This window comes from Rutidosis leptorrhynchoides, chromosome 3 (assembly GCF_046630445.1).
Source record: "Rutidosis leptorrhynchoides isolate AG116_Rl617_1_P2 chromosome 3, CSIRO_AGI_Rlap_v1, whole genome shotgun sequence".
NCBI lineage: Eukaryota > Viridiplantae > Streptophyta > Magnoliopsida > Asterales > Asteraceae > Rutidosis > Rutidosis leptorrhynchoides.
The window spans coordinates 41066818-41138906 of record NC_092335.1 but is presented as its reverse complement, the minus strand read 5'-3'; the positions used below and the strand labels follow the sequence as shown (position 1 = coordinate 41138906).

At 33.3% G+C, this 72089-nt stretch overlaps 1 protein-coding gene across 1 annotated transcript; it reads left to right on the top strand.

The window, feature by feature from the left end:
• Positions 1–35147: 35147 nt before the first annotated feature.
• On the top strand, positions 35148–37054 carry LOC139895990 (transcription factor DIVARICATA-like). The gene is made up of 2 exons (XM_071878562.1): positions 35148–35553; positions 36624–37054. Exons 1-2 carry the CDS (start codon positions 35195–35197, stop codon positions 36937–36939), a joined length of 675 nt encoding a protein of 224 aa, XP_071734663.1. The 5' UTR covers positions 35148–35194; the 3' UTR covers positions 36940–37054.
• The last annotated feature ends 35035 nt before the right edge of the window (positions 37055–72089 follow it).

Genomic DNA, 72089 nt, shown 5'->3' with positions numbered 1-72089 from the left:
ACATATTAAAACACTACATGTATATACATTTTAACTGAGTCGTTAAGTCATCGTTAGTCGTTACATGTAAGTGTTGTTTTTAAACCTTTAGGTTAACGGTCTTGTTAAATGTTGTTAACCCAATGTTTATAATATCAAATAAGATTTTAAATTATTATATTATCATGATATTATCATGTATGAATATCTCTTAATATGATATATATACATTAAATGTCTTTACAACGATAATCGTTACATATATGTCTCGTTTAAAAATCATTAAGTTAGTAGTCTTGTTTTTACATATGTAGTTCATTGTTAATATACTTAATGATATGTTTACTTATCATAGTATCATGTTAACTATATATATATCCATATATATGTCATCATATAGTTTTTACAAGTTTTAACGTTCGTGAATCACCGGTCAACTTGGGTGGTCAATTGTCTATATGAAACATATTTCAATTAATCAAGTCTTAACAAGTTTGATTGCTTAACATATTGGAAACATTTAATCATGTAAATATCAATCTCAATTAATATATATAAACATGAAAAAGTTCGGGTCACTACAATAACGTCATTGAACAAGTGCAAGGTTGGCCTCGGATTCACGAACCTAAATTAATTATATATATTTATGTGTTGGTCAATATTTGTCTAACAAATTAGGTCAAGTCATAGTGTACGACAATCCTAATGCTCGAGACTAATATGCAAAAGTCAACAAAAATAAATTTGACTCAAAATAATTTCTAAAAATCTATACATGATTAATATATAGTTTAAATATCATCATTTTATATTTTTAAATATTTTTAAAAGATTTATTAGAGTAAATAATGTAATTTATTTATTAATAAATAAAATCTTATATTAAATTTATATAATAAAATATACTTTTTTATATATTAAGTAATAAAATTTATAGGGTTCATTTAATATCATAAAGATAATATGATAGGTATTATTAAAGTAAGTTATTACACGTAGTAAAATATGTTTGTATCACATATTTATTTGATAAAATAATATCTATAATGTTAGTAAGTAAAAGTTGTATTATTTTGTAATAATAATTATTATTATAAAAATAACAATATTTATAATTACTAAGATGACATTATGATAAAACGATAATTCTAATTATGATAACTTTAATATTTACAATAATTTTTAATATTATCTTTAAAATAATAATTCTATTTAAAATAATAATAATAATGATATTTTATAGTAACAATGACATTTCTATTAAAATGATAGTTTTAATACTAACGATACTTTTAATAATAATAGTAATGATAAAAATAATAAGAATGATAATTTTATCTAAATCAATATCTTATAATATTTTAATTTCATCATGATACTCTTACCCATTATTTCCTAATCGTTTCGTTTAATAGCTTTTAATCGTCTTTTATATCGTGTTCATAATAATGATAATAATAGTAATCAAAATAATTAGGTGTTACAAATATTTATTTTAATTACACTAATATTAATAATGATAGTTGCTATAACATTATTAACGATAATACTAATAATTATCTTAATGATAATATAGTAATAATAATAATAACAATAACAATAACCATTTTTAAATAATGATATATATATTAATAATGATAATAATAATAATAATCATAATAATAATAATAATAATAATAATAATAATTGGATAATAATAATAATACTAATTATAACTTTAACGATAATAACGATAGTAATAATAAAAAAAAAATTACAATTTTTAATGATAAATCTCTTTTATTGATAAAGATAATAATAATGATAATAATAAGATAAAACTAGAACGACGATAAAAACGACGATAATAATAATTATTTTTAATAAAAATATCGAAAATTCAATTGATTATAACTTCTAATCCGTTCATCGAAACCATTCGATATCTAAAGGAAAAGTTCTTAATTTTTTGCTAGCTTTCCAAGGACATGCATATCTTATACCTTATCTCAACCGCACGTGTTACTAATTAAAGATTCAACCTAACCTGTCTAAGGGCAATATCAAAAGTACAAGTATGCATAATCCTAAATACTCGAGCACTAGTCAGGGATACACTATTAGTATGTAAAAGTTAAATTATGAGTACTCACGTATCAATATTGAGATTCAATATTGCAGGAAAGGTATGTAGACGCAACGGAAATGATAAACACTATATTGACCTCACGAGCATACCCATGAACCATACTCAATCACCTCCATAGCTATAACCCATAATTTCCTTAATCCTATCCTACTCGAAAAACAATTTCGAAATCACTCGGACAGCACTCCTTCGTAATATTTTATGTATACTAATAATATCTTGAAATAATACGGAGTAAATATATATATGTAAATCGATTGAGAGAGTTTAGAGAAAAATATTTTCAAGTTTCTATGAAATAATGAAACCTATTGAATTCTATTTATAATAGATCTTTGAATTATTAAAGTGAATTATTAAAGTATGAATTATTAAAGTGAATTATTAAAGTATGAATTATTAGAGTGAATTATTAAAGTATGAATTATTAAAGTGAATTATTAAAGTGAATTATTAAAGTATGAATTATTAAAGTGAATTATTAAAGTTAAAGTAAAGTAAAAATAAAGTAAAGGTAAAGTTTAAGTATAGTAAAAGTATAAAACTATGTACGTATAATACGCGTATAAATATGTATAATATTAATTTAAATCGTTATATATATTTAATAAAATAAAATATAAATATCGTTATCTTTATCATACTAGTTAAGTAATGAGTTGTCAAAAGTGGTTCTAGATATTTATAAAAGTTATATACGTTTTAATAATAAAGTTCTTTTTAAACTGAAAACGTTTTTGTACGTTTGAAACTAAATAGATCAATCGAGTCTTTATGAGATTCAATCTTCCACTATCCTTTGTCTAGTTCTCAATGATTAACAATTTGTTCTTATTTATAAATCACTTTACCATTTTCTGAATATTGTTAAAATGGAAAGATTTCTCAAATCAACGTGGGCCTTTCAACAGAGACTTGTAATCATAATTCAATATATCTGATAATTCAATCATTTGATCTTATCTTCTAATTTCATTGATAAACATTTTGAAACAGATACAATCATATAAAGTATTTAATCTAATATTTTGTTTACGTTTCAAGTTATAATATATACACACACATATACATATATAATCATATTCGTTTAATGGTTCGTGAATCGTTGGAACTTGGTCGAGGTTGAATGAATGTATGAACATAGTTTAAAATTCTTGAAATTTAGCTTAACAAATATTGCTTATCGTGCCGGAAACATATAAAGATTAAAGTTTAAATTTGGTTGAAAATTTCCGGGTTGTTACAGTGTTCACCATATGAATGATTTTACCTAAACGCAGACGAGAGGATTCTGCTTGAGGATTATGTTTATGAAAAATGAAAATCTTGTGGTCTATTATATTATTGGAAATGATTTTACCTTTATGCAGACGAGAGGATTCTGCTATTGGAATTATGTTTAATAAAAATCTTGTGGTTTATTAAAATAATGAAAATGAATGATTATGATAAACTAATGAACTCACCAACCTTTTGGTTGACACTTGAAAGCATGTTTATTCTCAGGTTTGAAAGAAATCTTCCGCTGTGCATTAGCTCATTTTAAGGATATTACTTGAAGTCATTCATGACATATTTCGAAAGACGTTGCATTCGAGTTATTGATTTCATTAAGATTATTATTAAGTCAATTATAGTTGGATGTATTATGAAATGGTATGCATGCCGTCAACTTTAGATGTGAACAAAGTTTGTCTTTTAAAAACGAATGCAATGTTTGTAAAATGTATCATATAGAGGTCAAATACCTCGCGATGTAATCAACTATTGTGAATCGTTTATAATGTATATGAACGGGTCCTTTCATTTTTAAACTTTGAAATCTAATTATTTAATATTAATGACATCATTTAGATTCATTCTTTTTAGTTTTGAATTTCTTTTAAGCTATAATAAACCTTATTTATATCATAATCATTTTAGAGATTTAATAGAATTTATAGATACGTAGTTGTTTTCTATAGTTTTCTCGATAGTAGTACCACTTTTTTTAGTCTTTCATTATTTATTTCTTTTTAAAAACTTTTATCTAAAAATCATTTTCACATAGAACAATTAATTTTTTGTTTTATTTAGAACGATTACTTTGAGATTTGTTTAAAAAAAAAAGAATACTAGACAATAGAATTTGAATGAAGTACAGTTTTATATGTATAGCACTTACAATTTTTTTTTTTATGTTCAAACAAATACACACAAATGTATAATTAAATTATAGCAATTCAACATTTGTAATATAATATATGTCACATTTTATAAACTTTTAGAAAATAAATAATTATAAAAACACTCACGTTACACCTAACATAACAAACACTATCAAATGTGTTGTACCAAAAATAATTGATCGAGTTTCACACAATATCATTACACTGTTTTCTACAAATATTTAATAGAAGTTTTCTAATGACAGCCCTTAAGGTTGTTTTTAAGAAAAAATTTATGCATAAACTTGTGGTACATTTGTTGACTTAGTGGTAGTTATTTCCAAAAAATGAGTAGTTACTTTGAATGTACAAACAAAATTAACATGTCTAAATCCCTTAATGACAACCCTTAGGGTTGTCATTAGAAAACTTCTAATATAACGTCAATAATTAAAACAATGGACCTTTATAAACTGCTCTGATTAGTACCGCAATAACTTCACCGCTTTGCGGGTCCCATCACTAGTTAAGGTTACAATGAAATTAATAATTATGATTTATATAACTAACTATATACATATAAATGCTAAAATACATATCAATACATGTAAAACGCGCAACGTCATTATTTTCTACTAACAAATCATAGATACTTTGCGACTATGTGATGTGATACAACATTCTATGATTTAATTGTACAATGTATATGTTATTTATACTAATTGTTAGTTGTTTATGCTATATCGATTACAAAAGTTTTATCAATGATCGGAAATGAATTTTGAACCTAATTTTAAAACTCGTTTATTTTTTCTTTAGTGATAAAAAAAGGACCTAAAGAAGATTGGCTTCTATTAGTATTCTTCCTCCCAGGTCCTATATGTGTTTTGGCCACCATAATGTAAGAATTTTTAAATTTTTTTTACTAAATTGAAATTTTATGTCAATTTTTAGAACTATAAATTTATACAAGATAAAATGAGAAAACTTCTTAGAAGTGAATTTACTCAAATTAACTTTTTAAAGAATTTCCATCTCTCAGATTATTACTCCCTCCGTCCCAAATGTATTGTCTATTATTTCATTTTGGGATGTCTCAAATTAATTGTCCAGATTCTTTTTCAACCAATCAAAAAAAGTTATTCTAGAGAGAGAAAATATGTTATTGGTGGAGAATGAAACTAGTGAAATTTTCTAAAACTGCGTGTTTTTTGTCTGGGGACAATAGATTTGGGACGGAGGGAGTATATTGAAACGACCCAACCCATCGCTAAACCGGCCCATAAATTTTTTTATAATACATTAATATTAATAACATTTAGGTCTCAATTATGTTTCCCAAAAACAACTTCATTACAATAGTAAGTTTAGTCAACTTTAAAAGATACATGACATAAGTTGAAATACAAAACGGGCATACAACCCGAGACCCGTTTGACATAACCAAAAGACACTAATAAGTTTTTCCAACAAAAAGGCCGAGCGTGGTGATTTGCAACGCTACCCAATCCTATTCAAAAGTCTAAAGCACAATCTTTTGAAGCAACCCGCAAATCACAAATCCCCATGCTTACCCAAGCCGCCACCTTGCGAACCTATAAAAATGTAAACAACGAGAGGGTAAGCTAACGCTTAGTGAGTGAAAGTATACTACATCCATATATATGCATAAAATGGACACGCCACACAATAATAATCAAATAGCACATACCGGAGCATCCGAACATAAAGGCAAGCTAATCTACGCATACCGTACGATCGCTATACAACAAGCTAATAATATCAACAATGTAAGTACACCAACAACGATATGTACAACGCCAATAAGCTACACCCGGAGGGTTAGCTACATCACAACAATATTGAAATGTCCCGTTCTTATTGATTAAAAACGTTCCATATTAATTGATTTCGTTGCGAGGTTTTGACCTCTATATGAGACGTTTTTCAAAGACTGCATTCATTTTAAAACAAACCATAACCTTTATTTCATCAATAAAGGTTTAAAAAGCTTTACGTAGATTATCAAATAATGATAATCTAAAATATCCTGTTTACACACGACCATTACATAATGGTTTACAATACAAATATGTTACAACAAAATAAGTTTCTTGAATGCAGTTTTTACACAATATCATACAAGCATGAACTCCAAATCTCGTCCTTATTTAAGTATGCGACAGCGGAAGCTCTTAATAATCACCTGAGAATAAACATGCTTAAAACGTCAACAAAAATGTTGGTGAGTTATAGGTTTAACCTATATATATCAAATCATAATAATAGACCACAAGATTTCATATTTCAATACACATCCCATACATAGAGATAAAAATCATTCATATGGTGAACACCTGGTAACCGACATTAACAAGATGCATATATATAAGAATATCCCCATCATTCCGGGACACCCTTCAGATATGATATAAGTTTCGAAGTACTAAAGCATCCGGTACTTTGGATGGGGTTTGTTAGGCCCAATAGATCTATCTTTAGGATTCGCGTCAATTAGGGTGTCTGTTCCCTAATTCTTAGATTACCAGACTTAATAAAAAGGGCATATTCGATTTCGATAATTCAACCATAGAATGTAGTTTCATGTACTTGTGTCTATTTTGTAAATCATTTATAAAACCTGCATGTATTCTCATCCCAAAAATATTAGATTTTAAAAGTGGGACTATAACTCACTTTCACAGATTTTTACTTCGTCGGGAAGTAAGACTTGGCCACTGGTTGATTCACGAACCTATAACAATATATACATATATATCAAAGTATGTTCAAAATATATTTACAACACTTTTAATATATTTTGATGTTTTAAGTTTATTAAGTCAGCTGTCCTCGTTAGTAACCTACAACTAGTTGTCCACAGTTAGATATACAGAAATAAATCGATAAATATTATCTTGAATCAATCCACGACCCAGTGTATACGTATCTCAGTATTGATCACAACTCAAACTATACATATTTTGGAATCACCTCAACCCTGTATAGCTAACTCCAACATTCACATATAGAGTGTCTATGGTTGTTCCGAAATATATATAGATGTGTCGACATGATAGGTCGAAACATTGTATACGTGTCTATGGTATCTCAAGATTACATAATATACAATACAAGTTGATTAAGTTATGGTTGGAATATATTTGTTACCAATTTTTACGTAGCTAAAATGAGAAAAATTATCCAATCTTGTTTTACCCATAACTTCTTCATTTTAAATCCGTTTTGAGTGAATCAAATTGCTATGGTTTCATATTGAACTCTATTTTATGAATCTAAACAGAAAAAGTATAGGTTTATAGTCGGAAAAATAAGTTACAAGTCATTTTTGTAAAGGTAGTCATTTCGGTCGAAAGAACGACGTCTAGATGACCATTTTAGAAAACATACTTCCACTTTGAGTTTAACCATAATTTTTGGATATAGTTTCATGTTCATAATAAAAATCATTTTCTCAGAATAACAACTTTTAAATCAAAGTTTATCATAGTTTTTAATTAACTAACCCAAAACAGCCCGCGGTGTTACTACGACGGCGTAAATCCGGTTTTACGGTGTTTTTCGTGTTTCCAGGTTTTAAATCATTAAATTAGCATATCATATAGATATAGAACATGTGTTTAGTTAATTTTAAAAGTCAAGTTAGAAGGATTAACTTTTGTTTGCGAACAAGTTTAGAATTAACTAAACTATGTTCTAGTGATTACGAGTTTAAACCTTCGAATAAGATAGTTTTATATATATGAATCGAATGATGTTATGAACATCATTACTACCTCAAGTTTAGTAGGTAAACCTACTGGAAGTGACAAGAAATGATCTAGCTTCAAAGGATCTTGGATGGCTTGAAAGTTCTTGAAGTAGGATCATGACACAAAAACAAGTTCAAGTAAGATTTTTACTCGAATTAAGATAGTTTATAGTTATAGAAATTGAATCAAAGTTTGAATATGAATATTACCTTGAATAAAAATATAACCTACTGTATATAACAAAGGTTTCTTGATCTTAGATGATTACTTGGAATGGATTAGAAAGCTTGGAAGTAAATTAGTAAACTTGAAGGGATTTTTGAAGTGTTCTTGAAGTGTTCTTCCTATGATGATTATAGCTTGATTTTTGAAGTGGTTTTTGATGAAGATGATGATTAACTACTGGAAAAATACGTTCATAATAGTGTGTGTATGTGTTGAGAGAGAATTAGAAAGAGAATTGGAAGTGAAATGGAGTGAATGATGAGTGGTAATTGGTGAGTGGTGAGTGGGGTTAAAAGGAGTTCTAGTTAGTTGACTAGCTCATGGTAGAAGTTAAAATTGATTAGTCATACATGAAATAATCAAGAGTGGAATCCCATGCTAGTTCCTATTGGTATATACCCATAGTAAGTACGTTTTGAAGCTGTGTATAATACGGGTAAGAATACGACTAGAATTCTTGATGAAAGAAAAGAATGGGAAAGTAACTGTAACCATTTTCGTTAAGTATGAGTGTTTTGATATATGTTTTGAAGTCTTCCAAAACTATTTTAATACATCTAAATACACTACATGTATATACATTTTAACTGAGTCGTTAAGTCATCGTTAGTCGTTACATGTAAGTGTTGTTTTGAAACCTTTAAGTTAACGATCTCAATTAATGTTGTTAAACCATTGTTTATTATATCTAATGAGATGTTAAATTATTATATTATCATGATATTATGATATATTAATATATCTTAATATGATATATATACATTTAAATGTCGTTACAACGATAATCGTTACATATATGTCTCGTTTCGAAATCCTTAAGTTAGTAGTCTTGTTTATATGTATATAACTTATTGTTAATATACTTATGGAGATACTTAATTATCATAATCTCATGTTAACCATATGTATATCCATATATATATATCGTCATGTCGTTTTTACAAGTTTTAACGTTCGTGAATCGCCGGTCAACTTGGGTGGTCAATTGTCTATATGAAACATATTTCAATTAATCAAGTCTTAACAAGTTTGATTGCTTAACATGTTGGAAACATTTAATCATGTAAATATCAATCTCAATTAATATATATAAACATGGAAAAGTTCGGGTCACTACAGTACCTACCCGTTAAATAAATTTCGTCCCGAAATTTTAAGCTGTTGAAGGTGTTGACGAATCTTCTGGAAATAGATGCGGGTATTTCTTCTTCATCTGATCTTCATGCTCCCAGGTGAACTAGGGTCCTCTACGAGCATTACATCGAACCTTAACAATTGGTATCTTGTTTTGCTTAAGTCTTTTAACCTCACGATCCATTATTTAGACGGGTTCTTCGATGAATTGAAGTTTTTCGTTGATTTGGATTTCATCTAACGGAATAGTGAGATCTTCTTTAGCAAAACATTTCTTCAAATTCGAGACGTGGAAAGTGTTATGTACAGCCGCGAGTTGTTGAGGTAACTCAAGTCGGTAAGCTACTGGTCCAACACGATCAATAATCTTGAATGGTCCAATATACCTTGGATTTAATTTCCCTCGTTTACCAAATCGAACAACGCCTTTCCAAGGTGCAACTTTAAGCATAACCATCTCTCCAATTTCAAATTCTATATCTTTTCTTTTAATGTCAGCGTAGCTCTTTTGTCGACTTTGGGCGGTTTTCAACCGTTGTTGAATTTGGATGATCTTCTCGGTAGTTTCTTGTATAATCTCCGGACCCGTAATCTGTCTATCCCCCACTTCACTCCAACAAATCGGAGACCTGCACTTTCTACCATAAAGTGCTTCAAACGGCGCCATCTCAATGCTTGAATGGTAGCTGTTGTTGTAGGAAAATTCTGCTAACGGTAGATGTCGATCCCAACTGTTTCCGAAATCAATAACACATGCTCGTAGCATGTCTTCAAGCGTTTGTATCGTCCTTTCGCTCTGCCCATCAGTTTGTGGATGATAGGCAGTACTCATGTCTAGACGAGTTCCTAATGCTTGCTGTAATGTCTGCCAGAATCTTGAAATAAATCTGCCATCCCTATCAGAGATAATAGAGATTGGTATTCCATGTCTGGAGACGACTTCCTTCAAATACAGTCGTGCTAACTTCTCCATCTTGTCATCTTCTCTTATTGGCAGGAAGTGTGCTGATTTGGTGAGACGATCAACTATTACCCAAATAGTATCAAAACCACTTGCAGTCCTTGGCAATTTAGTGATGAAATCCATGGTAATGTTTTCCCATTTCCATTCCGGGATTTCGGGTTGTTGAAGTAGACCTGATGGTTTCTGATGCTCAGCTTTGACCTTAGAACACGTCAAACATTCTCCTACGTATTTAGCAACATCGGCTTTCATACCCGGCCACCAAAAATGTTTCTTGAGATCCTTGTACATCTTCCCCGTTCCAGGATGTATTGAGTATCTGGTTTTATGAGCTTCTCTAAGTACCATTTCTCTCATATCTCCAAGTTTTGGTACCCAAATCCTTTCAGCCCTATACCGGGTTCCATCTTCCCGAATATTAAGATGCTTCTCCGATCCTTTGGGTATTTCATCCTTTAAATTTCCCTCTTTTAAAACTCCTTGTTGCGCCTCCTTTATTTGAGTAGTAAGGTTATTATGAATCATTATATTCATAGATTTTACTCGAATGAGTTCTCTGTCCTTCCTGCTCAAGGCATCGGCTACCACATTTGCCTTCCCCGGGTGGTAACGAATCTCAAAGTCGTAATCATTCAACAATTCAATCCACCTACGCTGCCTCATATTCAGTTGTTTCTGATTAAATATGTGTTGAAGACTTTTGTGGTCGGTATATATAATACTTTTGACCCCATATAAGTAGTGCCTCCAAGTCTTTAATGCAAAAACAACCGCGCCTAATTCCAAATCATGCGTCGTATAATTTTGTTCGTGAATCTTCAATTGTCTAGACGCATAAGCAATCACCTTCATTCGTTGCATTAATACACAACCGAGACCTTGCTTTGATGCGTCACAATAAATCACAAAATCATCATTCCCTTCAGGCAATGACAATATAGGTGCCGTAGTTAGCTTTTTCTTCAATAACTGAAACGCTTTCTCTTGTTCATCATTCCATTCAAATTTCTTCCCTTTATGCGTTAATGCAGTCAAGGGTTTTGCTATTCTGGAAAAGTCTTGGATGAACCTTCTGTAGTAACCAGCTAGTCCTAAAAACTGGCGTATGTGTTTCGGAGTTTTTGGGGTTTCCCACTTTTCAACAGTTTCTATCTTTGCCGGATCCACCTTAATACCTTCTTTGTTCACTATGTGACCGAGGAATTGAACTTCTTCCAACCAAAATGCACACTTTGAAAACTTAGCGTACAATTCTTCCTTCCTCAATACTTCTAACACCTTTCTCAAATGTTCACCGTGTTCTTGGTCATTCCTTGAGTAAATAAGTATGTCATCAATGAAAACAATGACAAACTTGTCAAGGTATGGTCCACACACTCGGTTCATAAGGTCCATGAACACAGCTGGTGCATTAGTTAAACCAAACGGCATGACCATAAACTCGTAATGACCGTAACGTGTTCTGAAAGCAGTCTTTGGAATATCATCTTCTTTCACCCGCATTTGATGATACCCGGAACGTAAGTCAATCTTTGAATAAACAGACGAGCCTTGTAGTTGATCAAATAAGTCGTCGATTCTCGGTAGTGGGTAGCGGTTCTTGATGGTAAGTTTGTTCAACTCTCGGTAGTCGATACACAACCTGAATGTACCATCTTTCTTCTTGACAAACAAAACAGGAGCTCCCCACGGTGATGTGCTTGGTCGAATGAAACCACGCTCTAAAAGTTCTTGTAATTGGCTTTGCAGTTCTTTCATCTCACTGGGTGCGAGTCTGTAAGGAGCACGAGCTATTGGTGCAGCTCCTGGTACAAGATCTATTTGAAATTCAACGGATCGATGTGGGGGTAATCCCGGTAATTCTTTCGGAAATACATCGGGAAATTCTTTTGCAATGGAAACATCATTGATGCTCTTTTCTTCAGTTTGTACTTTCTCGACGTGTGCTAGAACAGCATAGCAACCTTTTCTTATTAGTTTTTGTGCCTTCAAATTACTAATAAGATGTATCTTCGTGTTGCCCTTTTCTCCGTACACCATTAAGGGTTTTCCTTTTTCTCGTATAATGCGAATTGCATTTTTGTAACAAACGATCTCTGCTTTCACTTCTTTCAACCAGTCCATACCGATTATCACATCAAAACTCCCTAACTCTACTGGTATCAAATCAATTTTAAATGTTTCGCTAACTAGTTTAATTTCTCGATTCCGACATATATTATCTGCTGAAATTAATTTACCATTTGCTAATTCGAGTAAAAATTTACTATCCAAAGGCGTCAATGGACAACTTAATTTAGCACAAAAATCTCTACTCATATAGCTTCTATCAGCACCCGAATAAAATAAAACGTAAGCAGATTTATTGTCAATAAGAAACGTACCCGTAACAAGCTCTGGGTCTTCCTGTGCCTCTACCGCATTAATATTGAAAACTCTTCCGCGGCCTTGTCCATTCGTGTTCTCCTGGTTCGGGCAATTTCTAATGATGTGGCCCGGTTTTCCACATTTATAACAAACTACATTGGCATAACTTGCTCCGACACTACTTCCTCCGCCATTACTCGTTCCGACCCCATTTGTTTCTTTCGTTCTATTAACCCCTGGTCCGTAGACCTCACACTTCACCGCGCTATGACCATTTCTTTTACACTTGTTGCAAAATTTGGTGCAGAACCCCGAGTGATACTTTTCACACCTTTGGCATAGCTGCTTCTGATTGTTGTTTTTGTTGCGGTTATTATTGTTGTTGGGATGATTGTTGTAGTTGCTGTTGTTGTTGTTGTTGTTGTTGGGCCGTTTGTTGTAGTTGCGATTGATGTTGCGATTGTTGGGATAATTGTTGTGATTATTGTTGTAATTGCTGTTGTTGTTGTATTAGTGATTCTTATCACCGTTTTCCTCCCACTTTCTTTTGACTTGCTTCACATTGGCCTCTTCAGCAGTCTGTTCTTTAATTCTTTCTTCAATCTGGTTCACTAGTTTGTGAGCCATTCTACATGCCTGTTGTATTGAGGCGGGCTCGTGTGAACTTATATCTTCTTGGATTCTTTCCGGTAATCCTTTCACAAACGCGTCGATCTTCTCTTCCTCATCTTCGAATGCTCCCGGACACAATAGGCACAATTCTGTGAATCGTCTTTCGTACGTGGTAATATCAAATCCTTGGGTTCGTAACCCTCTAAGTTCTGTCTTGAGCTTATTGACCTCGGTTCTGGGACGGTACTTCTCGTTCATCAAGTGCTTGAATACTGACCACGGTAGTGCGTACGCATCGTCTTGTCCCACTTGCTCTAGATAGGTATTCCACCATGTTAACACAGAACCTGTGAAGGTATGTAGCGTACTTCACTTTGTCCTCTTCAGTACACTTACTTATGGCAAACACCGATTCGACCTTCTCGGTCCACCGTTTCAATCCGATCGGTCCTTCGGTTCCATCAAATTCCAAAGGTTTGCAGGCAGTGAATTCTTTGTAGGTGCATCCTACACGATTTCCTGTACTGCTAGATCCAAGGTTATTGTTGGTATGTAGCGCAGCCTGTACTGCGGCTATGTTTGAAGCTAGAAAAGTACGGAATTCCTCTTCATTCATATTCACGGTGTGTCGAGTAGTCGGTGCCATTTCTGTCAAAATAGTCAAATGGAACAAGTTAATCATACAGAATATTAAGAGTAGTTAATAGTATTTCGTAGCATAATATGAACTCATTTATAAAAGCTTTTTCTTCATATTAGTGTTTTATAAGTTTAAATTCGGGTAGTACCTACCCGTTAAGTTCATACTTAGTAGCTAATATACAATTCAACTACTACAATTCTATATGAAAAACTGATTATAATAATATTTCGCGTTCAAACTTTTACACAATTTTTTACAAACTTACAATACCGCTTATTTTACATATAGCATGAAATATAGCACACAATAAATTTGATACAAGATGGTTGTGAAGATAATTCTAGCTAGTACACAAGTCGTTCAGCAAAGGCAATAAAGACACGTAATTCATACGTCCAGAAACAAGTCATGCATTCTGGTTTTACTAGGATTACTTCCCATCCTTGGTCTTGTGGAACATAATCGTTATGGCCGTTGATAAGACAGCGTGTTGTAACGTCGTCAAAGGGACGAGGGTTACGTAATGTCCAACAGTCCCGTAACAATCTAAAAACCTCATTTCTTACCCCAATTACCGACTCCGTCACTTGTGGGAACATTTTGTTTAATAGTTGTAGCCCGATGTTCTTGTTCTCACTTTGGTGAGAAGCGAACATTACTAATCCATAAGCATAACATGCTTCTTTATGTTGCATGTTAGCCGCTTTTTCTAAATCACGAAGTCCAATATTCGGATATATTGAGTCAAAATAATTTCTTAACCCATTGCGTAAAATAGCATTTGGGTTCCCCGCAATATATGTGTCAAAGTAAACACATCGTAACTTATGGATTTCCCAATGTGATATCCCCCATCTTTCGAACGAAAGCCTTTTATAAACCAAGGCATTCTTGGAACGTTCTTCGAATGTCTTACAAACTGATCTCGCCTTAAATAGTTGTGCCGAGGAATTCTGACCGACTCTAGACAAGATTTCATCAATCATGTCTCCGGGTAGGTCTCTTAAAATATTGGGTTGTCTATCCATTTTGTGTTTTTATACTGTAAAATAGACAAGAGTTAGATTCATAAAAAAAATACTTATTAATACAAGCAATTTTTACATATATCATAAAGCATAAGCACACTATATTACATGTATTACACCACACGAATACAACTATCTTATTCCGACTCGCTCGTTTCTTCTTGTTCGGTTTTGGTTCGTTTTGCCAAGTTTCTAGGGATATATGATGTTCCCCTAATACGAGCCGTCATTGTCCACATTGGTTTAGAAAAACCTGGTGGTTTAGAGGTTCCCGGGTCATTGTTACAACTTAAGGACTTCGGGGGTTGACGATACATATAAAGTTCATCGGGGTTGGAATTAGATTTCTCTATTTTTATGCCCTTTCCCTTATTATTTTCTTTTGCCTTTTTAAATTCAGTTGGAGTAATTTCTATAACATCATCGGAATTCTCGTCGGAATCCGATTCATCGGAGAATTGGTAATCCTCCCAATATTTTGCTTCCTTGGCGGAAACACCATTGACCATAATTAACCTTGGTCGGTTGGTTGAGGATTCTCTTTTACTTAACCGTTTTATTATTTCCCCCACCGGTTCCGATTCTTCTTCCGGTTCCGATTCTTCTTCCGGTTCCGATTCTTCTTCCAGTTCCGACTCTTCTTCCGGTTCCTCTTCGGGAACTTGTGAATCAGTCCACGAATCATTCCAATTTATATTTGACTCTTCATTATTATTAGGTGAGTCAATGGGACTTGTTCTAGAGGTAGACATCTATCACATAATATCAAACGCGTTAAGAGATTAATATATCACATAATATTCACATGTTAAAAATATGTAGTTTCCAACAAAATTTGTTAAGCAATCATTTTTCAAGTAAACACGGTCGAAGTCCAGACTCACTAATGCATCCTAACAAACTCGATAAGACACACTAATGCAAAATTCTGGTTCTCTAAGACCAACACTCGGATACCAACTGAAATGTCCCGTTCTTATTGATTAAAAACGTTCCATATTAATTGATTTCGTTGCGAGGTTTTGACCTCTATATGAGACGTTTTTCAAAGACTGCATTCATTTTAAAACAAACCATAACCTTTATTTCATCAATAAAGGTTTAAAAAGCTTTACGTAGATTATCAAATAATGATAATCTAAAATATCCTGTTTACACACGACCATTACATAATGGTTTACAATACAAATATGTTACAACAAAATAAGTTTCTTGAATGCAGTTTTTACACAATATCATACAAGCATGGACTCCAAATCTCGTCCTTATTTAAGTATGCGACATCGGAAGCTCTTAATAATCACCTGAGAATAAACATGCTTAAAACGTCAACAAAAATGTTGGTGAGTTATAGGTTTAACCTATATATATCAAATCATAATAATAGACCACAAGATTTCATATTTCAATACACATCCCATACATAGAGATAAAAATCATTCATATGGTGAACACCTGGTAACTGACATTAACAAGATGCATATATATAAGAATATCCCCATCATTCCAGGACACCCTTCGGATATGATATAAATTTCGAAGTACTAAAGCATCCGGTACTTTGGATGGGGTTTGTTAAGCCCAATAGATCTATCTTTAGGATTCGCGTCAATTAGGGTGTCTGTTCCCTAATTCTTAGATTACCAGACTTAATAAAAAGGGCATATTCGATTTCGATAATTCAACCATAGAATGTAGTTTTACGTACTTGTGTCTATTTTGTAAATCATTTATAAAACCTGCATGTATTCTCATCCCAAAAATATTAGATTTTAAAAGTGGGACTATAACTCACTTTCACAGATTTTTACTTCGTCGGGAAGTAAGACTTGGCCACTGGTTGATTCACGAACCTATAACAATATATACATATATATCAAAGTATGTTCAAAATATATTTACAACACTTTTAATATATTTTGATGTTTTAAGTTTATTAAGTCAGCTGTCCTCGTTAGTAACCTACAACTAGTTGTCCACAGTTAGATATACAGAAATAAATCGATAAATATTATCTTGAATCAATCCACGACCCAGTGTATACGTATCTCAGTATTGATCACAACTCAAACTATACATATTTTGGAATCACCTCAACCCTGTATAGCTAACTCCAACATTCACATATAGAGTGTCTATGGTTGTTCTGAAATATATATAGATGTGTCGACATGATAGGTCGAAACATTGTATACGTGTCTATGGTATCTCAAGATTACATAATATACAATACAAGTTGATTAAGTTATGGTTGGAATATATTTGTTACCAATTTTCACGTAGCTAAAATGAGAAAAATTATCCAATCTTGTTTTACCCATAACTTCTTCATTTTAAATCCGTTTTGAGTGAATCAAATTGCTATGGTTTCATATTGAACTCTATTTTATGAATCTAAACAGAAAAAAGTATAGGTTTATAGTCGGAAAAATAAGTTACAAGTCGTTTTTGTAAAGGTAGTCATTTTAGTCGAAAGAACGACGTCTAGATGACCATTTTAGAAAACATACTTCCACTTTGAGTTTAACCACAATTTTTGGATATAGTTTCATGTTCATAATAAAAATAATTTTCTCAGAATAACAACTTTTAAATCAAAGTTTATCATAGTTTTTAATTAACTAACCCAAAACAGCCCGCGGTGTTACTATGACGGCGTAAATCCGGTTTTACGGTGTTTTTCGTGTTTCCAGGTTTTAAATCATTAAATTAGCATATCATATAGATATAGAACATGTGTTTAGTTAATTTTAAAAGTCAACTTAGAAGGATTAACTTTTGTTTGCGAACAAGTTTAGAATTAACTAAACTATGTTCTAGTGATTACGAGTTTAAACCTTCGAATAAGATAGTTTTATATATATGAATCGAATGATGTTATGAACATCATTACTACCTCAAGTTTAGTAGGTAAACCTACTGGAAGTGACAAGAAATGATCTAGCTTCAAAGGATCTTGGATGGCTTGAAAGTTCTTGAAGTAGGATCATGACACAAAAACAAGTTCAAGTAAGATTTTTACTCGAATTAAGATAGTTTATAGTTATAGAAATTGAATCAAAATTTGAATATGAATATTACCTTGAATAAGAAAGATAACCTACTATATATAACAAAGGTTTCTTGATCTTAGATGATTACTTGGAATGGATTAGAAAGCTTGGAAGTAAATTAGTAAACTTGAAGGGATTTTTGAAGTGTTCTTGAAGTGTTCTTCCTATGATGATTATAGCTTGATTCTTGAAGTGATTTTTGATGAAGATGATGATTAACTACTGGAAAAATACATTCATAATAGTGTGTGTGTGTGTTGAGAGAGAATTAGAAAGAGAATTGGAAGTGAAATGGAGTGAATGATGAGTGGTAATTGGTGAGTGGTGAGTGGGGTTAAAAGGAGTTCTAGTTAGTTGACTAGCTCATGGTAGAAGTTAAAATTGATTAGTCATACATGAAATAATCAAGAGTGGAATCCCATGCTAGTTCCTATTGGTATATACCCATAGTAAGTACGTTTTGAAGCTGTGTATAATACGGGTAAGAATACGACTAGAATTCTTGATGAAAGAAAAGAATGGGAAAGTAACTGTAACCATTTTCGTTAAGTATGAGTGTTTTGATATATGTCTTTAAGTCTTCCAAAAGTATTTTAATACATCTAAATACACTACATGTATATACATTTTAACTGAGTCGTTAAGTCATCGTTAGTCGTTACATGTAAGTGTTGTTTTGAAACCTTTAAGTTAACGATCTCAATTAATGTTGTTAACCCATTGTTTATTATATCTAATGAGATGTTAAATTATTATATTATCATGATATTATGATATATTAATATATCTTAATATGATATATATACATTTAAATGTCGTTACAACGATAATCGTTACATATATGTCTCGTTTCGAAATCCTTAAGTTAGTAGTCTTGTTTATATGTATATAACTTATTGTTAATATACTTATGGAGATACTTACTTATCATAATCTCATGTTAACCATATGTATATCCATATATATATCGTCATGTCGTTTTTACAAGTTTTAACGTTCGTGAATCGCCGGTCAACTTGGGTGGTCAATTGTCTATATGAAACATATTTCAATTAATCAAGTCTTAACAAGTTTGATTGCTTAACATGTTGGAAACATTTAATCATGTAAATATCAATCTCAATTAATATATATAAACATGGAAAAGTTCGGGTCACTACAAATATGTCAATATATATATATATATATATATATATATATATATATATATATATATATATATATATATATATATATATATATATAACAAAGCGTAAACAGCCCAAGGTTAACCCCTTAACCCATTACCAAATGAAGATTGGCCGAACTACACGAGCCTTAGTAAATCCGCACCACACGAGACTACTATCTCCATTACCACAACAACATCGAGGTTGGCCGAAACTACACGAGCCTTAGTGAATCCGCACCACACGTGACCACTACCTCAATATGATGACCGAAACTACACGCGCCATCGTGAATCCGCACCACACGTGACTCACAACCCAAATCAAAACCCATGGTCCCGGGATTATAAAAATCCACATCATCGGGGTCATCCAAACGTAAACCAACAACCAAACCCACGCCGTCGGGATTACTCAAATCCACATCATCGGGGTTATCCAAATCACAAGCCCATATGATACCGTACACACAAAGTGTGCACCTCGCCAAAATGTGGTCAACCAGAACGCACAATCGTGCCAGTTGGACCTATACACAAGTCCATCAAATCCACCTACATGTGAAGTGAGCTCTATAGCCGAGAATCACTTCAATCAACCCGCAACCATCCTATACATACATATGCACATAGTATATTGACACTCACCTTGAAGTCTTGATGGATGCCAAAACAAAATCCACAATCGTCAATGGAACGTACCTATTCCATTTATCACATAACAAATAACACAATTAGGGTGGATATACAAACCAACCCATATTGACAACTAGTGCAAATTCTACCCAATTGCACTTTCGAGCTCAAACTACACCCAAACTAATCAATAATCACTAATACAAGTGAGAATGGTCCTAATACGCCAATTAAACCCAAACATAAGTGTTAAACACCAATCTTGCCCAAATTGACACCTAAACCCTAATTTTGACCCATTTCAAAATTAGTGAACCCAAATACACTCAAATGGGTCCCAACACTTCTATAATCACTAATACTAGTGATTATACACCACTTACAAGCCTTAAACATGGTTGAATCATCAACTAACCCAAAACCCGCCAAGTATCAAAAATAACTAGTTTCCACAAACCCGCTTCATCATCTAAATGGGTTTTACAACTAACAAGCTCAAAATCCTAACTTGAATATCAAATCATAAAGATGAAATTCAGATTTGAGACTTACCAATACCACCAAAATACGAGTAGAACAACTTTAACACTTGAGCTTTCACCCGAAACACTACTCTTCTTCTACAAATGGAGCTTTCTATCTCTAAACTCTCTTCCTCTCTCTAGGGTTTGAAGATGAGAGTGTTTGTGTGTGAAAATGAAGATAAGATAAGGTTTGAAACTGATTTGGGGCTTAAAACCCGTCCACAATGCGAAATTACCAAAACACCCTCGAATATCCCTTTAAAACTGGTTAGTTTTGTCAGTTCTGTGATACTGTCGCATTTCGCGACACCCTGTTGTAGAGACCCATCCTAATCCATCTGGACGAAGTCCATATCGATTACAAACGATTCAAAATAGTTGATTTCATCGCAAGGTATTTGACCTCTATATGATACATTTTACAAACATTGCATTCGTTTTTGAAAGACAAACTTTCATTACATCAAAAGTTGACGGCATGCATACCATTTCATAATATATCTAACTATAATTGACTTAATAATAATCTTGATGAACTCAACGACTCGAATGCAATGTCTTTTGAAATATGTCATGAATGACTCCAAGTAATATCTCTAAAATGAGCAAATGCACAGCGGAAGATCTCTTTCATACCTGAGAATAAACATGCTTTCAAGTGTCAACCAAAAGGTTGGTGAGTTCATTAGTTTAACATAAATAATCATTTACATCATTTTAATAGACCACAAGATTTTCATTTTCAGTTCTCATAAATAAACGTCCCATGCATAGAGACAAAAAATATCATTCATATGGATTGAACACCTGGTAACCGACATTAACAATATGCATATAAGAATATCCCCATCATTCCGGGATCCTCCTTCGGACATGATATAAATTTCGAAGTACTAAAGCATCCAGTACTTTGGATGGGGCTTGTTGGACCCAATAGATCTATCTTTAGGATTCGCGTCAATTAGGGTGTCTGTTCCCTAATTCTTAGATTACCAGACTTAATAAAATGGGGCATATTCGATTTCGATAATTCAACCATAGAATGTAGTTTCACGTACTTGTGTCTATTTTGTAAATCATTTATAAAAGCAGCGCATGTATTCTCAGTCCCAAAAATGTAAAGTGTAAAAGGGATCATATGAAACTCACCATATTGTATTTTGTAGTAAAAATACATATAACGACATTGAACAAGTGTGGGTTGGCCTCAGATTCACGAACCTATATCATTTATATATTTATTAATATACATAATTGTAGTCGAATAATATTTATGTAATTTATTATTAATAATATACTTGTTATATTATATGTTATATAAATATAGATAAATTTTATATATTTATATATTTATACACTAATCATTATCATCCATTATAACATATTAATAATATTAATTTTATATTAAAATTTATATATGAATAAAATATGTATTTATATATACTTGATGTCTTTTTGTATATATATATATATATCTTATTTAATATCAGTTTAATAAATAAAAATATAGTGAAATGTAATATTAATATTATGGTAATGTATTTTTATATAAACATATCTATCCGTAATAATACTGATAATAATCATGATAATGATAGTAATAGTAGTAATTATAATAAGCATAATAATAATGATAATCTTAATAAATATAATAACTCTAATCAAAATGTTAATTTTTAAATAAAAAGATAATTTCAAGAAAAATGATAACTTTTATAGTTCTCATTAAAATAATACTTTTAGTAATAATACTTTTAATAGTAATAATACTGATAATAACAATAGCTACAATAATACCTTTTCTACTAATAGTAATATATTTAATAATAACAACGCTAGTAACTACAATAATAATAATAATAACGATATTAATACTTGTAATAATGATAATAACTAATAATAACAATACTAATAATAATAATAATAATAATAACACTCAAAAAGAATGATAACAATAATGATAATAATTATAGTAATATTAATAATAACAATTATAATAACTTGTGTAATGAAAACTACCTCCTAAAAATCTTTTTAAAAAGAAATGGCCAGAACCGGACTCGAACCCGTGACCTCCCGCTCATCCATAACACCCAAGACCACTCCTCCAATTCACGTTTTTCTGATTATAATTACAACCCTATTATATTTAACCCGTCTGTTTTAATTTCTCTTATTTCCTTCCATCTTCTTCATTGAAACCCATTTGGCCAAAGTTCAAACAAATTGATAACAACGAGTAATGAGTTTTTTTTTTTTGTCTTCCAACCGAAACATAAATAAGCTATATAAATTCTTGGATTAATTAAGAAAAAGAAAAAAAAAAAAAAAAACCACTGTAGCTGGGTTACGGTTTTAGTAAAAAAAAAATATGATTTCGATTTTGATTGTGTTTTAGACAATTGTTATAACACAAACCTAACTTCAAATCGTTCCTAAAAGCATTCTCAATCTTCAATTTATCTTGAATCGTAACAGAAAACACGGATTTGCTTGATGAACATTAGTTGACTTTTATCTCAAAAACCTTTGACTTCGAAATTCGAATTCAATTTAAGGAATTAGAACATGTATTTTTGCAGATAGTATGATTAGATGATTCCTCACACAACTGCAATTTTAGATTAAAAAAAATTACATAATCGAGTTTTGAATAAAAGTTATGCTAACAGAGGTATAATGGCTGAGAAAAAAAAATAAATAAATAAATGATTCAGTAAAAGAAATTATAATTGATAAATATAAAGAAGGGATTGCACGACTTCTCTTCTCCAACTTGATACAATCGATTTCAATATAAAGGAGATTCCATCGACAGTTTAATCACGAGTATACAGGGTTTACAAAAAAAAATAAAAAAAAAATAATTGACAAAGATGGATACAGAATACTAGGCGCATGTCAATATATATGTTTATATATTATATAGTTTAATTAATAATATTAATAATTAATAACATATTAATAATAATAATACATAAAAAAAACACTAGTAACATAATAATAATAATAATAATATTAATGATAACTAATTTTAATAATATTCATAAAAATAATAATAATTGTTTTACTTGATAATTTTAATAATGATATTAGTAATTATATAAATGATAATATTTAACAATATTAATAATGATATTAATAAAGATAACCCTAATAATATTGACATAGCAATTTATGCTTGACCAATTTCATATCTATATCTTATAATATTACAAATAATAATGATATCAATATTATTAATGTAAATAATAAGGCTATTATAATAATTATATTTTATCTTGTAATTACATTTAATATTACAAATTATTAATTTTGTAATATTTAATAGTTATATATATAATAACATATATTTACTATTTATTATTTATACATTACCATATATATAATAATAACAATCTTGTTAATAATAAAACTACTTAATAATAATACTAATAATAATAAGAATATTAATATAACAATTATATTCAAACTTGTAATTATGTTTAATATATTACCATTTATTACTATTTACCACTTATACAATATATTGAATCTTTAATATTTATTACATATGTATATATATACTATGACATATAGTATTACAATTTATAATTCCAATCACCATGTATATATATACACACATATCTAGTTACCATTAATTGTTCGTGAATCGTCGAAACTAGTCAATGGTCAAATGTATATATGAAACAGTTCAAACTTTTTAAGACTCGACCTTACAGACTTTGCTTATCGTGTCGAAATCATATTCAAATTAAGTTTAAATTTGGTCGGAAATTCCCGGGTCATCACAGTACCTACCCGTTAAAGAAATTTCATCCCAAAACTTGAGTGAGGTGGTCATGGCTAGCAATAAAAATGTTTTCTTGACGAATATGAGTTGATAAACTGAGTTTTATCATCATTGAGTAATATGGATAAAAATAATTCGATTATTTGAAGCTATCACCAAAGAGTGAAATAGGAAAGTAAAGATTCATCTTAACTTTTGACAGAGTCAGGTTTGAATTCCGGAATTCAAGGGATTTAAAGCATGAAATATAGCACAGCGTGTTGTAACGTCGTCAAAGGGACGAGGGTTACGTAATGACCAACAGTCTCGTAATAACCTAAAAACCTCATTTCTTACCCTAATTACCGACTCCGTCACTTGTGGGAACGTTTTGTTTAATAGCTGTAGCCCGATGTTCTTTTTCTCACTTTGGTGAGAAGCGAACATTACTAACCCGTAAGCATAGCATGCTTCTTTATGTTGCATGTTAGCCGCTTTTTCTAAATCATGAAGTTCTATATTCGGATACATTGAGTCAAAATAATTTCTTAACCCGTTGCGTAAAATAGCATTTGGGTTCCCCGCAATATATGCGTCAAAGTAAACACATCGTAACTTATGGGTTTCCCAATGTGATATTCCCCATCTTTCAAACGAAAGTCTCTTATAAACCAAGACATTCTTGGAACGTTCTTCGAATGTCTTACAAACTGATCTCGCCTTAAATAGTTGTGCCGAGGAATTCTGACCGACTCTAGACAAGATTTCATCAATCATGTCTCCGGGTAGGTCTCTTAAAATATTGGGTTGTCTATCCATTTTGTGTTTTTAAACTGTAAAATAGACAAGAGTTAGATTTATAAAAAAATACTTATTAATACAAGCAATTTTTACATATATCATAAAGCATAAGCACACTATATTACATATATTACACCACACGAATACAACTATCTTATTCCGACTCGCTCGTTTCTTCTTCTTCGGTTTTGGTTCATTTTGCCAAGTTTCTAGGGATATATGATGTTCCCCTAATACTAGCTGTCGTTTTCCACAACGGTTTAGAAAAACCTGGTGGTTTAGAGGTTCCCGGGTCATTGTTACAACTTAAGGACTTCGGGGGTTGACGATACATATAAAGTTCATCGGGGTTGGAATTAGATTTCTCTATTTTTATGCCCTTTCCCTTATTATTTTCTTTTGCTTTTTTAAATTTAGTTGGGGTAATTTCTATAACATCATCGGAATTATCGTCGGAATCCGATTCATCGGAGAATTGGTAATCCTCCCAATATTTTGCTTCCTTGGCGAAAACACCATTGACCATAATTAACCTTGGTCGGTTGGTTGAGGATTTTCTTTTACTTAACCGTTTTATTATTTCCCCCACCGGTTCTATTTCCTCCTCCGGTTCCTCCTCTTCCGGTTCTGATTCTTCTTCCGGTTCTGATTCTTCTTCCGGTTCCTCTTCGGGAACTTGTGAATCAGTCCAATATATATTCGACTCTTCGTTATTATTAGGTGAGTCAATGGGATTTGTGCTAGAGGTAGACATCTATCACACAATATCAAACATGTTAAGAGATTAATATATCACATAATATATACATGTTAATAATATATAGTTTCCAACAAAAATGTTAAGCAATCATTTTTAAAGAAAACAGGTCGAAGTCCAGACTCACTAATGCATCCTAACAAACTCGATAAGACACACTAATGCAAATTTTCTGGTTCTCTAAGACCAACGCTATGATACCAACTGAAATGTCCCGTTCTTATTGATTAAAAATGTTCCATATTAATTGATTTTGTTGCGAGGTTTTGACCTCTATATGAGACGTTTTCCAAAGACTGCATTCATTTTTAAAACAAACCATAACCTTTATTTCATAAATAAAGGTTTAAAAAGCTTTACGTAGATTATCAAATAATGATAATCTAAAATATCTTGTTTACACACGATCATTACATAATGGTTTACAATACAAATATGTTACATCGAAATCAGTTTCTTGAATGCAGTTTTTACACAATATCATACAAACATGGACTCCAAATCTTGTCCTTATTTTAGTATGCAACAGCGGAAGCTCTTAGTATTCACCTGAGAATAAACATGCTTTAAACGTCAATAAAAATGTTGGTGAGTTATAGGTTTAACCTATATATATCAAATCGTAACAATAGACCACAAGATTTCATATTTCAATACACATCCCATACATAGAGATAAAAATCATTCATATGGTGAACACCTGGTAACCGACATTAACAAGATGCATATATAAGAATATCCCCATCATTCCGGGACACCCTTCGGATATGATATAAATTTTGAAGTACTAAAGCATCCGGTACTTTGGATGGGGTTTGTTAGGCCCAATAGATCTATCTTTAGGATTCGCGTCAATTAGGGTGTCTGTTCCCTAATTTTTAGATTACCAGACTTAATAAAAAGGGGCATATTCGATTTCGATAATTCAACCATAGAATGTAGTTTCACGTACTTGTGTCTATTTTGTAAATCATTTATAAAACCTGCATGTATTCTCATCCCAAAAATATTAGATTTTAAAAGTGGGACTATAACTCACTTTCACAGATTTTTTTTACTTCGTCGGGAAGTAAGACTTGGCCACTGGTTGATTCACGAACCTATAACAATATATACATATATATCAAAGTATGTTCAAAATATATTTACAACACTTTTAATATATTTTGATGTTTTAAGTTTATTAAGTCGGCTGTTCCCGTTAGTAACCTACAACTAGTTGTCCACAGTTAGATGTACAGAAATAAATCGATAAATATTATCTTGAATCAATCCACGACCCAGTGTATACGTATCTCAGTATTTATCACAACTCAAACTATATATATTTTGGAATCAACCTCAACCCTGTATAGCTAACTCCAACATTCACATATAGAGTGTCTATGGTTGTTCCGAAATATATATAGATGTGTCGACATGATAGGTCGAAACATTGTATACGTGTCTATGGTATCTCAAGATTACATAATATACAATACAAGTTGATTAAGTTATGGTTGGAATAGATTTGTTACCAATTTTCACGTAGCTAAAATGAGAAAATTTATCCAATCTTGTTTTACCCATAACTTCTTCATTTTAAATCCGTTTTGAGTGAATCAAATTGCTATGGTTTCATATTGAACTCTATTTTATGAATATAAACAGAAAAAGTATAGGTTTATAGTCAGAAAAATAAGTTACAAGTAGTTTTTGTAAAGGTAGTCATTTCAGTCGAAAGAACGACGTCTAGATGACCATTTTAGAAAACATACTTCCACTTTGAGTTTAACCATAATTTTTGGATATAGTTTCATGTTCATAATAAAAATCATTTTCTCAGAATAACAACTTTTAAATCAAAGTTTATCATAGTTTTTAATTAACTAACCCAAAACAGCCCGCGGTGTTACTACGACGGCGTATGTCCGATTTTACAGTGTTCTTCGTGTTTTCAGGTTTTAAATCATTAAGTTAGCATATCATATAGATATAGAACATGTGTTTAGTTGATTTTAAAAGTCAAGTTAGAAGGATTAACTTTTGTTTGCGAACAAGTTTAGAATTAACTAAACTATGTTCTAGTGATTACAAGTTTAAACCTTTGAATAAGATAGCTTTATATGTATGAATCGAATGATGTTATGAATATCATTACTACCTCAAGTTCCTTGGATAAACCTACTGGAAATGAGAAAAATGGATCTAGCTTCAAAGGATCCTTGGATGGCTTGAAAGTTCTTGAAGCAGAATCATGACACGAAAACAATTTCAAGTAAGATTTCCACTCGAAATAAGATTGTTATAGTTATAGAAATTGAATTAAAGTTTGAATATGATTATTACCTTGTATTAGAAAGATAACCTACTGTAAATAACAAAGGTTTCTTGATCTTGGATGATTACTTGGAATGGATTTAGAAAACTTGGAAGTAAACTTGCAATCTTGGAAGTATTCTTGATTTTATGAAACTAGAACTTTTGGAATTTATGAAGAACACTTAGAACTTGAAGATAGAACTTGAGAGAGATCAATTAGATGAAGAAAATTGAAGAATGAAAGTGTTTGTAGGTGTTTTTGGTCATTGGTGTATGGATTAGATATAAAGGATATGTAATTTTGTTTTCATGTAAATAAGTCATGAATGATTACTCATATTTTTGTAATTTTATGAGATATTTCATGCTAGTTGCCAAATGATGGTTCTCACATGTGTTAGGTGACTCACATGGGCTGCTAAGAGCTGATCATTGGAGTGTATATACCAATAGTACATACATCTAAAAGCTGTGTATTGTACGAGTACGAATACGGGTGCATACGAGTAGAATTGTTGATGAAACTAAACGAGGATGTAATTGTAAGCATTTTTGTTAAGTAGAAGTATTTTGATAAGTGTCTTGAAGTCTTTCAAAAGTGTATGAATACATATTAAAACACTACATGTATATACATTTTAACTGAGTCGTTAAGTCATCGTTAGTCGTTACATGTAAATGTTGATTTGAAACCTTTAAGTTAACGATCTTGTTAAATGTTGTTAACCCAATGTTTATAATATCAAATGAGATTTTAAATTATTATATTATCATGATATTATGATGTATGAATATCTCTTAATATGATATATATATACATTAAATGTCGTTACAACGATATTCGAGTTTCTTAAATTAATAGTCTCATTTTTATGTATATAACTCATTGTTAAAATACCTAATGAGATATATACTTATAATAAAATCATGTTAACTATATATATAACCATATATATGTCATCGTATAGTTTTTACAAGTTTTAACGTTCTTGAATCACCGGTCAACTTGGGTGGTCAATTGTCTATATGAAACCTATTTCAATTAATCAAGTCTTAACAAGTTTGATTGCTTAACATGTTGGAAACACTTAATCATGTAAATAACAATTTCATTTAATATATATATATATAAACATGGAAAAGTTCGGGTCACTACAGTGTGCTCCTGTCACACTGTCTTCGGAATCAGAGGAACGTGGTCGATTCGTAGAGGCCATCTTACGCGATTACAGAAAAGATTTTTGGTATGAAGACTTTAGTGACAGCAATTGATAGTTGGATGGAATTCTCAATGCATAATATGTATAGAAATATATAGTACCAGGATTCCTTAAATTACGAAGAAATTTACGGGAGATATCAGGCAAGGTCTACAGTAATAGATACGCTAAGATATAAATTTTTGTCTATACACTATTCATGCAGTCAATGCAGTAAAACGTGTCTAGACTAAGAATAATGAGCAGGTATTTTCCTAAGGATGATAAACAGATGATTTCCGACAAAAATGATAAGCAAAACTTTTGACATGCAGACACGGTCGAAGTCCAGACTCACTAATGCATCCTAACGACTATCAGTTAGACACACTAATGCAAGACCTGGTTCTCTAAGACCACCGCTCTGATACCAACTGTAGATACAGTGGGGACAACCACCGTCCCACCCAGTGCCTTCCCAGCTAACCGCCTGGTGACCACTGAGTGTACCTCAGATACTGATTTTAGGGCCTGCCTCTCGGCTACTGCCAACCCTCGTAAGGGATTGCAAGGAGTAAGAGCCAATGCTTCATCACAGGTAACACTGTGAGAACCTCCTTTACGACTAACCCGCCACACATAGACGGCGTTATACCAGCTCTGATACCAACTGTAGAGACCCGTCCTAATCCATCTGGACGAAGTCCATATCGATTATAAACGATTCACAATAGTTGATTTCATCGCGAGGTATTGACCTCTATATAATACATTTTACAAACATTGCATTCGTTTTTGAAAGACAAACTTTCATTACATTAAAAGTTGACGGCATGCATACCATTTAATAATATATCTAACTATAATTGACTTAGTAATAATCGTGATGAACTCAACGACTCGAATGCAACGTCTTTTGAAATATGTCATGAATGACTCCAAGTAATATCTCTAAAATGAGCAAATGCACAGCGGAAGATCTCTTTCATACCTGAGAATAAACATGCTTTCAAGTGTCAACCAAAAGGTTGGTGAGTTCATTAGTTTAACATAAATAATCATTTCCATCATTTTAATAGACCACAAGATTTTCATTTTCAGTTCTCATAAATAAACGTCCCATGCATAGAGACAAAAAATATCATTCATATGGATTGAACACCTGGTAACCGACATTAACAATATGCATATAATAATATCCCCATCATTCCGGGATCCTCCTTCGGACATGATATAAATTTCGAAGTACTAAAGCATCCAGTACTTTGGATGGGGCTTGTTGGGCCCAATAGATCTATCTTTAGGATTCGCGTCAATTAGGGTGTCTGTTCCCTAATTCTTAGATTACCAGACTTAATAAAAAGGGGCATATTCGATTTCAATAATTCAACCATAGAATGTAGTTTCACGTACTTGTGTCTATTTTGTAAATCATTTATAAAAGCAGCGCATGTATTCTCAGTCCCAAAAATTTAAAGAGTAAAAGGGATCATATGAAACTCACCATACTGTATTTTGTAGTAAAAATACATATAACGACATTGAACAAGTGTGGGTTGGCCTCAGATTCACGAACCTATATCATTTGTATATTTATTAATATACATAATTGTAGTCGAATAATATTTATGTAATTTATTATTAATAATATACTTGTTATATTATATGTTATATAAATATAGATAAATTTTATATATTTATATATTTTATACACTAATCTCTATCATCCATTATAATGTATTAATAATATTAATTTTATATTAAAATTTATATATGAATAAAATATGTATTTATATATACTTGATGTCTTTTTGTATATATATATCTTATTTAATATCAGTTTAATAAATAAAAATATAGTGAAATGTAATATTAATATTATGGTAATGTATTTTTATATAAACATATCTATCCGTAATAATACTGATAATAATCATGATAATGATAGTAATAGTAGTAATTATAATAAGCATAATAATAATGATAATCTTAATAAATATAATAACTCTAATCAAAATGTTAATTTTTAAATAAAAAGATAATTTCAAGAAAAATGATAACTTTTATAGTTCTCATTAAAATGATACTTTTAGTAATAATACTTTTAATAGTAATAATACTGATAATAACAATAGCTACAATAATACCTTTTCTACTAATAGTAATATATTTAATAATAACAACGCTAGTAACTACAATAATAATAATAATAATGATATTAATACTTGTAATAATGATAATAACTAATAATAACAATACTACTACTACTAATAATAATAATAATAACACTCTAAAAGAATGATAACAATAATGATAATAATTATAGTAATATTAATAATAACAATTATAATAACTTGTGTAATGAAAACTACCTCCCAAAAATCTTTTTAAAAAGAAATGGCCGGAACCGGACTCAAACCCGTGACCTCCCGCTCATCCACAACACCCAAGACCACTCCTCTAATTCACGTTTTTCTGATTATAATTACAACCCTATTATATTTAACCCGTCTGTTTTAATTTCTCTTATTTCCTTCCATCTTCTTCATTGTAACCCATTTGGCCAAAGTTCAAACAAATTGATAACAACGAGTAATGAGTTTTTTTTTTAGTCTTCCAACCGAAACATAAATAAGCTATATAAATTCTTGGATTAATTAAGAAAAAGAAAAATAAAATAAAAAAACCCACTGTAGCTGGGTTACGATTTTAGTAAAAAAAAAATATGATTTCGATTTTGATTGTGTTTTAGACAATTGTTATAACACAAACCTAACTTCAAATCATTCCAAAAATCATTCTCAATCTTCAATTTATCTTGAATCGTAACAGAAAACACGGATTTGTTTGATGAACATTAGTTGACTTTTATCTCAAAAACCTTTGACTTTGAAATTCGAATTCAATTTAAGGAATTAGAACATGAATTTTTGCAGATAGTATGATTAGATGATTCCTCACACAACTGCAATTTTAGATTAAAAAAAAAAATTACATAATCGAGTTTTGAATAAAAGTTATGCTAACAGAGGTATAATGGCTGAGAAATAAATAAATAAATAAATAAATAAATGATTCAGTAAAAGAAATTATAATTGATAAATATAAAGAAGGGATTGCACGACTTCCCTTCTCCAACTTGATACAATCGATTTCAATATAAAGGAGATTCCATCGACAGTTTAATCACGAGTATACAGGGTTTACAAAAAATAAAAATAAAAAAAAAAAATTGACAAAGATGGATACAGAATACTAGGCGCATGTCTATATATATGTTTATATATTATATAGTTTAATTAATAATATTAATAATTAATAACATATTAATAATAATAATACATAAAAAAACACTAGTAACATAATAATAATAATAATATTAATGATAACTAATTTTAATAATATTCATAAAAATAATAATAATTGTATTACTTGATAATTTTAATAATGATATTAGTAATTATATAAATGATAATATTTAACAATATTAATAATGATATTAATAAAGATAACCCTAATAATATTGACATAGCAATTTATGCTTGACCAATTTCATATCTATATCTTATAATATTATAAATAGTAATGATATCAATATTATTAATGTAAATAATAAGGCTATTATAATAATTATATTTTATCTTGTAATTACATTTAATATTACAAATTATTAATTTTGTAATATTTAATAGTTATATATATAATAACATATATTTACTATTTATTATTTATACATTACCATATATATAATAATAACAATCTTGTTAATAATAAAACTACTTAATAATAATACTAATAATAATAAGAATATTTATATAACAATTATATTCAAACTTGTAATTAAGTTTAATATATTACCATTTATTACTATTTACCACTTATACAATATATTGAATCTTTAATATTTATTACATATGTATATATATACTATGACATATAGTATTACAATTTATAATTCCAATCACCATGTATATATATATACACACATATCTAGTTACCATTAATTTTTCGTGAATCGTCGAAACTAGTCAAATGTCAAATGTATATATGAAACAGTTCAAACTTTTTAAGACTCGACCTTACAGACTTTGCTTATCGTGTCGAAATCATATTCAAATTAAGTTTAAATTTAGTCGAAAATTTCAGGGTCATCACACCTGTCGCGTTACGCGACAACCCAAAAGCGATACCACTTATCAGAAGTGATAAAACGATAGAAGTGGAGGTTTCCAACCCATCGCGTTTCAACCATGTAGGTCGCATACCGCGACGCCCCCAGACTCGACAAGCACATCTAAAACGCGATAGAGGTCCTGATCGAGCGATTTCCTATCATTTAAACCTTTCAAAGTCGACCATGGTTAAAATTTAAACGTTAGAAAGGTTATGTACGCACCTTGGAACATATACGAGGAAAACGGGGTGTTACATATATTACCATGATATAATATTTTAAATTAAGTAAATTCGTATAATTAGTGTTTATTTCTGTCAGTTTATTATTTTTATTGTTGTTGATTATTTATCAAATCCTAACATATATGTATATATTTTATTAATAGTTAAGATTATTTGAATGATATTATATATTATATTATATTAAAAATATAAATTTAAAACTATAAAATTTGGTTCATTAAATTTTGAATTGATTATTTAAAATATAGTTTATATATATTTGATGATTATTATATTATATATAGATTCAATTGAAAAACACAAAAAGACAAAAAAATGGAACTATTCATTTGAAACTTTTTTGCAATTTCGTCCTCCCCCGATTTTTACATTATGTTAAATTTCACCCCTTTTGACTAACTTTTTAACTTTAACCACCCCTCTAATTTATAAGATGTATATTGGAAAACACAAAAGACAAAAAAATGGAACTATTCATTTGAAACTTTTTCGCAATTTTGTCATTTCCAACATTATGTTAAATTTCACCCCTTTTGAATAACTTTTTAACTTTGACCACCCCTCCAATTTATAAGATGTATATTAAACAAACTATAAACTTATCAAAGTGAATACGTAGATCAGTTTGTAAGGAGGTTTGTTGAAATCTAAAGGGATGCATGTTCGAACCTTGAAGTTGCGTTTTTTTTTTTTTCAGGCTAGCGATTTTGGGCCCAGCGAAGCGGGCCGACCCAAATACTTGTTATGATCATTAGCTTTATTTAAAAACATTGTGAAATCATTTTACATTAATAAACTTCAATTCCAAATTATTAAAATTATTTAAAGAAAAAAAAATCATTTCTAATCTACTCCCTAAATAAAAACTTCAAATTTCAAAAAATACACAATGCATATAGCTTATGAATGATGATTAATTTACAGTCCAAATTTAATTTAAATATTTACTAAAAACACATTAACATGTTATATATTCTGTAGTATAACTAATTACTTACCAACGAACGTTTGCTTCAACGGTATCAAGCCTCAGTGTGGAAGAGCCCGCGATTAGTTGCCAAGCAACCCGGATTCAATTCCTGGGGGCGGAAGGTTTTCTCTCTAATTTTCTGCGATTAGTTGCTAAGCAACTCATGTCTCGCGATTAGTTGTCAAGCAACTAGGGTAGGAGTTTCCTTCTAGCGTGTGTGGGTGCAAATGATGAGGGTCGTTGAAATAAATAATCCGTTGATGCAAATTCGCCGTTAAAAAAAAAAGTAAAACTAATTACTTAGTACATAATTTTGTTCAATTTATTATTATTTTTATGTTCAATTTAGTATTCCATGGTAAATAGCAAAATCACTATTTTAATATTGTATTTAATTAATTTAATCGTTCAACTTAAATAGATTATTTAAATAATACGGACTAAATAACATATAGGTTATAGAATCTCAATCCCTTCCTTTATAAATACATGACAGAATCATTCACATACCGAATCTCAAATTTTATCCATCTTAAAATGAAACTATATAAATCAAAAATCATATTTTCAGAAAACGATATACTAGCTTCTATGGATACGAATGAAGTCAATTCAACATGGACATTTCAAGAAAACAAGTTGTTTGAATCGGCCTTAGCCGATATTCCAGAATGTGTCGACAGATGGTGGCAGAAGTTAGCTGATGCTGTTCCGGGAAAGAGGGCGGATCAGGTTCGAGTTCATTACGAGGCGTTGATCCATGATTTACATGCAATTGAGTCCGATCATGTATCAATTAGTTATCCTGATGAAGAAGATGATAACGAATCGGTTATGATTTTAGATACTGAGTCGACACCGAGTCAGGTATCGTTTGGAAAAACGAATGGGTCGAAACACGGTGAACGTGAGAGGAAAAAAGGGACTCCCTGGACTGCGGAAGAACACAGGTATTTTGTGCTTAATCACTTGTACTCTTTGATTTATAGTGTATTCAGTTACTGTATTGTATATTGATCATGTTATTTCTTGAATGTCTAATGCGTGTATTGTTTTTCTACTAGTAATTATATGAGATAAATAAAATATAAAATATAATCATAATTATAAACTACAGTATAATATATGGTAAAATAAGTAAAGAGAAACTACAAATTGTTATCAGTTTTAGAGTGTGTTTGGCGCATAGCTTATTGGAGCTTATGGGAGCTTGAGCTTATGATTTTAATAAGCTCCAAGTCATAAACTTTGTTTTTGTTTGGTAGACAAAAAAAGTAGACCTTATGAAAATCATAAGCTCTGAAAAAATAAGATACTTGTAGTAGCTTATGAAAAAAGTAGAGCTTGTGAACTGAAAAATAAGCTCCAGCTAGTTTAACAAACACTTATAAAAAATAATAAGCTCCAGCTACCACCTTCAAAAATAAGCTCCAGCTCCTGCTCATAAGCTCCAGCTCCAGTTATAAGCTCCAGCTCCAGCTACTTTCGTCCAAACACACCCTTAGGCTTTTTCTATCAATATACGGAGTAATTGTTTTTGTTATTGTTATGTTATTGTTATATTCAACATTTAATATTATGAGTCCATTAAAATAAAATATATGGTAATATAAGTAAATAAAATTACCAATTGTTGCGATTCTTGTACCTATATCGAGATTTTGTCCGTATTGTATTCTTTAGGGCTGAACTACTCATTTTGGCTCGGCCCATCCCAAGTTTTCTATAATAATATACCTTGCTTTTCGAATTTTTTTTTTACCATTTGTTATTTATTTAAGGAGATTTCTAAGGATGATTTTAACGGCTGTAAAGTTGTGTACAATTTAGTATTTAGTAAGGATCATTTTAAAGTCAATATATAATTGTTATGTACAGCTTTTTTATGAACATTAACAACTTCAACTGATTCTATTTGCATATCCAAGTACAATTTATTGATTGTTTTGTTGATGTACATAGTTCAAAGTTATTATTGCGTTCGCATAGTTTATTGTTGTCGATTTTGAGATGTTAACAGGAAATTTTTGGAGGGTCTGAAGATTTATGGAAAGGGCGATTGGCGTAGCATTTCAAGAAACTGTGTGATTACAAGGACGTCAACACAAGTTGCTAGTCATGCTCAAAGGTATTTCCTCCGACAGGAATCACCTAAGAAACAGAAGAAAAGAGCAAGCATTCATGATACCACCATGGCACAACTGCCGCTACAAATGCCACAACTGCCGCCACAAATGCCACCCCCACTGCCTACTCCCTACTTCGGACAAGGTGGTGGAAGAGCACCACCACAAATGGGCTATCCATACCAGCAAAACATCGGGTACCCAACTTAAAGATTCTTCTAAAATAGAATAGGACCAATATGCTCTGCATATAAGCATTACTATATTTTACAGTTCTATTATTTCTTAGTTTTTAGTTTTAGTCATATGAGTTGAGGATTTGATTTGGTGGCATGATGAATATTACTATTATCATTCATTAATAATTTGATTTGGCTTTTGTTTGGTTCTATAGTCTCTTCAGTGAACTACAAGTAATATTTTTTGATTGTTTTCTTTAAAAAAATAAAATATTTTTGATTGTTTTCTACTAATCTATTCAAACCAAGCTATTTACGAATTAATAAACGTACATTTATGGTACATGATCATAGTCTTAATGATTTGGACTTCATGAGGAATGAAGGATATGGTCAATTTACTACTATTTAACCAGTTGGATCGTTGGATCCTGATGGAAATGGTAACTAGATTTTGTTGAAGTGATGACACTCTATCTAATGATACCGCAACTCGCATGCGCACCCCATATGTATGCGGGTACCCACTAGTGTGCGTATGCGTGTGCTCATGTGCGTTATGCGTTATGCGGATTCGTATCTAATGCCTTTGTTCCCGGTACAGCGATTACTTGACTATCAAGTAAATATCTTTTCCATAATTACATCCGTGATTCGGGGGAGTTTGTTATGCAAAGGATTGCCATTATCTCAGATGGTTCTAGAATTAGGGTTTGCCTATATATACAAACCCTAACTATCATTCTAAACACAATCACCTTACGTAACCATCATCTAATACCCGGCTTACGTAACCAGCATTGCCGAGCATCTTCTAAAGGTTAACAGGTTAGTTTCTTGATTAACTAGTACCTACGACCTTATTTGGGGCCTTCTAATCGACGATCGTCATTAAAGGTGGACTTAATCACTTGGCCACCCCGCCGACATCATCATGTCGGCCAGGGTTATTCACGGTAGCCGGACCGGAGAGCCTTGTTCTAAGATCTTTAAACCTCACTTTACGCGTTGAACACGCATATTACCCCTATGGTTAAAATATGCATGATCAAGTGGTGCTTTCATTGAGAGCTGAACTAATTCAAGACATGTTTATTTGTTTTTTCTTTTAAAGTTTTGAATTATAAGGCTTATTGTTCACAAAATTTTTTGAATTTTTTCTTTAACAGTATCATGACTTCCGGGGAATCATCGGAACGTACTCAAACAGATAATCAAAATACGCCGTCTGGTAATCAGCAGACGCAAGCTATGACTACGGGGGCGGGATACGTGCCTTATCTTCCACCTGTATCCGGCGAGCCTTTTCAGAGGTATAAGCCGATATATCCAGGTGGGATTACACCGCCAAGGGCAAACTCGCCAGTTACCACCACGCGGTTGGATTTTTCCGCGGTGGATCCAAGGGTCATCTTGGTAGGCACTAGCGGTGAAATAGTAGGCCCGCACGTGGTATGCTGCGGCCAGGTACCTATTTATAGTACCACGGTTTCAATCCCTCTGCAGACGCAGAGTGTTCATCAGAATTCATCGTTTACACCGTTGCAACCTTGGCAACCACCGCGTCCAATTTCGCAGTTTTTGACTCTTGCGGATGCGCAGGCATTACTTAATAGTTGGGGGTTCAGTGTCATTCCGGATGCCAATTCTCATTGGACGCCGATAACCGCAGAACAGCAAAGCACTGCGCATACGGTTGGGCTTATAGCGGCATATCCTCAGGTCTCGCAGGCATCTGCGCCACAGGTTTCGGCACCTTTTCAGCTACCCGTATACTCTGCGCCGGCAAGCCTGCCTTCTTTTCCAACGCATCAGCCTTGGTTGTATCCGCAGACGCCCGGGCAGCCCTGGCAAAATATTCAGGGGCAGGCGAATCTCGCAAGCCAATTTATGCAGGCGGCACCTCCTGACATGGTCCACCTATTTTCACAACCTGATTTTGTTCAGGATATGATGAGGCGTTTCTTCGCAGGGCTCAAAGGTGACCCTGTTAAACCACCTTTTGAGCTACCAACTACTTTTGATAAGTTTCCTCCGCATATAACTGCATATCCGTTTCCATCTGCGCCAAAGATACCTCATACGTTGGGTACTTACAATGGCTTAACTGATCCAGATGACTTCTTACAGCGTTTTGAAGGCGCAATGCACACTCAAGGTTGGGTGGATCCGGTTGCGTGTCAGATATTTCCAATGACACTGCAGGGTATTGCTCGTGAATGGTTTAATAAACTGTCGGCGGATAGTATAGCCGGGTTTATGGATCTGCGGATGAATTCTTGCTGTAATATCAGAATCAGAGGCCAGGCAAATGCACTCATACCGAATGTCATGATATTGTGCAGAAATCCAAGGAATCTTTGGGTGAATTTCTCACAAGATATACTAATGAGTGCCTGCGCATACCAGATCTCAAGCCAGAGCAACAGATTTCCGGACTCATACATGGTATAAATTCAGAACGTCATCCAACACTGGTAAGGCGTCTGCGCCATACGGTCCCAACAACTTATGCTGAAGCGCTTAATGAATGCCATGACTATATGCGGAGTGGCGAAGATAATGATACTCCAACAGCTAGTTCACGCAACGAGAGGAAAGACGATGTGATCAAAATCGTGGCAACAACTCTCGCGGAAGGTATCCTAGCGGTGGTCCTATCAGGAATGATAAAGGGAAATCAAGTGGCAATTATCGAAACAATAATCAACGCGACATCAATAATCAGAACTATGCGCTGCTTAAAAGTTTGTCTAAAACGCCAAAAGAAATTTTGGCAACTGAACCAGTGTGCGCGACCTTTGCGGTTCCAACTCCGCTTACAGAATTTGGTAAGCGGGATAAAACAAAGTATTGCGAATTCCATGACGATTACGGGCATGACACTAATCGATGCAAAAACTTATGGAAAGAGTACTTGAAGCGCTGCGCGCAGGTAAATTGGATCACCTGAAGCCACCTAAGAAGGACAAGGGAAAATCCGCAGAGGAAGGGTCAAAGGCTAAAACTTTCGCATGGCAAAAGGTCGTTAAAACAAAAAACACTGACTTAACCATTAATATGGTCGACGCAGAGAAAGTTAGCCAGCGGAGAAAGTACAATGATCACCATGACTGGGAACTTCTCCCGATCGCATTTCCTCCTGTAATGTCCATTGACGCAGTTAACGAGCCTATTATCATCAAGTGTCGCATCCCTGCTTGCGGTGTACAAATTAAATGCATGCATGTTGACACCAGGAGTGGTGTCGACATTATGTACGAGCATTGCTATCATTTTCTCCCTGCAGAAGTCAAAACGCAGCTACGCCAGTCTGATATTACGTTATCTGGGTTCTCTGGAGAAAGCTCATGGCCGCTAGGCAGGATAGAGGTAATGATAGAACCCACAGATGATAATAATTCGCAGTTGGTCAGACATGAGTTAGTTAACTTTTATGTGGTTCGTTCAACTTCGCGGTACAACGCGCTGCTTGGGAGAAATTTCATACGGCGTTTTAACATTATACCGTCGGTGGTGCATGGTTTGATTAAGTTTCCTACGAAGGGAGGGGTTGCCACAATTGCGTCACATCAAACAACTGAGTTGTGTGGTTCTGTTGTGCCTGTAAACATTCCCAGCATGGGAGAACAACTCGTAAGCAGTACGGTCATAGCAAACCGTTTGCATCAGGATAAGCGGATTAAAATCGGCGCAGGCTTGTCAGCCGAAACAAAGGCCAAATTGCACGGAATATTGACCGCTAACGCAGATGTTTTCGCGTGGCGTGAATCAGACATGATGGGGTACCGCAAGACATTACGGAACATAAATTGAATGTTAACCCATCACTCACGCCCGTTAGACAAAAGAAGCAGCATATGGCTCTTGAGCGCAGTGATTGGTTGTGCGCAGAAGTAGATAGTCTTGTCAAAGCAAACATCCTGCGGGAGGTGCGGTATCAGACATGGGTTGCTAATCCTGTGTTAGTCAAAAAGGCTAATGGTAAGTGGCGGACGTGCGTTGATTTTAAAGACATTAATAAAGCGTGTCCTAAGGACAACTACTCTCTCCCGGAAATAGACTGGAAGGTGGAATCACTGTCAGGGTTCTGGTACAAGTGTTTTCTAGATGCGTACAAGGGTTATCACCAAATCTTAATGGCTGCGGAAGATGAGGACAAGACTGCTTTCCATACGCCGCAAGGTATTTACTGTTATACGAAGATGCCCTTCGGATTAAAAAACGCAGGCGCAACCTATCAGCGCGTAATTGATGCGGCATTCAAACACCAAATTGGTAGGAATCTTGAAGCGTACGTTGACGACTTGGTAATTAAGAGCAACACTGAAGAAGAAATGCTCGCGGACATCCTAGAAACGTTTGCGTCTCTACGCAGGATAAACATGAAGCTTAACCCTATCAAATGTAGTTTTGGGGAAGAGGAAGGCAAGTTTCTAGGTCATGTGGTGACAGCGCGGGGAATCAAGGCAAATCCCAAAAAGATTGAAGCCATTGATAGTTTGCCATCTCTGAAGACAAAGAAAGACATGCAGAGTCTCACCGGGAAGCTTGCGGCAATCACGCGGTTTTTGTCGAAGGCCGCAGAGCGGCAATTGCCATTCTTCAATACTTTGAAGAATTGTTTAAAGAAAAAAGACTTTGTATGGACTCAGGAATCAGAATCAGCCTTTCAGGAGATGAAGAAGGTGCTCGCTGAATTACCAACACTCACCGCGCCAGTAACAGGAGAAACGCTTACGCTGTACCTTGCGGCATCAAAAGAAGCTATCAGCTCGGTTCTTATCGTAGATCGCGGAAAGGTAATCCATTTCCTTTTACTTATGAATTATTTATTTCGTATAAAATTAATGCTGAGGTTTTCTCAGACGCAAATGCCGGTCTACTTTATAAGCAAGACGCTGACAGCAAGCGAAGTAAACTATGCACCAATAGAAAAGCTAGTATATGCGCTAGTCCACACGGCGCGGTGTTTGCACCGATATTTTCAAGCACACCCAGTTGTGGTTCTAACTGGTCAGCCGATCAAGCAGGTTGGTAAAAACCTAATTTGCGGCAATGACCGGGAATACCGCATTGACTAACGCAATCATCTTATGTTTCAGGTGCTGTATAAACCTGAAATCTCTAGCCGAATGGCTAAATGGGCTGTTGAGTTAGGGGAGCATGAGATAAATTTTTCTTCGCGAAGCGTGGTTAAGGGTCAAATACTTGCGGATTACCTAGCAGAGTTACCTGCGGATGTCGAGGCATCAGCAGAACATCAAGATATGCCTGCACCAACTTTGTCACCATGGGAGTTATACACCGATGGTGCATGCAGCGCAGCTGGCGCGGGTGCGGGTGTAATTTTAACTGGTCCAGATGGCGAAGAGCATACATATGCGCTACGGTTTAATTTTGCTGTTACGAACAACGAAGCAGAATATGAGGCTCTGTTAGCGGGTATGCGCATTGCGCATAAATTGAATGTTAAAATTCTACACGCTTATGTGGATTCAAAGCTGGTATGTAGTCAAGTCAGCGGGGACTTTGAAGCGCACGACATTGCCATGCAGCAATATTTATCGCTTGTTCATAACCTCGCTGACCAGTTTGAAGCTTTTCAAATCTCCCACGTAATGCGGGGGCAAAATAAGAAAGCGGATGCGCTTAGTAAATTGGCCGCTTTGGCTTTTGATCATCTTGGGAAGAAAGTTCTTATAGAAGAACTGCATGCGAAATCCATTGTTATGATGCCTTTGGTAGCACCTGTTGATTAATTCAGCTCAACATGGATGACACCTATTATTGCTTTTCTGCGGGACGGCACATCACCTGCGGATTCCGTTGATGCGAAGAAGGTCCGCACCAAGGCACCACTGTATGCCCTTGAGGGTGACGTCCTATATCGAAAAAATTATTTAGGGCCGCACTTAAGGTATATTGGTCCGAAAGAGGTAGAGGAGGTTATACGACAGGTGCATGAAGGTGCATGCGCTCTTCATTCAGGGCACAGGTCTATTGTGTCAAAAATTATGCGGCTAGGTTATTATTGGCCCACTATGTACGCAGATACCGCGAGAATAGTGAAGCAATGCGAATCTTGCCAAATACATTCACCTATCAGCAGGGCACCTGCGCATCCTATGATACCAGTCTCCTCACCATGGCCATTCTGTAAATGGGCAATTGACATAGTCGGACCATTTCCAAAAGGCCGAGGTAATATTCTCATTTATTTTATACCGTATGCTATTTACGTCAGTATCTTATGCATACTCTGCACACGCAAGAAACATCTAATTCTTGATTGTTGCAATCGACTATTTCACTAAGTGGGTTGAAGCGCGACCGCTGGCAACGATTTCAGGAAAGATGGTGCAAAATTTTGTATGGGAAGACATTGTTTGTCGATTCGGCATACCAAACGAAATCGTTAGTGATAACGGTACACAGTTTGCGGGGGATCCTTTTTGTAGTTGGTGCACGGAGCATAATATTAAGCAAACCTTTACTTTCTTTGCGCATCCGCAGGCGAATGGCCAGTGCGAAGTCACCAACCGGGATATAGTAGCTGGAATCAAAGCTAGATTGGGTCATGGTCGCATTGGTTGGGTGGATGAGCTACCAAAGGTTTTGTGGGCGCATAGAACAACGCCCAAAGCAAGCACTGGTGAGACTCCGTTCAGTTTGGTCTATGGATCAGAGGCTGTTGTGCCCGCAGAAGTTGGGGTACCAACGTTCCGCATACAGAATTTTGACGAACAAAATAACTCAGAAGCTTTGCGGGAAAATCTTAATCTGCTTGAAGAACGCAAACTCTCTGCGGCGGTAAACGAAGCCAATAACAAGCAGAAAATTGCAAAGTACTACAATCAGCGTGTGCGTTCGCGCTCTTATAAGTGCGGGGACTTAGTTTGGCGTCAGAATGACGCAAGTCATGCGGAGGATACTGGGAAATTGGGCCCCCGCTGGGAAGGTCCGTATAGGGTACAAAAGCAAGCAACACCGGGGCGTACCATCTCGAGACATTAAATGGAAAACCTGTGAAACGCACTTGGCACGCGACATTGTTGAAAAAATGTTATATGTAGCTGGATGGACCTGATCACTCCAATTTATTTTAGCGCGTTATTTTTTCTATGTATTTTCCGTCCGTTTGGATGTGTCGCGGTTGTAATCATTATTAATGCCAATTAAATATTTACTCGCGCATACTTTTGATGTGTATTTCTCTTTTTTTGTATGCGTTTCCTGCCTACTTAAGGGGTGTCCTCTAGCCCCAGTGAGGCAGAAGCCTGTTTGGTTACAAGGCTAGATATTAACGTCAGGCGAAGGGAATTGGCTTTCCCCTAGCCAAGCGCCACGCAGACTAGATGGCTGCCAAGTCGACTTAAAACTACAAGTATTGGTTTGCTTGTGTGTAATTACTCTCGCATTGGTTTGCTTGAGGAAAAAGTATAAAAGCATTGGTTTGTTTTTAGTTGCGTTGCTTACCATACAGCTAAAGTGCACCTATAGCACATGACAAAGCAATAACGCAGTAGCTTTTGAGTCTAAATTGTTAAAGGTAAAATGGCTAAAATATTGGTTTATTTAACGCAGTACCTGCGTATGCGCATGAGTTTTGGATAACCATGTGATTAGGCATGCGGTCCACTAATTGTTTTGATTCGCGATATATAAACAATTAATACACAACACATGCACAAAATAATATCATATATACAAAATCAAGATATTACATGACGTCTGTTTCAAATTGCCTGCCTGAACATAGGACTTACGGCGCAAACGACTACAAGCTAACACTAATAATCCTCCTTGAGGAACCCGTCAACCGACATATTCGGGTCCGCAGCAAAAGCATTGATCAGGATGGCTGTGATGGCTTCTTCCGCCTCCATTACCACCGCAGCCGTACCCTCCTTTAGCTTCTTTTGTACGATGTCAGAGTACGGCGGTGTCAGACCGCAAGCTTGGATCACCTCCAGCACTGCCTTGTTGATTTCGTGGTCTTTAACCGCGTCAACATAGGCGTTGAACTTGTCGGACACGGGCCTGGAATCCATCACCTTCTGCGCAATGGTAGGAAGGGCGGTGCGAAGCTTTGTCAAGTCCGCCTCTGCTAGCTCGCGGCCAGTCACTGCGTCATCTTTCTCCCTAGTAACCTTTTCCAGCTCCACCCGCAGACGCTCAGTCTCCCCCTTGGACTGGTCAACCGCCCCAACCAGCTCGCGGTTTTTCTTTCTCTCTTCAATCAATGCAGTTTTGGTTTTCGCCGCAGTTAACTCTACCGCCTTGCGCGCTTCTTCCGAGGCGTCTCTGTCTTTCTTAACCTGATCAACCCCCACTTGCAGCAGCCCTAGTTCTGTTTCTTTCCGCACGGCCACTTGATAAAAGTTAGTGGAACGACGGGCTTGATCCGCAACCATGCCAAAAAAGACAAGGCCGTTTTGGTTGAAGGCGTTGAACGCATGATTAAAGGGCAGTGCGGCTAGTTGGTTGCGGAACTTAGCCGGGAAGATTTGTTGGAGGAAGGCGGATTGCTCTGCGGCATTTTTCGCCGAGGACTGGGTGAGCTGCGCCAGGTTCGCCAATCGGAAGCTACCGTGTGGCGGGGTTGGTGTAGACTCGGAGTCCAGGTGTATCGTCTTGTCCTTTGACTCGGCGGTAGCTTCAAGGTCCGGATTGATCCGCGGTGGGGTGTGATGCGTCTCCTCAACATGCTCTGCGTATCAGTAAATGGTTACATAAATGCAAACTTAAGTATGCGGTATGCGCGAAGGGGGAACGCTTACCGGAAGATGGGGGAGGTAGATCCGCAGAACGGGGTTCGATGGGAACGAAGTTGTCGTTCCGCTTGTCCTCCCTCTGTTTGGGAGTGAGTTTCTTCTTCTTCTGTTGGGGTTGGGAGGCTTCGGCGGCCTTGCGCTTATTACCGGAGGTGGCAGGTGCATTCTCGCCAGTTTTCTCCTGCTCCAACTGCTGGTTCACATTCTACTTGCGGAAGGAGATGCCCGCGATCTCCTCCGCAGTCAATACTTTCTTCATCTTCATCTCTGCAAACATGCACGCATGCGTTAGCACATATAAATAGCAAACTGTTATGTTAGTACGTGATTATACTGTTCCTACCCTTTCCACCCGGTCCGACTATGGCTGGACGCACATCTTCCCATGGCCAGTGTGCGGATATCTTCCCTAACCACAACATCACGTTCCCGTATGACCGGTGCACCAGCTGTGCGTTAGCGCACTCCGCCAATAGTTTTGTTTCCTCGTCATCAAGGACCGGGGTTTTGTTCACATCCTTCTCCACCTTCTCGCACCATATAAGCGTTTGCGGAAAATTGGTACCAACTACAGTTTGGTCAATGTAAAAGAAAGTTTCTTTCCAGTTACCCGCATTCGACTTTGGGGTTTTGGTGAAATTTTGTCAGGCGAAGAAGGTTAACCATGATTTGTGGTGATTGGCAAAGCGGTATAGATGACAGAAAACTTTCACCAACGGTACCTTGTTGAGTGCGGCGCACCACATCTCAAAGAGTACTATTTTACCTATGGCATAAGGGTGTAGTTGCCCTAATCCCACTCTGAAGTGATCTAGTACGCCTAGGAAGAAGTCGGAGGGGGGAACCCTAAAGTTTCCATGCTTGAACGCATGTTCATAGATAGCCACCTTCTTCTCCGGTGGCTCGTGAGCATGCTGATTAGAAAGGGGTGGCACCGGATTGTACTTTGCTAACGGTGGGTATTGTTTAACTAAGTGATCAATGTGTTTCTGCTCTATAATCGATCTAACACTATCTACATAGGTCTCATTAGCCTTAGTCATTTTCTATAGAGTGATTGGAGAATTACTAACCTTTAGACGGTGGCCGGAGTATTTAGGATTTGATCGGCATTAAATATAGCAGCTTGTTGGGGAAGCTTGTAGCAGAAAAATGGAAATGTGTGTGAATTGGGGCTATTTATAGTGAAGATTTGGGTGGAATGGTGTGATCGTGGCTGTACACGTGTTACGCGATCAACGGGTTGCATTTTAAGTGCGCGCGTGGATGTCAGTTGGGTATTGTTACCTATGAGCGCGTGGCTGACACGCGCCTGCCAACTGCCACTTTACGTCTTGTCAGCCGAATGGGCTTCTGCGACAGTGACAGGCATTAAATGACCTCGAAACGCACGCGGAACATTGAATGCTAGCCGTTTTCTTGTTTTTTCCGCTTAATAGTTTGATATCATATGTCTTGCGCCATATAACATCAAACTGGGGGGACATTATGATACCGCAACCCGTTGAACAGGCATATTACCCCTATGGTTAAAATATGCCTGATTACTATCAAATAAATATATAATTACGTGTTCAATCCCATTTTGTGATTGTTGTAAGAAGGTTATCACATCTACGTACTTATCATGTGATTGGTGTTTCGAAGATGCTACTGAAACGTCATCCCATCTCTGTCTCGGCTGCTAATCTGCTATACTATGCAGATCACTAGCAATTACTTCTCGCTTTCTGGACAGCTATATGTTGCTTGAAGCTATGAACATATTACAATTGAGCGAGGTATTTGAATACAATCTTTGAGCTATAATATCTGCGTTATTGCATTTAGTAATTAGAATTGTGCCGACCATTTTAACATAGTTCTATAGTGATAGAGAACAAGCCCATCACTTTTATGATCCAACCAAAGAAAGTCCAGCCCGAGCCCAACAAGTGAAAAATATGCTAAAGGAACGGAATGATGGATGGCCAGGATTGATTCTGTTTGTTATTATATAGTAGGGTCATGTAGTTTGTTAGATCATCTTTTTCATTGTGTGTTATCTGTGTATTTCGGCCAGAGGCTTGGGCAGAAGATCTAGTGATCTTTCTGATTTCTATTTATCATCTTTCATCATCAATAATAAGATATGTAAATCTTTTAATATTCATCATCTTAATTTTCATCTTCTCTGTTTATTACTACTTGTCCACTGCTGCTATTATATTCTAGTTCCTATCAATGGTTCCATTGCCACTTACCCTATCCTCTCCAATAATGGTGATTCCAAATCAGCCTTCGATTACTACTCAACTAGAGTCTCGATTAGATGCACAAGATGAAAAAATGGAATTATTATCAACTCAAGTGCAAGAGCTCAATTTATCAATGAAGAAAATCGTTTCTGAATTACCCAGATCTATTGAAAAGCTAATTGCAGGTAGTGTTCCATCTTCAAAACCTATTACACCACCAGAAAATCAACCACAAATCACCACCCGATTGCAATCCAAATTCAATTCAAATGATGAGAATTCAACACCATCTCCAGATTCATCCTATTCACCTTCACTATCACTATCAGAACACAACCGTATTGCTATTGATTATATCGAGCAATATATCAACAAATTTAAAGTCTCATGTGCCCTAATTCCTAACCAATCTGCAGATCAAGCAATTGAGATTTTTATAAGTGGATTAGAAAAAGATATTAGAAAAATCTTGTGGTCGGGCGATGGATCTCGAACGCCACGTCGCCATAGCCACAACTCATGGAGGAAACACAATTTTCAGAAGAAAAATGATTATAGAATGGAAGATCTAAGGGCTTAGTTGCTTATTATTCCCGTTCCAGTGAAAGGCCTAATTATGGCAATGAAAAATCAGGCCCAATTACGAGCCCATGTCTTCAATCAAGTAAGGCACAATCTCAATCAAGCCCACACACTCACCAATCCCAACAGAATCATTATTTTCCTAACAGGCCCATTACCCCTACTTTCACCTCAATTCGTCATCCGACCAAAATCTACAAAGATGAATCGACCAAAGAAGGTGAAAACTGCTCAATTAAATTTGAAGGAATTCGGGGTGATCTGAGACTGCACAGAATTGATTCACCACTCTTGAATCATACTTCACTCAATAATTGTGTAGGTCAAAATCTCCCCCAGCTCTCAACAAAGGTAAACTCCAACACAATTGTAACAACCCGACTTTTTCCGTTACTATCGTTACTTGTCCGTTAAATATTTAACGGTGATTACTTAGAACTTTATGTGTTTAATGTATTTAAATGCATACTTGATCCTAGTGGATTACTTGAGTTAATATGTTATATTAATTTATGAACTTATTTCGGATAGCAAAATAACTAGAAAACGATACGATTAAGTTAATCGCCTAGAAAGCTTTACAGTTTACGGAACTTAGAAAAACGAGAAAATAATTATTTTTAATAATTATTAACTTTAAGAAAAACATATTTAATTTATTATATATTTAATGAATTAAACTTGGTGGAATGCGTTTTAACGACCAGTTAACGTTTCGGGAATTCGATTTCGGTTAACGGCAACTAGAAAAGAACCACACTTAGCGTACTAGCAAGCCAAAGCATTATGTAATTTAATTTTAATAATTATATTATATAATTACTTTGTTTTAAGAGTACTTTCAATTTATTATAATTTATATAGATTAAAAACGCGAGAAATTAATGTTTATCGATCCAGTTTGCGTTTTCGGCTAACGACACTTAATGAGTACACTTAGGAAACTTGTCTAGCAAAATTTGTGAGCCCATGGACCCCCTTTTGGACCCTTTGGCCAAATTCCCATCACCCCATCCATTTATGTGATTAATTTTAGCCCATGTGTGATTAACTAGTGATTTAAGCCCTAACCTAATTAAAGAAATTTGTATAAAAAGACATTTAATCACTACTCTTCCACCCCTAACCCTAAGCCACGACTAAAATCAGCCCCAAACACCATCATCATCATCGATCACTTCATCCTCATCAATCACCATCAAAAATTGCTTGTTTTCTTGAACCTTCAACACGAAAGTGCTTCCTTTAATTGTCCTCTACGCATTGATATAAACAATTTGATCCCTAGAGGTATTAAATCACTAACCCTAATCTTCTTAGATTTGGTTTTGATCAATTACATAGTGTATTAAAGTCTAGTGCTCAATTGATGGCGTATAGAGTTGTCGTTTATCGTTTAATTTTTCGATTGTGGTTGTTTGAATGATATCCCTGAATCGGACGGTTTATTTATGCGGTGTCGTTAGGTCGTAAAACGTCCATTCAGGATATCAACGGAAGAAGTTGATTGTTTAATTTATATATGCTGGGCCTAAATCTATTATTCCTTCCCATGGGTTAGCAAGGGCAAATATGACCTAGGGTCGTTCCTTGAGCGGTCGAATTTGAAACGGAGCTTATTCAGATAATTTAGTAATTAAGATTGGGTTTGTACAGAATTTAGTATCCAAGAATAGTGTCCAGGTACACAATGTGTGAAGAGGTAGGATCCTTTTGGTCCCAATAAATTAGCGACTGTTCGGAAAATCCAACAACTAAGTCCAACCGGTTTATTCTAGACACCACTTTATCCGGAATATCAAATTGTGTAAAGTCTATAGTTGGGTTTATTTGATTTATAATTGTATTTAAAATATTAAAGTAATTAAGATTGGGTTTGTACACAATTTAGTATCCAAGACTAGTGGCCAGGTACACCTTGTGTGGAGAGGTAGGATCCTTTTGGTCCCAATAAATTGGCGACTGTTCGGAAAATCCAACAACCAAGTATAACCAGTTTATTCTAGACACCACTTTATCCGGAATATCAAATTGTGTAAAGTCTATAGTTGGGTTGATTTGATTTATAATTGTATTTAAAATATTAAAGTAATATAATTAAAATAAGCTAGCTAGCATGCAACAGCTAAGGACAGAGAAGACGTGGTTCACCATGATTTAAGATAACGTAGTGTCGGGATGATTGCGAGACCCTCATTGGTTAGATATACTTTGGTGTAAATACTAGATTCCCTACTAATTGATTTCTCGATTAGCATGTCACGAGGACTAGCTATCGTGATTCTGATCGGATGAACTATGCTCGACTCCCGACGCTTTATCCAGTTTAAGGATATAAGCGGCCCATCTTGGATGCAATGCATACGTTGGGCGCACGAATAAAGTAGCATAGCCTTATATAGATAATATCCAACCTTTCTTAACACCTTAGTGTATCACCCAAGTGAGTGGTTATGATTGTGTTTCGAATCCCTTTCTGTCAATGGTTTGGTAAAATCTAAGGGTTTGTAGACAAATTAAAACTTCTGATAGTTCTCAGTCATCCTTAAAGATTTATAAGCTTAGTTTGTATTGTAGTGCGTTGAATTTCTATTTATGATTTAAACCAACCCTTACTTAAATCTACCCAATAAATCCCTTAGTTATCCACCATGTACTAGACTTATAGTGGTTCCATAGCTTCTAACCTTGACCATGCTCAAGTGGTCCTATAGTACATCAACACTGTACTCTATTGTTGCAACAATATTTTCTCGAGTCTTATACTCTTGACCACTGTCTTGATCTAGTCCTATGGTAATTCCCCATGTACTTTATAGTATTTTCGATGGGTTCATACATTGACCAATGTATAAACACAGATAATTAATTACCTTATAATTGTCGACTTTATAAAAGGTTTAATCACGTTTATTGGTGGAAGGATGATAATAACGAGGTTTAATATCATAGACAGAAAGCGAGTACGAAACGATAATCATCCCTAACTAACATTATTAAATCATAGCAAACAATCAAGCAATTACCGACACATCATAGCAACAAGCATTTCTAATATTAATAAATCACAAGCATCGAACAAGAATATAAATTAATAAAAGAAAGGATAGATGTTACCGAATAATGTCAGCAGAATAACACTTGTATTTCTTCATAATATCCATAGCGTTACAATGCTTGATATCTTCTACTACTAACTACATACTATTCTCCTATTGATCACTAGAGAGCGACAATAGAGAGATAATTATTTTCCTAATCTCTGTACTTTTCTCTCTCTAGAATCTAGAGAGAGAAAGTAGAGAGAGAACTAATCTCCTACTGATCACTAGAGAGCGACAGATATTTAGAGAGAGAAGTGAAGAATGGTGTGTGTTGAAATGGTGGGATGAAGCCCCCATTTATAGGAAATGCTTGGTGGCAAAATTGTAATTAAATTGCTGAAAAACCCCTGGCAAGCCGTTTGGCAAGTCGTTTGCCAAGGCCGTTTTAATGCCCGTTTGCTCGTGCAAGCCGTTTTTGATGCTCGTTTGTTGGCAGGCCGTTTTCCCTTATGGCAAGCCATTTGGCAAGCCGTTTGATGGATCGTAACTTGTCTTTCACCGTTTTCGCTCTAGAATTTTCGTTTTAGCTTCGTTTTTGACAATTCTTGCGCCCACGTGTTCATAATTGAATATACTTATACTAAAACATGTGATTAAGTAATTTAACTTTTACAAAAATTATAAAATAAGTTATTCAAACGCGAGTTAATCGTCTTAGCCGGTTTTGCTCGTTTTTCATTCGTTTTTAGTGATTCTTGAAACATAGCCTCTGTAATGACATAATATACCAAATGAAGCAAATAAATGCTTATTTAGATGATAAAGTCAATTACTTTATCATAAATGGGCTAATATCGAGGGTAAACACGTGACTTTTTAGCTGATATCATTGTATGAAAAATGAATTTTTATCCTAGAATCTGATAAAATTGAATTATGAAATGATCTTGTATGTTATCTAGATGGATAGAGGTCAAAAAATTAATAAGTTTGGACTTTGATTTTGCTTAATTTCGTTATCGTATGCTCAAGATATGATTAATCGAAGTTTTCGTTAGGGTTTACATGATATACGAATTTTTTGAGTTGTGTGCTTTATGATTTGGCTAATAAAAAGTGTACTAATGTAATCCTTGTGAAAAATTATGCATGTTGGACTTAATATTCGCATCAAAAGCTTTTGTAATGCTCTCGGTGTGTCAAAACGAAGATTCGTGCTTTATTGTGTGTTGAATCTGTTTTCAAAGTTAAACAAAAATTGCTAGAGTGAACTAGAAATTGATAGAGGCTTTGATATTCTGGAATATGTTAGTTTATATGTTCCTTGATGTACTTAATTTGTATGCTAACTTCTGAAAACGTGATTTGCCATGAGTTATAAGCTTGACCAAATGATATGTCCATTTGTTGACTAAAACTGAAGGGTCCGTAAAAATTGGCTAAACTGTACAAATTGGCTAAATGAATGTCTTTGATTATTTTATAACTAAAACTTTGAGATGTTTAGAGTAATCTCCAATTGGTTTTTCATCAAAATCTATTTTCAATATTTTGTGAGAAATGTTTCAAAACTGGTGCGCGGGCAAAAACTGATTTGGTAAACCGTAACTAGACCCTTTCTGAAACCCGACTTGTAGACATCGTATGAGGGTCGGTTAGACTTTTTTGAATTGATTTTTAGTATAGTTGATATCTGGAGTTTTTCATGTTTTCATGAATTATGTGCTAAGAGTTATACTCGTTTATTTCTATGATGCACGTATTTTAAGGACATTCGATGAACTGCGAATGTGCAAATTGCTAAACTATGAACTGTAACATGTTGTTTGACTTAGGTTTGACATGCTGACCATGATTGCATGACCTACTGAGATGTTCAACTTTTGTTGACCATTTTGACCAAGTTGACTTTTTGTTGACTTTTGTTGACTTGCTTGGACTAGTTGACTTTTACATGCATATTGAGTCACTCTGAGCACTAGGAATTTGCGTACACTGTGGGTTGACATAGTGGACCTATATGTATACTTAAGATGACCTATTTTACTACGTTGCATTGTTCGGTCAAGATTGTTAGACTACTGTACGGTTTTACTAAGAGATTTTTCAGTGCTTTTGCTAAGGTGAGTCTACAGTCCCATTTTCTTTTATATTTTTAGGATGAGATACATGCTGCTTTTGAAACTATTTCTTAAACTGTTTTTACAACTGTTTTACATATTAAGCACGAGTAACTTAAACATATACATATGAGTTCATATCAAAAATCCCTTAGCTTGATTATATTAATTACTTTTAGTAAGCTCAACTTATAGGGACGGTACCGTTAGGTTTGACAAACTTCGCCTCAACCTACGAGGTGATTATTCTGTTGTTATTTGTACACCTGATCAATGTATGCTTAAAAAGGGTAAAGGGAAGACGTGAAGCGCTTTAGCTATCCGCGGGTTAAAGTTTTATAATCAAGTGCTCATGATAATGTATACTTTTACGAAACTTTTCAGAAATCTCGTGGCTTAACTTATGATGAACGTTACTTAAAATTGATGTTTACAAACTTGAAACTAGACATGGTAATGTCTACATACAGATGAAACAAAAAGAACTTTTTGATGTCACCCACAGTTGAAACTTGACATCGCTGATTACAAACAGTTTAACACTTGGCATTTGCTGTATGGAAACTTTTGAGAACTAGTTTTCGACAAATGTTTTTTAGAAACTGTTTTATGAAACATATGATGAACTATTTACTCAAACCTATAGATTCACTCAACTTTATGTTGACCCGTTTTTCTTGTTTTATCTCAGGTATTAGTTGCTTCTGTTGTAGAACATTGTTGTTACGTAGAAGTCAAGCCGACCACTGGGACCAGAGTTAACATTCCGTTAATGGATTTTGATGGGGTGTTATAGTTGGTATCAGAGCTTTGACTATAGGGAACTAGGATGTATTAGTGTGTCTAACCGTTGGGCGCATTAGTGGGTCTAGACTATAGCCGTATACTTGGAATGACTGTTATACGCGATGCTTGCACTCCTTGCTCTACTACGTTACACGTAGGGCTACATATTATATCACATGCATATACACATATATACTCATAACGATATGGACTTGGACTAGATATAAGATATCACGAATCACATACGTACACATGACGTGGGACTTAAGAGAATTAAGTTGACTACGCTATCTTGAACTTATGGAGTAATGTCGAATGGATATGTGAGATAGCGTAATGTAATGACCGAGATTACATTATGATAACTCATATAGAAGTCCCGGCATCGCAAAATAAGGAATGAGGAGCGAGTCAAGTAGGTAACTTGAATAAGCACCGTTTAGAACATAAACCGTATAATCTCAACTATGAGTAGAAATTTACATTGTGTGAATTAATTGCTATTATAACCTATAAGAAACGTGTAACCACGCCACAAATCGTCACTACTCGACACTTTTCGACACCACCGATCACCACTTGACACTACGAAGACATTGATTGGAACATACTCATCATCTCATACCACTACTCCTTACTACTTATCGTTGCTAACTACTACTCAACGCCGCCTCTCACTGCTAGTCTCGGCAGATCATTACTTCTCAATGCTTGTCATTACTAGTTACTACTTAATGCTACCCATTACTACGTACTACTCATCACTACTAGCACCTCCACGATTCACTACTAGCTATTCTGCATCACGACTCAATTATGATATATCTTTAGAGGATGAATTCCTTGTAACAGCTAGCGCAATTGGTAGTAGATATTGTCTACTTGATGTCCGACTTACCTATTGTAACGACCCGACTTCGTTAACTCAAAAACACACTAATTTTTTTTATCTGTTTCAATACATCTGGACGGCGTCCAGACTTCTAGACGGCGTCCAACAAAGAAGCCTTGGACGACGTCCAGAATATCTGGACGGCGTCCAAATGATCTACCAGGGACTGATCTGGTGCCCAACTTACATGAGCGGAAAACCCGTCTCCCGACACTTTTAAACGAAAACCTTTTTACAAAATAACATAATAAGTTAAATTAAGAGATTTTCATCACCAAAACAAGTTTTACATCGCCGGGCTCACATCGGCCCGAATTACACATTTCGTACAAAATACAAGTTTCGACCGTTCTAGTTTAATTTCCAAACGACACTAGAGCATGGTGTTTGGGGCTAAACTACCCAATACTTGGCCGAACATCTAAAAGCTAAAATGAAAAGAACCGTTCATATACATTATAAACGATTCACAATAGTTGATTACATCGTGAGGTATTTGACCTCTATATGATACGTTTTACAAACATTGCATTCGTTTTTAAAAGACAAACTTTCTTTACATCAAAAATTGACGGCATGCATACCATTTCATATTACATCCAACTATAATTGACTTAATATTAATCTTGATGAACTCAACGACTCGAATGCAACGTCTTTCAAAGTATGTCTTGAATGACTCCAAGTAATATCCTTAAAATGAGCTAATGCACAGCGGAAGAATTCTTTAATACCTGAGAATAAACATGCTTTAAAGTGTCAACCAAAAGGTTGGTGAGTTCATTAGTTTATCATAATCCATCATTTCCGTAATAGTAATAGACCACAAGATTTCAGTTTCTATAAATATCCGTACACTCGCAAGTGTATAAAAGTATTCTATAAGTTGTAGGCACCCGGTAACAAGCTTTAACGTTCATGTTTTACCCTCTGAAGTACACCAGATCAGGTGTGTTTAAAATAACCTCGAAGTACTAAAGCATCCCATAGTCAGGATGGGGTTTGTCAGACCCAATAGATCTATCTTTAGGATTCGCGCCTACCGTACATAGACAAGTAGTTTAATGTTACCAAGCTAAGGGTATATTTCTGGTTTAAACCCACATAGAATTAGTTTTAGTACTTGTGCCTATTTCGTAAAACATTTATAAATCAGCGCATGTATTCTCAGCCCAAAAATATATATAAAAAGGGAGCAAATGAAACTCACAATACTGTATTTCGTAGCAATTATGTATATGACGGCACTGAACAAGTGCAGTGTTTGTCTCGGATTCACGAACCTATATTAAGTATATATATTTATATGTTGGTCAATATCTGTCTAACAATTTAGGTCAAGTCGTAGTGTATCACAATCCTAATGCTCGAGACCGACATGCAAAAGTCAACAAAAGTCAACTTGACCCAAAATGACTTCCAAAATCTATACATGTTTATTATATAACTTATATATAGTAGTTTTATATATTTAAATATATTTATCAGGTCTTATTATACTAAATAATATAAGTCATTTATTAATAAGTAGAAATTTATATTAAAATTCATATATGATAAAAATATACTTTTATATATTTCAAATAATAAAATTTATAAAATTCACTTAATATCATAAAAATATAGTGGTATGTATTATTAATGTAATTACATTATGTGTGGTAAAAATATTTTGTACGCATATTTATTTGATAAATTAATATTGATAATAATAATAATGATAAAAATAATAAAATGATAGTTTCAATAAAAATATTAATTTTTAGTAATAAAGATAATTTTAGTAATAACATCAACTGATAACAGTTATAATAATTGTTTTAATAATAATATTAAAATTAATGATAATTCAGTTGACCATATCTTTTAATCCGTTCATCGAAACCACACGATTTCTAAATGAAAAGTTATTAATTTTTTTCTTCAGATTTTCAACGACATGCATATCATATAACTTATCTCAGTAGCATATGTATCAAATTCGTGATTTATCATAAACTATTTAACGACAAAACTAAGCATACAAACATGCATAATCATATATACTCGAGCACTAGTCAGGGATACACTATTAATATATAAAAGATAAGATATGAATGCTCACGTATCAATATTGTGATTCAATATTGCAGGAAAGTACGTAGACGCAACGAAAATGATAAACGTTAGGTTGACCTCACGAGCAATACCCATAACCTTCATAGCTATAACCCATAATTTCCTTAGCTCTATCCCATTTGAAAACTTATTTTGAAATCGTCTGAATATAAATCCGTCGTAGTATTTTATGTACACTAATAATATCTTGAAATAATACTAAGTAAATATATATATATATATATATATATATATATATATATATATATATATATATATATATATATATATATATATATATATATATATATATATGTAATTCGATTGAGAGAGTTTAGAGAAATATATTTTCAAGTTTCTATGAAATAATGAAACCTATTGAATTCTATTTATAATAGATTTTTGAATTATTAAAGTGAATTATTAAAGTATGAATTATTAAAGTGAATTATTAAAGTATGAATTATTAAAGTTAAAGTAAAGTAAAAGTAAAGTAAAGGTAAAGTTAAAGTATAGTAAAAGTATAAAACTATGTACGTATAATACGCGTATAAAAATATATATAATATTAATTTAAATCGTTATATATATATATATATATATATATATATATATATATATATATATATATATATATATATATATATATATATATATATATATATATATATATATTTAATAAAATAAAATATAAATATCGTTATCTTTATCATACTGGTTAAGTAATGAGTTGTCAAAAAAAAATAGATTTCTTAAATCACAGTGGACCTCATAACATAGGCCCGTAATCATATCATAATGTATCTGATAATTCAATCATTTGATATTATCTCTTAATTCTGTCGATAAATATATCGAAACAAATATGTTTATGTAAAGTATCATATATCTAATACTTTGTTAATATTTTCAGATAATATTATATATTATATATACATATCTATATACACATAATTGTTCGTGAATCGTCGAACACGGTCAAAGGGTAATTGATTACATGAATGTAGTTCTAAACTTTTTGAGATTCAGCATTACAAATTCTGCTTATCGTGTCAGAAACATATAAAGGTTAAGTTTAAATTTGGTCAGAAATTTCCGGGTCGTCACAGTACCTACCCGTTAAAGAAATTTCGTCCCGAAATTTGATCGAGGTCGTCATGGCTAACTATAAAAATGTTTTCATGGCGAATATGAGTTGATAAATAGAGTTTTATCATCATTGAGTAATATAGATAAAACAATTTGATTACGCGAAGAGTATAAGTGAAGCTATCGCAAGAGAGTGAAATGAGTAAACGTATATTCGTTTTAACCGATGACGTAGTTATGATTGATTTCCGGAATTCATGGGATTTAAAGAAAATATTTGTAATAAGATTTGGTTCTTCGGCGATTAAGGAAATCAGGATCTTCTTTGATTAAATGCGATAATCTGTCTCGATTTCTCTGTCTGATATTTTACTATAATTCCACCCCCTTCGTTTCTTTATTTCCACAGCTCACACCTTCTAGTCTTTCTCCCCAATTCATACTTTAAAGCAGTCGATAATATGCTTCATCCAGTATTGATTCTTGATATACTTTTAACTTTCATATCTGTCATTCTTCTTTTTCATCTACCACCGGAGGAAGTTATTTTCTTCTACCATTACCTTGGGGTTATTGTGTTTTTCATTCTCCCGTGTCTTTATATTGCTATACGCATTTATATACACGGTTTGTAATTTCAGGGTTGTTATCGGGCTTTATATTCTCCATTATATTTCGGAGCTTCATGCTTTCGTTTTCTCTTCCCGATCTTAAGTCAAGCGGATAATAGTCCAGAATTCGTAGATATGAATTTTTGGATGAACATAGTTAATGTTCCAAGAAGAAAATCGAAATGGCACGATCTTGATTTGGCAAATTACCAGAATATCCGAAAATATAGAGCTATCAAGATGATATGTTCTTAATATGTTTGAAAATTGGGTAGAATGTAAGAGTCGTGTAAACAGTACATGATGACAGTATGTTCTGTGAATCATCACGTTCCATTAGAAACTCAGCATGACTTACTGTAATATAATCACGTTGATCAAGTGTCATTATATTATACTAACTCATGCTTCAGTTCCCAACACTACTTCAAAAACATTCCTATTTTAAATTCAATTTTTTTTTTTTTAAATTTAGAAACTAACACAGTTTCTTTTTATGTTGTAACGCAGATATTGCGAAGAGATAAAAGATATCGGATAAGAATAGTTGTGAAAATATCTTCAGGAATATCGAAGATATTATAATAAAAGATACGATAATATGGATGATGAAGAAGATTTGTCTGTGAAGGTTTAGAATAAGAAGTAAGGTGTTTGCTAATGATTTCAGTAGACACTGAATCATTTGGATCCTTTGAAGGCAGGTTTAGTCTTTGTGATTTGTCCACAGCCTCCTTCATGGTCTGCTCAATCCATTTTCCAGTTTCAAACCTTCTCTTTTTCTCAGCTTTACCACCATACTATTCTTTATCATCAAACTTTTGACTGTTAAAGTCGTTTACAGTTTTTGCTGCTTCATCAGCATTTTTCCAATTTCGAAGAACTAGTTCATAGTTTGGGATGTTTTTTCAGAAAATTCACATTCGAAGTATGTAAGTCTAGGAGATAGACGTTATATGTATAACTTTTGACGTAAAATTGTCGCGAAATTCAAAATACTGATTGCTAATTCCCAGTAGTTGGCGTGACAATTATTGTTACAGGATGTAGGTGAGTACATGATGGGGTTTTAATGAATAAGTATAGTGGCTTTTCGGAGAGGCTTAAGTCGAAGGTTAATGAAGTTGTTGATAAGTTTACTGCTAATGTGGCGAGATATGAAAGGTTCCCCGGTAACAATGATGAAGGGGTAATTGTTATAATAAGGTTTATTCGTATAAACAAATGAAGGTGATTTGCTGGAGCTGTGACAAAACTGTCTATTTTGGAAAGAGATTGAAAAATTATATTTGGTAATAAATATCAAAGGATCTGACACGGATACGTGTTAAACTATAACTTTGGTTTCGAGAGCTTTTCAGATGCATGACAGTGGGTAATATGTGGTTGGATCATCATCTCGCATGTCTTTAGGAATTTCGAAGTGTTTGAACACATATTGTAATTGTTAATATGCATATGATGTTCTAAGATTTTGAATGATACAAATATTTTTGTGAGTTCCATGAATAGAAATGAGGTTCTAGGACAGTTTTGAAGTCAAAGTATAGTTTTGAAAGATGTAGGAATCTAAGAGTGATGATTTCGGTTATATCTTGAATCGAATTCTGAGATTTCAAAATCAGAATATGTAATTAGATTTTGAATGAGTATGGTTGTTTTGATTTCTATAAAAGAATGTATATTGTTGTGAAAGTAGGGAGTATAATGGATGATTTGCTGAATCACATTCGAAGAATGTAACATATTAATTGTGAATTTATATATCTCTCGGGTATTACCTACCCGTTAAAAAAAAAATTTTCACAATTAATATTTTGTACAAAACAATTTTATTACAGTCTTTATGGAAATATATATGTGTATATTTCTTCAGATGTAATATTGATTTAATGAGTTAATATTAAATTAAACTCATTTGATTTATGGTTAAGGCTAAGATAGATAATTTCTAAACTTTAGAAATTACATAATCGCCGTAGAATGTTTCCCCAATGAAGTTATGAATCAATACTTCATCGTTGTGGTATTCCTTGGTATCTACATGGCGTATGACGTCGATGCTCGTGGGACAGATTGTGAAGTTGAGGTTTGCGATGCGGTTGTTGTTGGTGGTGGTAATGGTACTGTTGATGTTGTTGATGGTGGTACTGGTTATGCTGCTGGTGCTACTGCTGGTGTTTGTAACTTTTGCACCATATTCTCCAAAGCCACTACCCGAGCGCGAAGCTCGTTGACTTCTTCTATTACACCGGGGTGATTGTCGGTTCGGACGAGCGGATAAATAAGATCTAGAATTTGGTGTAGTATATAATCATGACGAGATACTCTGGAAATGAGAGAGAAAATGGTGTTTCGGACAGGTTCGCCGGTAAGTGCTTCAGGTTCATTGCCAAGAGGGTAATGTGGTGGATGAAAGGGATCGCCTTCTTCTTGTCTCCAATGGTTAAGTAGATTACGAACCCATCCCCAATTCATCCAGAATAGATGATGGCTAATTGGTTGATCCATTCCGGTTACGCTGCTTTCGGAGCTCATGTGGAAATCCATATCGGCATAGCTGTCGGAATCCGAGGAACTCGAACTGGTTGAGAGATCCATCTTGTATGATCAGGGAAAGAATTTTTTTGGTAAGAAATAGATTGTAGAATTTAGATTTGGTATTCTTCAATATATAATTTACATATGTATATATAATACCAAAATCCCATAAATTACGGAGGAATCTTTGAAAGATGTCAGTCAAAGTTCACAGTAACAGATATGCTAAGATAAGAATTCGTCTATACACTATTATGTAATAAATGTAGGAAAACGCGTCTAGACTTAAGAATGATAAGCATGTAATTTCCTAAGGATGGTAAGTAGATGATTTCCGACTAAAAATGATAAGCAAAACTTTTGACATGCAGACACGGTCGAAGTCCAGACTCACTAATGCATCTTAACAACTATCAGTTAGACACACTAATGCAAGACCTGGTTCGCTAAGACCACCGCTCTGATACCAACTGAAAAGAACCGTTCATATACATTATAAACGATTCACAATAGTTGATTACATCGCGAGGTATTTGACCTCTATATGATACGTTTTACAAACATTGCATTCGTTTTTAAAAGACAAACTTTCTTTACATCAAAAATTGACGGCATGCATACCATTTCATATTACATCCAACTATAATTGACTTAATATTAATCTTGATGAACTCAACGACTCGAATGCAACGTCTTTCAAAGTATGTCTTGAATGACTCCAAGTAATATCCTTAAAATGAGCTAATGCACAGCGGAAGAATTCTTTAATACCTGAGAATAAACATGCTTTAAAGTGTCAACCAAAAGGTTGGTGAGTTCATTAGTTTATCATAATCCATCATTTCCATAATAGTAATAGACCACAAGATTTCAGTTTCTATAAATATCCGTACACTCGCAAGTGTATAAAAGTATTCTATAAGTTGTAGGCACCCGGTAACAAGCTTTAACGTTCATGTTTTACCCTCTGAAGTACACCAGATCAGGTGTGTTTAAAATAACCTCGAAGTACTAAAGCATCCCATAGTCAGGATGGGGTTTGTCAGACCCAATAGATCTATCTTTAGGATTCGCGCCTACCGTACATAGACAAGTAGTTTAATGTTACCAAGCTAAGGGTATATTTCTGGTTTAAACCCACATAGAATTAGTTTTAGTACTTATGCCTATTTCGTAAAACATTTATAAATCAGCGCATGTATTCTCAGCCCAAAAATATATATAAAAAGGGAGCAAATGAAACTCACAATACTGTATTTCGTAGCAATTATGTATATGACGGCACTGAACAAGTGCAGTGTTTGTCTCGGATTCACGAACCTATATTAAGTATATATATTTATATGTTGGTCAATATCTGTCTAACAATTTAGGTCAAGTCGTAGTGTATCACAATCCTAATGCTCAAGACCGACATGCAAAAGTCAACAAAAGTCAACTTGACCCAAAATGACTTCCAAAATCTATACATGTTTATTATATAACTTATATATAGTAGTTTTATATATTTAAATATATTTATCAGATCTTATTATACTAAATAATATAAGTCATTTATTAATAAATAAAAATTTATATTAAAATTCATATATGATAAAAATATACTTTTATATATCTCAAATAATAAAATTTATAAAATTCACTTAATATCATAAAAATATAGTGGTATGTATTATTAATGTAATTACATTACGTGTGGTAAAAATATCTTTGTACGCATATTTATTTGATAAAATAATATTGATAATAATAATAATGATAAAAATAATAAAATGATAGTTTCAATAAAAATATTAATTTTTAGTAATAAAGATAATTTTAGTAATAACATCAACTGATAACAGTTATAATAATCGTTTTAATAATAATATTAAAATTAATGATAATTCAGTTGACCATATCTTTTAATCCGTTCATCGAAACCACACGATTTCTAAATGAAAAGTTATTAATTTTTTTCTTCAGATTTTCAACGACATGCATATCATATAACTTATCTCAGTAGCATATGTATCAAATTCGTGATTTATCATAAACTATTTAACGACGAAACTAAGCATACAAACAGGCATAATCATATATACTCGAGCACTAGTCAGGGATACACTATTAATATATAAAAGATAAGATATGAATGCTCACGTATCAATATTGTGATTCAATATTGCAGGAAAGTACGTAGACGCAACGAAAATGATAAACGTTAGGTTGACCTCACGAGCAATACCCATAACCTTCATAGCTATAACCCATAATTTCCTTACTCTATCCCATTTGAAAACTTATTTTGAAATCGTCTGAATATAACTCCGTCGTAGTATTTTATGTACACTAATAATATCTTGAAATAATACTAAGTAAATATATATATATATATATATATATATATATATATATATATATATATATATATATATATATATATATATATATATATATATATATATATATATATATATATGTAATTCGATTGAGAGAGTTTAGAGAAATATATTTTCAAGTTTCTATGAAATAATGAAACCTATTGAATTCTATTTATAATAGATTTTTGAATTATTAAAGTGAATTATTAAAGTGAATTATTAAAGTATGAATTATTAAAGTTAAAGTAAAGTAAAAGTAAAGTAAAGGTAAAGTTAAAGTATAGTAAAAGTATAAAACTATGTACGTATAATACGCGTATAAAAATATATATAATATTAATTTAAATCGTTATATATATATATATATATTTAATAAAATAAAATATAAATATCGTTATCTTTATCATACTGGTTAAGTAATGAGTTTTCAAAAAAAAATAGATTTCTTAAATCACAGTGGACCTCATAACATAGGCCCGTAATCATATCATAATGTATCTGATAATTCAATCATTTGATATTATCTCTTAATTCTGTCGATAAATATATCGAAACAAATATGTTTATGTAAAGTATCATATATCTAATACTTTGTTAATGTTTTCAGATAATATTATATATTATATATACATATCTATATACACATAATTGTTCGTGAATCGTCGAACACGGTCAAAGGGTAATTGATTACATGAATGTAGTTCTAAACTTTTTGAGATTCAACATAACAAATTCTGCTTATCGTGTCAGAAACATATAAAGGTTAAGTTTAAATTTGGTCAGAAATTTCTGGGTCGTCACATAAAACATCCAAAAGCGTCCCCTATCAACAAATGGGATCTCTAATCCAACCAAACGCCCTTACCCTTGTCAACGCCCGAGCCTATAAAAAGGTAAACAACGAGAGGGTAAGCAAGGCTTAGTGAATGCAATAATTATACATATACGTATATAACCTACTTACTTGCATCCACTTACACAATACTGCATACAAACTTGTAACTCAAATAGTATGTCATCATACTCGTAATACTAACAAGTTGTACAATATCACAAAACCGCATTAGCATATACTCAACACAATATATTTATAATATGCTAAAATAATCAACAAACCCCCATATGGTTAACCATAAACGCTATGGTGCTACCGGCTCGATGGTTAACACCATACGCATTTGAGTCATACTCTTTTATAATGCTACTGGCTCGTGGTTCACACTTTATTTTATAGTGCTACCGGCTCGATGGTTCACACTTGATGCTACCGGCTCGATGGTTCACATCATGATTTTATAGTGCTACCGGCTCTTTGGTTCACACTTCGGCGCTACCGGCTCGATGGTTCATGCCTCATTTTATAGTGCTATTTGCTCTATGGTTCACACTTTGACACTCATCACATACATGTTATGGCACTAACGGCTCGATGGTTCATACCATAACATTCACAAATAAATACGCCATATACACATACGTATAATTACTCAACTCACCTTATAATCTTTTGTGGAAGTTAACCGAGCTTTCAACCTTCAATGTACGTACCTATTACATTAGGCACATAATCAATCACACAATCAAGTTGGTCAACCAACTCACTCACCAACCTAACGTCATTTTGACCCTTGGTGCAATTCCAACCCATTTGCACACTTAACCCTAAAATTGAGTCAACTTCGACAAAACCCTAACGCTAGCCAATTATGGTATTAATACGCATATAATCACAAGTTTAGTGTGTTAACCTACTTATTCAACAACTTAGGTTATCAAAGACTCGTTTGACCCATTTCAAGGTTTACACACCCATTCGGGTCACCACATGCCCAAATAACAACCACTTACATAACATCTAGGTGTGCTAGTAGTTAACTAACCAATTTAAGATTCATAAACACATTTAACATTTCAAAACCCTAGGTTAGTCATCTTTGAGTCCTCATGACCCAAACTTACCCAAAACCCCCAAATCACTAAACAAAGGGTTTTATGTTCATCACTAACCCAAACCCTAACCCTTAATCAATTAAGATAAGGAAATCAACATTAAGACTTACCACCACAATCAAAATGTAGCTAGGGACTAGATGAACAACTTTAAAGCACGCGCCTAGACCCGAAACAAGCTTTTTCCTCCTCGATTTGAGCTTTCTCACACAAGAATCACACACACTCTCTCTCTCTCTCTAGAATTGAAGTGGATATGAAGTGGTGGTTGAAAATGGAGTAATGACACACCCCAAACTGATCTAGTGGCCTTAAATTCGTTCACAAAGTGAAATTACCAAAATGCACATTTGTAAAGTCTAAAAATAAAACAGCTGGTTCGCCAGATCATCTGGACGGCGTCCAGGATTCTGGACGGCGTCCAGTCCTTCACACTTGGACGGTGTCCCACCCATTTGGACAGCGTCCCAAGCAACTGCAAAAACAGGATCTTACACCTATCATTCAGCCACCCGCGGCTTCACGATTTTTCTTTCCAATACGAGTCTACCGGAAGAGGTATTCATACCCTTCCCTCATAAAGGGTATTCCATTCTTCTCCCCCACCGATGTGGGACAAGTCTGATAACTCACCCTGCTTTCAACCTCAACTTCAGTGACTTTCGTCACAAGGTTTGTTCTTACTCACCAATCATAATGTTTACATACTCTCAACACTGGTGCCGATAGAAACTTTATCGCTAGAGAACTCTGTCACAACATTTGGAAATCCAATATCTACTTTAGACAATGTGAACTCTATAGAACTATCAATTAGGAATATAACGCGTCAAGGTTGATGTCATTTTAGTTTAAGGAGGTCCAGTTTTAAGGAGGTTGATCGTACACTCCCATCGTAAACGTTTCTCACCCGAAACTCACCCCAAACTTTAATCGACGATTGCTCCTAATCCTTTGCAATTTAGAAGATAAGACCCATACCGTTAAGTTCGTAACAACTTTTCGAACCGAACAGTACTTTTTTCGATGATTGGCGAGCCATTACAATAGAAATCTACATGAGAGATGTTTGGAGTTAAGTTATTTTACTTGGACTACCATAGTTCTTTTATTTGACCTTGTGGTTGGAATGGACTGGTTAGCTGAGAATAGAGCCGACATCGTTTGTTACCAGAACATGATTCGCATACCTGTTACCGAAGATGAACCTTTGATGGTGTATGGAAAGCGAAGCAATACACCGTTACACTTCATTAATTGTTTGAAGGCACAGAAGCATATAAGAAAAGGTTGTCTTGCTATGCTGGTTCACGTGAGCAAAACTGAATCTGAAGGCAAGAAACTCAAAGATGTGCCGATAGTTAGAGACTTTCCCGATTGTTTTTCCAGATGAGGTACCCGTATTGCCAGCGCATAGAGATATAGAATCTCATATTGACTTAATGCCTGGAGCGGCACCTGTAGCGCTCACCGTATAGACCTGCACCCTCAGAATTGCAAGAGCTGTCTAATCAATTACAAGAGCTTTTAGACAAAGGATTCATTCGACCAAGTTCCTCGCCATGGGTAGCTCCTGTTCTGTTTATAAAGAAGAAGGATGGATCCATGAGACTCTGTATTGACTACAGGGAATTGAATAAGTTGACTATGAAAAATAGATATCCGTTACCAAGGATTGAAGATTTGTTTGATTAGTTGCAAGGATCAGGATGTTACTCTAAGATTGATCTGAGGTCAGGTTTGAAAGGACCCGTCCTAATCCATCCGGACGAAGTCCATATTGATTACAAATGATTCACAATAGTTGATTACATCGCGAGGTACTTGACCTCTATATGATACATTTTACAAACATTGCATTCGTTTTTAAAAGACAAACTTTCATTTACATCGACAGTTAACAGCATGCATACCATTTTATAATATATCCATCTATAATTGACTTAATAATAATCTTGATGAACTCAACGACTAGAATGCAACGTCTTTTGAAATATGTAATGAATGACTCCAAGTAGTATCTCAAAAATGAGCAAATGCACAGCGGAAGATTTCTTTCATACCTGAGAATAAACATGCTTTAAAGTGTCAACCAAAAGGTTGGTGAGTTCATTAGTTTAACATAAATAATCATTTCCATCATTTTAATAGACCACAAGATTTCATATTTCCATTTCTCATAATCATACGTCCCATGCATAGAGACAAAAATATCATTCATATGGATTGAACACCTGGTAACCGACATTCACAATATGTATATAAGAATATCCCCATCATTCCGGGATCCTCCTTCGGACATGATATAAATTTCAAAGTACTAAAGCATCCGGTACTTTGGATGGGGCTTGTTGGGCCCGATAGATCTATCTTTAGGATTCGCGTCAATTAAGATATCTGTTCCCTAATTCTTAGATTACCAGACTAAAAAGGGGCATATTCGGTTTAATAATCCAGCCATAGAATGTAGTTTTAAGTACTTGTGTCTATTTCGTAAAACAGTTATAAAAGCAGCGCATGTATTCTCAGTCCCAAAAATATATATTGCAAAAGCATTTAAAAAAAAGAGTAATGAAACTCACGCATATAAATATTGTAAAACAGTTAATAAAGCATTTGCATGTATTCTCAGCCCAAAAATGTAAAGAGTAAAAGGGATCAAATGAAACTCACAATAATGTATTTTGTAGTAAAAATACATATGACGACATTGAACAATGTAGGGTTGGCCTCGGATTCACGAACCTATATCATTCATATATTTATTAAGACACATACTTGTAATCGAACAAATATATTTATTTATATTATTATTAGTGATGTAATTTATATATATAGTAGACTAATAGGTTCATTATATATATTTTCATTATATATATAGATATATTAGTATAGTTAAGTTATGTGTATTAAATATATATTTATATATAAAATCTTTATTTTTATGTTTATAATTTTAATAACGTCTTTAAAACTTTTATTTTTCATAATCGTAATTATTTTAATAATAATGACATAGATAATACTGATATCAATAATAATGATAGTTTTAGTAAAAAATAATACTAATAATAATAATGGTAATTTTTAATAGTTTTAATAGAAATTTTCAGTAATTATACAATATCACTAATATTAATGTTTAAATGATAAGTCTATTAATGATACTTTGTAATATTAATAATAATGATGATAATACTAATAATAATACCTATGTGGATGATAATAATAACACTAACAATTATAAAATATTACAAGTACTAATATTAATGAAAATAATAATAATTTGTATCATTCTCATAATAATAATAATAATCATAATCATAATTATAATAATAAATTATAGTCTTTATAATAATACTTGTATTAGTAATAATAAGTGTTCTAAAAATAACCATAATAATAATAATCACAATACTAATAATAATAATAATAATTTTGGTAATGAAATCTACTTTCCAAAGCCTTTCTAAAAAAAATATGCCCTGAACCGGGTTTGAACTAGAGACCTCCCGCTCACCCGCAAACACACTTAGCCATTCCTTCTGTCTTGTTTATCTGATTTATAAGGCAACCCAAACTATATATCTAGTATTTCATTTAGCCATGTTCATCATCTTCTTCACCAAGTTTAAAATCAAACGGGGGCAAAAACTCAACAACAATCGAACGGGTTTTCATTTATGACTTGTAAACAACTTGAAACAAAAAAAAAATGTGTTCATGATATAAAAAAAATGAGAAAAAAAAAATAAAAAAAATCCTACTGCTTGCTGGTAGCCAAGAAAAAAAAAATTTTTGTTTTCAATTTTGAGTTCGTTTTGGACAATCTTTACAACATGAAACATGTTTCAAATCATTCCTAAAATCTATCTAAATCATCTATTTAACTGGAAACTTCAACACGATTACAAATTTCGCGATGAACACTTTCTTTGACTTTTGACAAAATAACTTTGACTCGCAAATTCGATTTCGTTATTAAGAATTGGAACTTGAGATTTTACAAGAAGTTTAAGTAAATGATTCCTAACAACTCTACATTTCTAGTTTTTGAAATTTGTTTCGAATTCTCGTTAGTGTATATCACTGTGAAGAACTCCAGAACTCAAAAATTGATTTTTAGATTAAGAGTGTTATAGGTTATGATTACAACATGAATTGTGTTGCAAATCATTCCTTTAAACTTTATGGATCATCAAATTAACTGGAGATATCAAAACAAACTCGAATTTGATTCAAGAACACTTAGTTGACTTTGAAAACCAAAACTTTGACTCTCAAATTAGAAATTGATAGAAAGAATTGAAGATTGAAAACTTACAGATAGTTTAGATAAACGATTCCTAACAAGACTGCATTATTACATTTTGGAAATTCATTCGAAATCAAAATATGGTGAAAAAGATGAATGTACAGAGTGTCGAGCTTATTTTGTGATTTTTATGTTTTACTTAATGAATTGCAGAATAATTCTTTTATAGAGTGATTGCATTGATCCTAATTGAGTTGTGAAATGGACATCTAACAGATTACAGACAGAAAACAAAATTTGAAAAAGTTGGATTGAAATGGGTAACGGAATGGTACTAGTTCTTGACTTTTTTTTTAATTAGATTAATATTAATAATTAATAAATATATTAATAATAATAATAATAATAGTAATAATAATAATAATGATAATAATAATAATCATCATCATCATTATATCCATAATAATAATAAGTAATAATGATACTAAAATCATAAAAAATGATAATAATATTATTAATGATAAAAAAAATAATGGTTTCTTTAATAATAATATCTAATTCACGGAGTATTATATTGTGTCAATTGCTAAACAGTTAACATATAAAAGTGTTCCTAAAAATCCCAATTTTTTAAATTAAGTTTATTTATTTATTCTGGTCATTAACTATTTAAAACCAGATCAAAAAGCTTCATTATTTATTTATTTTCTGTTCCAATTAATATGTACGGAGTACTAAGATTTAAACTAAAAATGTAAAAATATTTCCGTCAATCCTGTAATCTTCGTAATTCGATTTACAGTCCAACTTTTATTTTAATACTTCATATATATGTATTAGATCTATATGAACATTAATGAGATGCCAACCGAGTGTTACTGATGTTTACTAATTAGGCCCGAATCATTCATTTTTAATATATTCCCTTTTCATATATAAACAATTTTAAGTAGCAAGTTTAACTACTAATTAAATTAAATATATTATATATTTTTAAACAATTAGATTTAATATAATTTTATATATTTACAAGTAATATCTATACACACACATATATTTATATTTTTATAATAATGGTCTTCATTACATCGCATTTTATTTTACATATTTATTTCCAACAATTTAATCATTTATTATTTCAAATAATATTTCAAATTATTATATATATATTTTTAAATATATATGTATCTATTTACAAATAATGTTCGTGAATCGTCGGGAATGGCCAAAGGTTAATTGAATGTATAATAATAGTTCAAAATTTTTAAGACTCAACATTACAGACTTTGCTTATCGTGTCGGAAATATCAATTCATGTGAAGATTCAAGTTCAAATTAAGTCAAAATTTTCCAGGCCGTTACAGTACCTACCCGTTAAAGAAATTTCGTCCCGAAATTTGGCAGAGGTCGTCATAGCTAACAATAAGAATGTTTTTATGACGAGTACAAGTTGATAATTAGAGTTTTATCATCATTGAGTGATATGGATAAAACAATTCGATTTCGAAAAGAGTACGATTGAAGCTATCACAAAAGAGTGAAATGAAGAAGTTAAAAATTCGTTTTAACTTTTGGCGTAGTCAAAATTGATTTCAGGAATTCAAGGGATTTAAAGAAAATCTTTGTTATTTATATAAGATTCGATTCTTTGGAAATTACGGAAATTAGGATTTTCTTCGATTAGATACGTAATCTGCCTCGATTGATATGTCGGATATTTTACTATAAAATAACCTCTTCCGTTTCCTTTATTTTCATCACTCCTATAATTTCTTCCTTAAATAATTCTTTCAAAGATTGTGAAAATGCTCAATCCAGTTCTAGTTCTGAATATTAT

What these genes read in the sequence shown, in the direction of transcription:
- LOC139895990 (XM_071878562.1), top strand. Translation starts at nt 35,195, where the DNA reads ATGGATACGAATGAAGTCAATTCAACATGGACATTTCAAGAAAACAAG. An exon ending in TGGACTGCGGAAGAACACAG is followed by an intron (nt 35,554 to 36,623) that starts GTATTTTGTGCT and finishes AGATGTTAACAG; the next exon opens with GAAATTTTTGGAGGGTCTGA.